Source organism: Silurus meridionalis, chromosome 19 (genome assembly GCF_014805685.1).
Source record: "Silurus meridionalis isolate SWU-2019-XX chromosome 19, ASM1480568v1, whole genome shotgun sequence".
Classification (NCBI taxonomy): Eukaryota; Metazoa; Chordata; class Actinopteri; order Siluriformes; family Siluridae; genus Silurus; species Silurus meridionalis.
Genome location: NC_060902.1, coordinates 17178017 through 17249389, shown reverse-complemented (window position 1 = coordinate 17249389; position 71373 = coordinate 17178017). Strand labels below are relative to the sequence as shown.

The window sequence follows — 71373 nt, the reverse complement described above, 5'->3', positions numbered from 1 at the left end:
TGGAGCATTTGCTGGTCTCTGGGAGCATCCAGAGCCAACATACACACACTCTCATACACACTCTCATACACAAACACACACATAGGGACCAGAAGCCAGCCACAGTAAACCCAGTAATCAGTGTTTAGGAATGTCCGTCGGCTCAAAATAGACAGGAGAGAGTTGTAATCCCGAGACCAGATGCAGATTTTTGCCTTTTATTTATTTTCATGTCTCTCCCATTGGAGAGATGGAAAAGATGGAAAGACACAAATAGACTGCTCCTGAGCTCCTTTATATCTCATGAATGACTTTTGGATCTTCAAGAATGCTTGGTCAGTTACTTCTTTGCCAAAGTCTCAAAAGATGTAAAACGTGTAAGCGTCCAAAGAGGTGGAGTCTGTTCCTTTCACACAGGTGCAGAAACTTTTGCACTTTTTTGCACAATACACATAGACATTCAAAATCCACTATTTATTCATAATGGAATGGGATGCAAACTGTGACCACAAGGATGAGATGAACCTATTTACAGTCTTGTATATAATAGAAAAGAAGACTGGACCTAAAATGGAGCCCTGAGGTCCACCTCAAACTGCTCGCTTCAAACTACAAGCTACTGTTTATGTGGAAGTTAAATACATACTAAGCATTTTGGTAAATTCTAAAGAAAACACACACAAAAAAAGGAATTACACCGTAGATTTGTTCTGTTTTAGATCAGTTTAGACTAGAGCTGACTCCAGATAGTCGAAGAAATTGCATTTGTGTATTTTGTGTATTGGCTCTGAAGAATGTGTCAGTGGTGTTTGTGGTGCAGTGTTTGGTCGTGCTGAGACGTCCAGGCCCTGGTTTCTCCTCAGTCTCTGCCTCATAATCACAATTAGGATCCTTTGAACTCCCAGAATGCATCTGACTGACCTCTGAGGGACAAATATAGGCATGAGGCTGGCGTCTGCTCTCCCAGCAGCTAGTCGCTCCACAAGCTTGTCACACGATGTGGCTGAGCCTGAGGCCACTAATTTCACCCTTGTGAGTGTGTGTGTGTGTGTGTGTGTGTGTAAGAAAGAGCGAGAGAGAGAGTGAGTGGAATGCTGTGATGACCACAGCAGTCTCAACCAATAATTAGACTTTTGTTGTGGTGTCTGTGTGCACCAGTGTGTGTGTGTGTGTGTGTGTGTGTGTGTGTGTGTGTGTGCGTGTGTGTGTGTGTGTATGTGTGTGTGTGCTATGATAGATGATAGAGATGTTGTCTCTCTGTGGGAAACAATCGTTTGATCCTTTGTAGGGTTCAGTTCATCTGTAATTAGAAAAAAAAGAACGGTTGGAAAAATGTGTGTATGTGTGTGTGTGTGTGTGTGTGTGTGTGTGTGTGTGTGTGTTTGTGTGTGAGTGAGAGAGAGAGAGAGAGAGAGAGAGAGCGTGTGCATGCATCCAAAGAGATTTGACGTAGTGGTGAGATGTAATTTGTGTGGTTGTGCTTTTCGACATGGGAAGTGGAAACTGTGATATGCTCCCTCTCCTAGCGGCTAATGTCCTAAGGGTTCCGTTGCTAGGCAACACTCTGAATATTAGCTAGCTAATGTCTGATACTAGCTAAAACACAGCTCTTTGGTCTTTGTGTGGAAAATTTAAAAGCACTCTGAATGGAAAAAAAGAACAAAAAGGAACCTCAGACGTGTTGATGATAAATTCCTGAGAAAAAGCACACAAGCTAGGGTTCGACTAATTTCACTTCCACACAAAGAGAACTTTGCTGAACTCTGGCTAAATGTGAAAATATCAACAAGGTGTCGCTCAAAGCTCGTGGAAACATGATTAGCAAAAGGAGATTAGCGAAAGTATGAATACTGAGTATGAATATGAACCTGAAATGAATAATGACTAGATGGGGAGGTTCTGAGCCTCTGATCTGTTTTGTGCACTTTTCTAGTCTGAAGCTTCAGGATCGTTTAGAGACGTTGCAATGTGGAGACTTCACACAAACAGTTTAACATGATGGCTAAAATTTTGCTGAATTTTCATTCAGCACTGAGTACTACCTGAGCTTCAAATTTCCAATTCTGATGAGCCAAAGACACAAGCTGAAGAGGCTGAAGAAAGGCAGAAGATTTACTAAACCTGAGGTAATTTGTGCTGCTGAATGTAATTTACATAAAACTTCATCTCAGAATCAGGATCTCCTCACTCCATCGTATACCAATGTACACTTTTCTAGCCTCAAGCTTCAGAATCTTGAAGGTTGAAATTTTAGCACAACTGAGATCCATTAATAATACTTTAATATGGTACTCACACCTCTGTCTAATACCTGGGCATGAAATTCAGAAATTGTGTGTGTGTGTGTGTGTTTTATTTAAGTGTGTGTATGTGGCTGGAAACGTTCTTCTTCACCCTCCCTCACTTGTCCTCACCACCTGCCAGTGGTTTAGGTACACCTGTCCAGGTACAGCTGTGGACAAAGGACTCCTGGCTCTGGGTGTGCAGGCATTCGAAAAACAGCGAAGGATTTGAGGCGGCGTAACAGGATACAACACCGAGAGAGAGAGAAGTGCATTCATCCAGAATGGCGCTACATGCTAGCACAAAGGCAGAGGCAAAACGCGACCAGGCGAGATGTTCCCAGTGTCAGAGCCAGAGTGTCCGCTTACCACCACTTAGACATGAAGAATGGACGGATTCTCCACACTATGAAGTGATTAGTGCTCTGGATTGGAGAACCTAATCCTCACTGAAAAGCCCGGTGTCTGACTCAGAGGCTCTGCCCACTGGAGACACCGCTGGAGCCTCGTATCGTTTGTACGCTTTTCTGGCCACGATCTTCAGGAGTTTTTGTGCGCTCTGATTGGCTCTCTGCGATTCTGTGTGTCGTATTTTCAGCTGTAATATCAAAAGCTGTATGTTTTTATTTCTGGAATATTTTATTTTAGAATTAAATTATGAATTTAATAATTAATTAATTAATTAATTAATTCAATAACTTGTATAAAAAAAACATTTTCACAGGAAACAATCTTACACACACACACACACACACACACACACGCATGCACTGTAGCTCTGTGCTCAGAATGGGGGGTCCTCATACTGGCACACTTCCTCTGACCTTGAGGTTGTTGCTATGGCAACTTCATTTTCAGGTGCCGTCAAAAGGACTAGCTACTGCTAATAAGTGTGTGTGTGTGATTTAAGAGCGCTGATATTTCAGTCTAAGCCATTTCCTGTCTGCACAGCTTTCTCCAGCTTTACGTGTGCATGCGTGTGTGTGTGTGTGTGCGTGTGTGTGTATGTGTGTTTGAAGAGCCTGGTGTCATACTGTTATTAATTAATGTATAGTTTCTACTTATATAAGCTCAGCACACTCCCAGTCTTTTTTTTTTATCTCATTCACTTCCTGTCTGTCTCACTCTCTCTTTTCTCTTTTTGTTTCCCCCTTTCTCTTTCTATCTCTCTCTGTTGTCCCCCCTCTCTCTCTCACAGTGCTGGTGTGTTTGGGTTGAGCAGTAGGTCAGTTAGTTCTGCTCTGACAGTTTTATATACGCCGTGTGTTTGTACCGTGAACTCGTCTTCTCCCAGGATTCAACCCATGTTTATGTTACTCTGCTTATGGGTGTGTGTGTGTGTGGCAGAGCATCTCCTTAAGTATTCTATATTTATGTTTGAATATCCACATCATCTCCAGGTTTAGAGAAAAAAGAGATACATTGAATTCATAAAAGTATAAAGAGAGATCGACCAAAATCCACATCATCCCCAGGCTTCCTCCTCTAGCTCTTCTTCTCTTCATTTTCCTCCACTTCCTCCTTTTCCTCCTCTAGCACTTCTTCTTACCCTCTTCCTCCTCTTAATCTTCCACACTCACTGTTCCTCAGCGATCATCAGCTTTCTGCACGTTTCTCTCTGTTCCTGATCCGTGTCCAGTTCTCAGAGTTCCAGTCCCAATATGGCTATAAAAGCTCTGAGGTTCGAGTTTCACCGCTGCTGTGTGTGTTTGTGTGTGTGTGTGTTGAAGGATAACTGTATCCCTAAATACGTCACATTTTCATTTGTGCTTACATTTAGCATGTTTCTCTGTGCTTAAAAAACATTCACAAATTATTCTTTCACCCTCTCCCTCTCTCTGTAGGTAGTTAAATACAGGGTCAAGTCCCCAAGGGGTGGCAATGATACCACCACCTAAATGCCCCCCTCACGTACCTCCTATCCAAACAGACTAAACAGCAGTGTGTACCTGTGGTGATTTTGTGTAATTGTTTTTTAACATTTTTTCTCTGAAAGTTTCCCCACACACACACACACACACACACACACACGTGCATCCTAGCAACAACACATTTTTATTTACCAAGTGAAGATGTGGTTGTGTGTGTGTGTGTGTGTGTGTATGCAGTCTATTTTTCTTCATTTTTAACTGCTTAGAGTTTATGAGGTGTTTAGTGTGTGCGAGCTGTAGAACAGTGCAGGTGTGTGTGTGTGTGTGTGTGTGTGTGAGTCAGTAGTGCGGATCAGATAACACAACAGCATTAATCAGTGTTCCTTCGTGCCAAATGGTGTTTTCTCTTGCTTCATTACACACACACTTATACTGCACACACACACACACACACACACACACACATACACAGGGGAAAAATCAGGGTGTAATTTAGAAATTACAATTACACATAAATGCTAATGAGTTTTTAACCTACACACAATGTAAATGTAGTCCATCTGTTGCACTCTGAATAAAAATGGAAGGAAAAAAGATTTGGAGCTGTAATAAGTAATAAAATATATTTTGTGTTGTGTTTATTTTTAGTACATAAATAACACGTGTGTGTGTGTGTGTGTGTGTGTGTGTGTGTGTGTGTGTGTGTCGATATGCATAGATGCACCACAGCCTTGCTGCTGAAAGACAGAAGAATTTCTGCTCGCTTTTCCTGCAGCTCGTTAACACACCTGTGTCTAATTATCTGCAGTCTATTTTAGCAGGGTGTGTAAGAGAGTGTGTGTTTGATGGTGGTTGCGTTGCTGCCTGATGCTGTTGTGTGAAGCGTTCAGTTGATTTGTGTTTTACTCAGCAAAATTGTTGATGGCCTTGTTTTTTGTTTATGTAATTATTTTTATTTTAATGAGGTCCTACCAGAAAAGTGGGGACCTTTAGGAAAGTTAAAGAACAGCTAATTGAAGGCAGTGTCACTGCAGATTTCTGTAGGTTTGGAGAAAGCAGCAGGCTGTATATGCTATATGACCTAGTTAATTTAAATGTGCTTGGGGTTAAAATGAGATTATAAAAACACCAGAATATCAAATGTAACCCAACCTAAAGTTGAGAGTTGTCTTCATTGTCTTCACAAAACCAAATCAAAGCTGTATTTATACAACTTCAGTAACCAAACAATAGAACTCAACTGATCAGAGTCATACGCCTGAATCTAGATCCAGGATTGAACAAAGTACTGAGACTTTACACTAATGTGAGAAAAATATAAATATCAATTGTGTGCATTTAAAAGCATTCAGCCAAAAAAACTGACCAAGCCAAAAATCTGCTACTCAATGCTGTTTTCATGTGAAGCTAAAACTGCTGGATGATCCACGTTCTTTGTGTAATTTTGTCTGGACGCCTCATTAATTATGGGTTAGTTGTTCCATTTAAGTGAGCAATGATAGAACTATAATAAATTGATTTTCTGTGTTGAGGATGGGGATGAGTTCCCTTTTGAGTCTCTCAATGTTTCTTCCTTATATCATCTCAGGAAGTTTTCCCCTCACCAGCATCACCTCATTAGGGAAAACAAATAGGGACTAATTTATAATACTCCAATTTACATTCACAAATTCTGTATTTCTGTAGAGACCATTGTTTATGACTGTACAAATATCCCTGAATTGAACTGAATTGTTAGCTTACAATGATTCAATGTTTTTTCAGTAAAACTTCTTGTTTTCGGATGTTTGAGTATGAACAGTAAAAGTAGTGATGGATGAGTCCTTTATGTAAATAGAGGAAGTGTGGAAGTGTTAGCTCAGTGGTTAAGATATTGCACTTGTGATCAGAAGATCATGAGTTCAAAACCCAGCTGCCACTCCTGGGCCCTTGAGCAAGGCCCTTAACCTTCAACGGCTCAGTTGTAAGTTAGTCTGGAAAAGTGCATCTGGTAAATACCATTAATGTAAATGTTCTTAGTTTGCAAGAGTCAGACCTGCTGCCTACCTGAGCGTCTCGTCTACTACACTGGTCTCTAGTGACATTAGCAGAGTAAATAGGCAGAAGTATCTATGCTGTCTGAGGAGGCAAAAGGAAACGTCTCCTTGGATTCTGTCCACACAAATCTTTTGTTTGCCTCACTGAAATGTTTCACAGACGTTGTGCCACAGACCTTCGTCTTCCTCACATTCAACAAACTCTAAAGTCTCATGCAAAGCTTACATTCATACATTTCGTTTATATTTCGCATGGTCAAACCTGGTAGGTGATTAAGATGTTAAACTTCTGATCATAAGACCATAAGTTCAAATCCCAGCACCACTTAGGTGCCACTGCTGGGCCCTTGAGCAAGGCCCTTAGCTCTTAACCGCTAATACTAAAGAGTATTATACATACAAATATATTAAATAAAGAGTTTCTCAACCATAAAATCCTCTGGTAATCCACTGATTTTGTTCTTTCTTAAATAATTAGATGTTCTAATGAAGCAGTGTGTACCTCCGGCTCTACTTCAGAACATCAGTGGTGTGTGTGTGTGTGTGTGTGTGTGTGTGTGTGGAGCAGATGTTTATATTGTTTTTCCTCCATCTGTGGTGAGGCTCAGGTACAACTTCATTACACACACACACACACACACACACACACACACACACACACACACACAATGAGTAACTAAATACAGGGCCAGCCAGAGCTCCATATGGGCCTTAAATCTCCTAATAGTACCTGCAGCACTGTGTGTGTGTGTGTGTGTGTGTGTGTGTGTGTGTGTGTGTGTGTGTGTGTGTGGGGGTTTGTGTTTCTCTTCAAAAATAATGTGGTTAGAGTGAAAAATTATTTGCACAGTAATGTTTCAGGAAAATGTGGAATTTTGTGTCATCACTTTTTTTTCTGAACAGAAGATTAAAACGTCACCATGGTGATGGTATTAAATGGTGATGTCATAACCCAGCATTCTGTAATTTAATACAACAAACACACCAGATTCTGGATTATCGGCTCACTGCAGACTTCTGTCCCAGACCTTTCTCTCTACTCCTCCTGGGATTATAAAGAAACCGAATATGATGATGATGATGATGATGATGATGATGATGATGATGATTATATCGCTGGAAAAATTACGTGTTTTGGATGAAGAATGATATCCTGAAAATGAGAAAATGTATCTAATCATCTCACGATTCGACTATTAATACAAATCAGACTGTAGTTTTATCAGACTGTAGTTTTATCAGACGTATTACTGTGATTTTAGTGTGATTGGAACACGAACCCTAGATGGAGATGTGCAGATTTTCCCTGATAATGATTACTGAAGGATGGTTTATCAGCTATAAGAGCTTCTGAGCTCATAAGCTCTCTCTCTTTATCTCTCTCTCTCTCTCTCTCTCTCTCTCTCTCTCTCTCTCTCTCACGGTTCCTCCTGCTGTTCTGCATCCCACTGAGCTTTTTAGTCTGTAATTAATCCCAGACCAGCAGGTCACAGGTCAGAGGTGATAGAGTGAGGTGGCAGCCTGAGGGTCATGGAGGTGAGAGCTGAGTAAAACACACACACTCGGGTTTCTGAGTCAGCGCAGAGTCTCATCTCTACCCGAACGCTGATCCGCCTGGTGATGTTCCTCACACAGTGTCAAAGTGCTGAGACCTACTGCAACACACTCTGATACACTGCAGTACACACTCCAACACAAGCTAATGCTCTCTGATAAACATGCTGACACACTCCAATAGACACGCTGACTCACACACACACACACACACACACACACACACACACACACACACGCTTTATGTTGGGATCTCAGGAGACAGGAGGACATCTGGGTTCATGATGATGATGATGATGAGTTATCATGGGGAAAGATGATGATGTGATATTTTCCCCACTTTAGTTAAAAAAAGACCTGTTGAAGTCATTGAGAAGCTCTGAGGACACACAGCCTCAACATTAAATCAATCCTAATTATAATAGTATTTGTTCCACTAAGTGAAGTCATGGGCAATGATTTGTAAGTTGAACCGTATTCCTCATGAATTTCAGCACAATAGATGACTTTTCCTGTCATTATGGAGATCCTTTATGTGTGTATGTATATACACACACATACACACTCACAGTTTAACTCTAGTGAAGCGAAGATCGGATCATTTTAGTGACTCGGTTCTTTAAATCTCATTCATCAAAATAAACAAAAATTTTTTTGGACTTATTTAGTTCATTTCATTCCTTTATTCACCTTCATTGCGTCTGTGGTAATCACTTGTCAAAAGAACGACTCGGACCAGAGAACTCATGGGATGAACGGCTCGATGGAGTTTCCTGTAGGTTTGCTCGTGTGCTTCCGGGAGAAAATAAACGAATCACTCTTTGAGACGACTCGTTCTTCTGAGTCACATTAAAGACTCGTTTAAAAATACACAAACTGCTTATGAAGGCCCGGCACTAATTAACTCTGCCAGTGTCAGTCCTTGGTGCACAGTGGGATTGTGGGTAAGAAACAGCCGGAGTCTTTCTGAAGGGCCTCTCATTTGTTTGGCTCATTATCTGTGTGTCTGAAGCCAAATAAAGCCAAGGGAACTTGGATGAATTTCAAACGACTTTACACTTTTTTTTCTATGGAAGTTACATTGAGGGGTGTGTGTGTGTGTGTGTGTGTGTGTGTGTGTGTGGATGTGAATAAGATCCAGACCCCCTGTCTCTCTCACTGTGTATATTTTATTGAGTACTGTGTTGGATCCACAACACACACACACACACACACACACACACACACACTGCAGCCCTGTATCCGGTGTGTGTGATGGGTGCCAGGCCTATGAACACACACACACACACACTAAAGGATTTATTCTTGTTTCTGTAGACAGTTCAGGGCAAGATGAGGCCAGATAGAACTAAGTTATCATCCTCTCTCTCTCTCTCTCTCTCAGTATAGAGGGGTCTAAAGCTCACTCGTTCACTCTTTTAGGCAAAAATAGGGAACTGGGCAAAAGCCCAAGCACAGGGAGACACACAGACACAGACACACACACACACACACACACACACACACACACTGTTCCAACGGTTTGAATCTTGATTCTCACCGCATATTCATATGTTGTGGTTAAGTATTGGGACACCTGACTTGAAGGTTGGAGACACACACTTGTCTAAAATGTCTTTGGATTGAGCTCTGACCCTCAACCCTAGTGTTGAATGAATGTGAACACTGACTGCACCCCAGTTCTCCTCACCTCACCTCCATCACTACTTGACTTTACTAACACCCATGTGGCTGAATGGATCTCACACTAATCTTTCCAACATCTAGTGGAACTAAAAATGGAATGGGATGGGATTCTCAAAAAGCATGAACAAATCTGATGCTCAGGTGTCCACGAAGTCTTTCCCATATAGTGTGTGTGTTTTTGATTCATGCTCAGAGCGACTCTAGTGTCTCTGTTCAACCAGAAACCAGAGTAGACAGAATGTGCAGCAAAAACAAACACTCCAAATGGTTAAAAGCTCTAAAGCTTTCGAAAAAAAAAGCAATTCTGCTCGATCAGCAAAACAGCCGAGCTTCGTTTGCGCTCTCTTTCAGAGAACCTCCCCGTCTCCTGATTTATCTCCATCCCCTCAAGGTCGTTTCCAGGCTCAGATGCTCACTTCCTGCCTCCACTTTTATTTTAAACAAGAGGAGAGTGAAATGTGTTTGCGCTCGGGCACATCCAAGCAGGAAGGAGCACGCTCTGAATGATAATCTGACTATACAATCTGCAGCCAGAACGCCAAAATGCATTGTGAGGGTTCTGTAAGTGTGTGTGTGTGTGTGTGTGTGTGTGTGTGTGTGTGTGTGTGTGTGTGTGTGGTTTGGGGGGGTTCTGGCCTACATGCAGTGCATTTCTGCAGAGCAGCTGCTCACATTAGACTTGTGTGTGCGAGTCTTATTGGATTTGATTCAGCACTTGTTCAGCCAGGAAACACCCCCACCGCCACCCCACCCCTCTCTCTCTCTCTTTTTCTCTCTCTCTCTTCTTTCTTTCTCTAACACTTTATGTGCCAAACATCCTTTATGGATCCTTTATCCTTTTTTCACCAAAGCATGTATAACTGTTCCACAAGCATGAAATTGTTTCATTTTCAAATCCAGGTTTAATTATTTTCTTGTTTCTACACTTTCAAAGAAAAATCTGAACAATGTTCCACTATTACAAAAGGAGGAAGTGAGAGATCCAAGAACTTCAGGACCACAGAAAACATTTCTGTCTTCTCAGCTAGCAGTTCAGCTTATTATTCCCTGTTTTGTGGAGTTTACTGAGAAACTATGAGATGTGCTCCTTTCAAAATTATTTATACTTTATATATATATATATATATATATATATATATATATATATATATATATATATATGGGAGGGATCTTCAGATTTAGTTATTTATGTGATGCATTGATTTAAAAAAGAGAATAACATAGAATACAGATTAACATGGCAGAGGTAGAGCTGCATCTTCCTGAAAACAGAACAGGAAAGGAACATCTGGTTTTATTTCATTTTTTTCTTTTGTTTTGCATTAATAAGGCGTGTTTGTGAAAGGGCCATGCGTTAGAAGTCAGAAGGCACTTAAATTGTTGTTAAATAAAATGTGAATTTAAAGTGAACTTTCTGTACCATATTTAATTGCATAACATAATTTTTTTTTTCTACTGCATTGCAACCCATTATGTTGAATTAAATGGAAATCGGATCATAATGGTGTGAATCGTTTCGAAACAGTAGCTGCTTCAAATGCTGATATTTAAATATATAAAACATTGTGTGTGTTTGTACCCCACATGAGCTCTGTGATCCCGGATGTTATTCTGTTTTTCCGCTCACTGCAGCAGCTCAGATGACAGGTTTTAAAACATGCTCCTGTGTTTGAAGATTTTATGATGATGATTTCGGTCCCTGTCACATCTCATATCTACATGTTTCTGCTCAGGACTGACAGGCAGGAAGTACATGTATTTTTTTTTTTAGATTCTGAAGGTCATGGCAATGTCACATCAAACACAGTACTTAAAACTAAAATCCAGGTTTAGCAATGAAAAACAAGAACCCTGACCAAATCTGATCCGAGGTCAGAAAAGGTCCAAGTGTAAACGTCAGCCCCGGGGTTCAGGGCGTCTCTGCCTCATCCTCACTCCCTCAAGTCATCAGATGCAACTAAAGCTTACAACCGTCACAAAACAAACATCGACTCTGTTTATTTCACTCAGCGCTGGATTTAAGTAAAGGTCAGTGTTTAAGCTGCTTCACACTGCTTGAGACACGTCAAAGTTCACGTGTCTCAAGTGACAGATTTCTGACACCGAAGTTTTAGTCCATATTATAAGAATCTGATCAAACAGTTTGCAGATCATTTTCACTATTTAATATTTGTACTCATGTGCTACATATTTACATCGTTTTATTCTACATATTAACACACACACACACACACACACACACACACACACACACACACACACACACACACACACACAGCAAGAGGCATCCCCTTTATTTCCTGATGTTGCCTTTTGTACATTCCGCCTTAAAAATACCCTTTTTGGCTCCTCACTGGCTGTGCACACACACACACACACACACACACACACACACACACACACACACACACACACACACAGAGTAATGGAGGTGTACAGGAAAGCAGTGCATCTATTATTCCTGTTTCATTAAGCTGCTCGTTTACAAAGAGTCACTCAGCAGGTCACTAATGGGGATCTGATGCACAGGTAGTGGCTACTGACCTTCATCTCTCATCACACACACACACACACACACACAGCATACATGCTTTATACTGTAATCCAAGTCCAAAGCTGTCACTGTCAATGTCAACATATACTGTAATACTTCAAAATGTATATATAATATAAATACATAAATCATATATATATTTTTTTTACATTACAGCAATTTGCCAACTATTCGATTCCATTCCCCCTATATATTAAACACATAGTTTTTTATCCATTTAGTGTTACATTTAATGCCGTGTAATAAAAGCAGTACAAAGCGCTTACACTGAAGACTCCTTCCATAAACGTGTTCACAGAGGAAACCTCTCCATAATGTTGTGTTGCCTCTGTACGAAGCCTTTCGAGTGAGCTGTTGCTACGGATACCATATTAGAAGATGATCATTAAAATAAACCTGTGCTTCTCTCAGAGCTGCTGTAATAGAAAATTCTTCAACACCCTCTAAGCAATCACAATGTAATTAACATCAGGATGTTTACTTCCTCCAAATCACATGACGCTTCAGTCTTTCAATTACAGCCCTACACACACACACACACACACACACACACACACACACACACACACACACACTCTAGCAACGGGTGCTCTGAGATATTCACTGAGACAAAGAGTGAGGGACAAGATGAGAAGAAAGTATGAGAGTGGGTGGAGCTTCTTCTACCTGCACAGGTAGATTGTAAGGAGGTCTGTCTGAGGGATTAGAGGGGTCAAGTTTCTTTGAACAAATGGAAAAAAAACAAGCTGAGACTTCACACACACGTCTAAAACATGTGCTCATAGCTAAAAGTCTCATTTCACATAAATTATGTCCAGTATTTGGGGCTTAAAGACACGCCATTTTGTTGCGTATTACACCATGGTGTTTCTCATCAATGTTGTTTACATCTATATTTTTATATCTTCTGTAATCCATGTAAAATTGAAAAAAAATCCGGGCTTAAATGGCTTCACTTTAATGTGTTTATACCAGACACTGCTATGCATAAGTGTTAACACCTTCCGCAATTGCCCCGCCCCGCTCTGCCACGCCCCGCTCTGCCCCGCCCTGCTCTGCCACGCCCCAAAACACCCCCCCCAAAAAAACTAACAAAAAAACCTGAAAAGCAAATCAGTGATTGTCAGAAGTGATTGACCAAAACCCCCCTGAATACCCCCTAAATGCTAACAGTAGATTTATACTGACTGAAAAGCAAAATCCAATGCGAAAACAAGTTTTTTCCCCAAATGTAGCAATGTGAAGACTAAGCTACTGTCTGTAACTATCGCTAACACGGTCATGAAATCTTTAGCTACTAACTGTGATGGAAGGCAATAAACTGATCCACAGTTGAATGTGCTGATTCAGCAGTGATCCTCCCAAACCTTCCTCGTGATCCTGTTATAAAAGTCGTTTTTTGCTAAACCGTTCCCTCGAGTTCGATAGCAAGCTTGTTCTTGCAACTCGTTTCTGCGCTTTTGTTTCTCCTAAATCACAGAAATCTGTGGCCTGAGGAACCGAGGCAGGTTGAATTGAGTTTATTGGTTATTAAGGAGGAGTCTGGTTTCATTTCTTTCTCTCCTTTTGCTTTCGTCGCTTTTCTACGTGTTCTTCTTGATACTGAGGTTTAGGATTTGGGTTAAAAATTACAATGAATAAGCTGCAGTGGTTCTTTTATCAGTGGAAGATCCCTAAAAGTATCTGTTTATATACAAAATGAAAACATGCCAAAGTTAGAATTAATTAGCTTCAGTGGTAGGTGTGTGTGTGTGTGTGTGTGTGTGTGTGTGTGTGTGTGTGTGTGTGTGTGTGTGTGTGTGTGTAGGCACTCACGTGCCACTGTCAGAAAAACTTCATGGAAGTGTGGAAAGGTCTGATGCGTCAGAGTTTCATTGTGTGTCTCAGCTTGTCTGAAACCCCTAAACCTCGAGCTCCACATCTCTTCTTATTCCTGAACCCTGCAATGCTTCACAGTGAACATCACCATAAACACAATCAAATTTCTGAGGTGTTTAATCAATGAGCAAATAAACCTAGTTAATTTTAACATTTATTTCTTGATCTTTGGATGCCAGGTTTAGAAACGAATTTCTTCTCTTGAATCTTTGTGGGAAAAACCCCAAGCTGCAGCAGTTGTTGTGTTTTTAACCCCGGATTAAACTTAAACATGGACCTCTTCATTACTCTATTTGAAATCTTTGTTGTGCAGTTTATTTCTAAATAACTGACTGTTATGTGAGCGAAATGCACAATGTGATGTCTCTCTGAATCAGAAAGTGATCAGTAAGAACCTCACGCCGCCCTCCAGAGGCTTCCTCAGAAAAGTGCACTGATCTGCTGAACCTCTCCGTTAGCATCAGCATCCACTGCAGCCTCGATCCTCACTGGTCTCGCTGCAAAAAACAGGAAGTGAAGCTTCATTGTTGCCACTGACACCATTTCTGACGACCCCCTCTGCTTTAATGAAAGCCTTTCGTCCTTCTCCTCCTCCTCCTCTTTCCTCTGCATGGTTCACATGCTCTCCTGGCTTCGTCCCAGGATGCTGCCATTTCCCCATGGCCTGAGTGTAAACACTCGCTGATCTGCTTTATACACAGAGCAGAGCCACAGCCCAGCCAACCAGAGCCAGATGTGAGAGCAGGAAGTGGAGTCAGCTCCAGCTCCCAGAGGCTGGGGTCATTTTTGTCCATTTCTACTTACATTCTATGTTCTGTGAAACACGTTGCTTCCTGTTCTAGAAATCACAAAGCGCTAGGAGCTGTGTGAAAATCCATTAAACCCTTCTGACCAATCAGAAAGAGGTACTGAACAGCGATGATGTATGAAGACAGAAATATTTATCTGTAATTGCTAAATGTCTGTAATGTCTCTGTGAGAGAGAAGAGAGAAGAGAGTATTATCTGTAAGAGCTTCCTGAAGGAGATGGACACTCCAAACATAATTAATGATGGTGTGTGTGTGTGTGTGTGTGTGTGTGTGTGCGTGTGTGTGTAGGACAGATGTGAATGCAGTTATTATGGAGCCTTAATCATGGTTAGAGATATTTACAGGCACATATCTCACGCTTGTTTCCAACCAGGTCTCTTTACATCTTGCCCTCTCTTTATATCCCTTATTCATGTTTAGAGATGGATTTTTTAGGATGCACACAAACACGATCTCAGGCAAGCCAGTGTTACAAAGAGAAAGAAAAACACCTTTACAGCAGAATTCAGAGGATCCTGTAACAAAGAAATACATTTTATAATTTGGAGCTTAATAATAATGAATTTTGGGTTCATCTCTAATCTGCAGATGTTCATTAAGTTAATATGTAATTTATCATTTGATATTTGTAACTAATTATAGTCTATAATTGGGCGACAAATTTGATAAGATCCACATTTAAACCTTAATTTTAAGGGAATAAAATCTGTTTAAATCAGTTTGTCATTGAGTCACTTCTTCTTGACCTACAGATGACTGGAATGGTCTTATTTCTTTGTTGTTTTTATAATATTTCAATATTTTCTGTTTCATTTAGCTGGATGAAGTGATTGAGTGAGGTCTCTGTCTATACATACATACATACATACATACATAAAGAAAGAAAGGTTGATGTAAGCCCTCCATCACTCCCAGGCTGATGTGAACAGGGGGAAGCCCCAGTGATTGCAGGAGATTTCCTGAAGCTGCTGATGTTCCTGGATGAATCCAGTCATGATTTTCTGGGTTTCTAAGATTTCACATGGTTGGGCTTTTTTTAATTCTTACTCAGTGATGAATGTTGGAAATAACCCTGGAAACCTAAAATGATAACGTGATAATAAATTTCCATGCGTGTCTTCTAGCAGAACTTTACACACAGGAAGCAGTGAATCAAACCTCTGGCATCGTCACAACAACATTTAGAACTTCTCTCAGGCTCTCCGCGCCCTCTGCTGTTCACCCCTGCGAAGTGCAAGTATCAGCCAGCGACCAAAGGGGGCCAAGCACCGAGAACAGGTGTGTTACTGAACAAAAAATAAAGCAACACTCATACTACAACAACAGTTTACAATCACGGGCTGATACCCTGATACCCTGATGTCTGTTTAGTACGGCTGTAGTTAAGTCCTAAAAAAGATCCAGTCAAACCTGAGTCTTAAGAGGGACGAGAACCCTATGCTAGTTCTGTCACCTACCTACCTACCTATCTATCTATCTATCTATCTATCTATCTATCTATCTATCTATCTATCTATCTATCTATCTATCTATCTATCTATCTATGGCAATCAAATTATGAGAGAATGTAGAAAATTGCAGTTTATTAAATCTCACAGCAGAAATAAACTATGACACAAATATACACATTCAACAGAGAGCAAAAAAAAATCACAAAGAAAGAAATGGAAATCTACACAATTAAATAAAGGACAAACAAAATAAAAATTGTTTGCAAAAAAAAAAAAAAAAAAAAAAGGGTGCATGTTGCAAGTCCATGGTGGAGTTTATTTTTAATGGTAAGTCCCCAAAAAAAACAAACCCCTAAAAACCCCTTCTTTCTCCAGTCTGTCTGTATGAACGTACAGCAGCAGGGTTCATGTTCTTCAGCTTCCTGGTTCTGAGTAAGGTCATATGCGTTGTCCGAGGACGAGTCCCAACTCATTTTCTCTTTGTTAATGTGAGTACTGAAAGGTCAGAGGTCACTCGAGGAACCCGTCCAGCGTAGCGAGGGTGGTGGGGAGCTTGCTCGGCGCCGGCCTCGACACTTTCTTACGCTTTGCCTTCATGAGGAGCGGACGGATCTCAGCCAGCGGAGACTGACGCCCTCGCGGTCAAGAAAAACATCCAGATGTTCACTTTACAATGCCACAGGGCCGGGTTTTCTCTTTTTTTTAATTTCATTAATGATTTCTCTGTTTTCAAATGTTCCTACAATATTATTTTAGTTGCATCTTTCCTCTTTCACTTCCTTTTTCTTTTATTCTTCTATTTAACTATCCGTTTCTCCTAATTCCTTTTTTTATACATTTTTTTTTTTAAATATTTTTTACATTTCTTTGTCCTTTTTTTTTTAATGGTATTTGTTTGATCTGTTCTCAGACCACTGTATTGGGTGATAAAGGATACAGGCTGGATGAATTTGGTCCTTCCTCCGAGTCCGTCGTATCCCGTTCTTACCTAAAACACACACACACACACACACACACACACACACACACACGTCTGAATTAATACTTTTTTTTTATACATGTATATATTCACCCCTCACATTTCAGCATCTGTTTTAGTAAATCTATATCCTCCTGCAGAAGGTGGAGAAGCACTGTGTGTTTAACATCCAGCAGCTCTGTGATGTCATTATGGAGGGCTGGAAGAGGATCCCAGCAACAACCTGTGCAGTTCCGGTGAATTCCATGTCTGGGAGGATTAAAGCAGTGTGATATAACAATGATGCTCACACACATTAACTACTCTATAATATATCCACGTTTCATTTCAACAGTATTGTCCTATGAGATTATACTAAAATAGTTCAACGTGAGGGGTTCACTTGTGTGTGTGTGTGTGTGTGTGTTTATTACAGCTCCAGATTTGCTGTGTGGGTCGAGCATGCTGCCGAACATCTTCTTCCTGAAGAGCAGCGAGTTCCTAAACATGGGCTCCATGGATACCTTGTCATCTTTAGGTTGTGAGGTCTGAGAGATCACACACACACACACACACACACACACACACACACACACACACACACACACACACACACACACACACACACACTGAAATAGATCTGCTGGTCACTTATAAATCATGTTTATGCATATGGACCCTACTTTACTCCCGAACGTGTTCTCGCAGTGTTTGGACGACGTCCTACGGAGCAGAATCAGAAGAATCCCTGTTAATCTCCATTCATTAAAAAAGCCTGAATAAAAAAGAAATAAAAATACACGTGGAGACGAGACACTCACGCTGCCGGGTCCAGGCGCATCTTCTTCGAGGGGACGGCAATTGGCTTCTTCTCCACCTGCTCCGGTGTGCTGATGTCGAAGGTCACATTAAGGTCGATGTCCTGGCTGTCGGAGGGACAGTGCAGTCGCGGGGACTTCAGCTCCACAGGGGCGGGGCTTCAGACATCACCAGCACAGGACAGGTTCATCAGTCAGTATATTAAACGTGTGTGTGTGTGTGTGAGTAAATCTGCGTAATAACTGTGATGGAACCTTTCGAACACGAGGCGGCTGATTGCTTCATTGGTGCGTGTCGGAGTGCTCAGGGTCTTCTGCAGGATCTCTACTTTCTTCTTCAGGCTCTATACACACACACACACACACACACACACACACACACACACACACACAGGGTCAGTTAACAAAGTGTTATGACTGGATTGAAGTAATGTGTTTGTTTGTGTGTGTGTGTGTGTCTCACTGTGATCTCTTTATCAGAGTTGCTGAGGTCATTCTGAAGAGCCTTCATGTCCTCCTTCGCTCGGTTCATCGCCAGTGTGGCTTTCTGTAACTACACACGCGCACACACACACACACACACACACACACACACACACACACACACACACACACCTCATATTCCTCTCCTACCACTTTGACCTGCAATTTGTATTTATTAAAGACACATCAGACTTTTGATCCATTCATGGTTATATTTCATGTCGTATCGATGTGCACGTGCGTTCATGTAACCCTCCCTGGTGCAGCTGCACTACACTCAGAGCTGCTAAAAAAAACATCCCTTCTGTTCAGTCAGAGTCGAGACCCTGTGGTGGAAGACCGTGGAAGGGTGAGACATACCCTGTTATTAGAGGAGAAAACTTCCCGCTTCAGCTTCTCACACGTCTCATTGGAGGTCCGCAGGCTGCCTTTCAGATTGTCGTACTCTCTGTAAAGTTCGGAGAGGAAACGAGAAGAGAAAGAGAACGTTTCCTTTTCTAATGATCAGTGGAACAAACTGGAGTAAAGTTGATTAAAGAGGAAGTGGATTTTTTTATCTTTTGGGCTTCATGTGTTAGTTGAAGAATCTGTGATTACTAAAAAAACTAAACGCAAAGATCTCACGGTACAGTGTTTACAGTCTCACGCCCCCGGGGTTACGGCGAAGCGACGCCTCCCGCTTACTTTTTGAGAGAGATACAGTAGATGGAAAGCTGCTCCACAGCCGACTGTCCCACTCCCATGTCCATGATCATGGCCTCCACCTCGGCCCTTTGACCCTGTAGCACCATGTCCATGCTGTAAAACACACACCACACACACACACACACACACACACACACACGTGAGCCATGTTCACAGACAGATGAGTCTCTGCTCCACAGTAAAGCGAACAGAACACAAACCTTTCATAGGTTTTCATTTTGACCCGCAGTCTCTTGGCCTCCTCTTTCGCCGCCTCGCTTTCTTTCCTCTGACTCTCCAAATACTGCATCTGCTTCTGCAGGGGTTTAAACAGGACACACACACACACACACACACACACACACACACACACACACACAACCACAAATTACTATAAAAGATCCAATGGTTATCACATATATCCATGCCGTCCATGTGGTTGTCATGGCAACTTTCACTCAAGTGAATTACGATGATTTTGGCATTTGTTCCTCATCTTTCTCTCTCTCTCTCTCTCTCTCTGTCATGTCTTTTGTATCTCTAATAGTTCATCCCTCTCTAAATTTGTCTCTCTCTCCTTTCATCTTTTCTCTTTCATATTGTCTATCCCTCTTTCAATAGTCTATTCTTAATTCTCTCTTTCTCACCCTTAATTATCTCTTACTGTAACACTTCTTTGTGTCTCTCTCGTTCTCAGGCAACTCTTCCTCTAACTGTCTCTATCGGTCATTCGTCTCCCTCTCTCTCTCTCGCACACACAGACACACACACACACACACACACACACACACAGTCTCGTACTCTGAGGGTGCTGCAGAGCATCTCCTTCTCTCCGATCTCTCTCTTCACTCGTTCCAGGTCGGCTCTCTGCTTCTCGATCGTCTCCTTCAGAGCCTCGGCCGCTTTCTGTCGGTCTCTCCAGTCTCTCTCTGAAAAAAACATGTCAGCATTCCGTCATCCATCTTTAGCGCCGCGCTCACACTCTCCCCCCTGCAGTAAACGCTTACCTTTCTCACACAGAACCACCTTCATTTTGTCCAACTCGTTCTGGGGGGTGATGTAGAGAGAGAAAAGGGGCGGAGTCAGGAGTCATGTGAGGAACACACACAGAAGAGCTGGACCAGCGTTTATTAGGTTTACACACCGACACACTCGTTTACTAACATTTCAACAAGTAAATCAAATTTACTAACTTTTTTTTATCTTTTCTAAAGTATATTGTTAATTAATTGCTTCAATAATCAATTCATGAATTACACTGGATTATTTCATGCCTGTTTGCTTTCTTTATTTGATTTTAGATCACATTGTCTTTAGTTATTTATTTATTAAGCACAAACTAACTGCTCTACTGCAATATGTAATGATGATATTGAGGCTGATGAAGAACATCAGGACGACTCCAGCTGTGCTGCAGCTGTTTTATGTGAAGACTCTCACCTGCAGGCTCTCAGGGTCGGCTGCAGATCCCTCATCATCCGGCGCGATGTCGAAGAACAGCTTGTTGATGATGTGTCTGGTACTGACCTGGTGAGGAACACAGAGAATGAGTCACACATGCTTCTGAACATCTCCTGAACATCATGAGTCTTCTGATGATCAGGTTCAGAAGCATTTATTAAACCAACTAAATGAGATTGACTATGCTGACCGATTAATGGTGCGGAGTTCAAATCCCAGCATTACAAAGCTTGTGCGTGCACGTGCACACACACACACACACACACACACACACACACACACACACACACACACACACACACACACACACCTGCTTCCTGCACTGGGGGCAGGTCTTCGTAGGAGCTGACTGGAACCACTGAAGAAGACTTTAACAGGAGGGAAAGAGAGAGATATGATGTACAGATGGATGATGTGTGTGTAAACAACAGCATGTGCTACTGAACAATCACAATGAGATTTATTGAGACTACTTAATGATATGAGTCAGACAGACAAATAGAACGAGAGATAGTCAGACAGTTTATCAGACAATCTTTTAGACAGTCAATCAGAGAGTCAGACAGTCAGTCGGTCATTTTGACAGATGATCAGACAGTCAGTCAGACAGATGATCAGACAGTGAGTCAGCTCTGGGTGTGTTGTTTACCAGGCGTAGTGAAAGGTGTGACCACAGTGGATAGCTGCCACATCTCTGGAGTGGTCAAAGTAATCCGAGCAGATGGTGCAGTAGGCCCGGATAGGCATGATGGGTCAGCTGCTGGGAGAAACACACACACACACACACACACACACACACACACACACACACATATACACACATATACACACACATACACACACATACACACATATACACACATATATACACATACATACACATACATACACACACACATACACACATACACACACACACACACACACACACACACACACACACACAAGAGAGAGCGCGAGCGCGACAGATATCTGAATAGTACTGAGAAACATATTTTGACAATTCAGCAGTTTGATTTGAACATAATTTTCTTACCAGAATAAACTTTTATATTCCAGCTTGTTTCCACAGTAAAACCTTTTAATTCTCATTTATTTCCATTTTGCTTTATAGTTGGGGGGAAAACACGTCTCCCATGTCGCGCGCTCGGTTCAAACGTAACGACTATGCCTCCTTCTTGTTTACGTCATCAAAGCGCGACTCTTACACCGTCGACAAAAACAGTCCTAAATCCAAACTAAACCGCAATCGCGATAAACACGTTTGTGTATATAGTTAACTAGCCACATAGACTTTTATGTAGCTCATATGTCGTCGCAAAAAAAAAATTAGAAATAAAAAGAACAGTTTTTTAGACTCAGTATACCGGCATGCATTGCGGTCGGATGACCTTTGATACTGCTTTCTTCCCACACGCCCGTATTCAACGAAGCCCCGCCTTTCTAATCAATCATTGGGTAGCTTTGTCTGGCACCCTAGAATGATATTGGTTATCCGGAAACAGTGTCCAATCAGATTGCGGATTGAGACATGAAGATGGCGGAAGTGGTCTGAATGCGGGTGTGGTTGGAGAAATGATGATAGATGGTGGTTGTGGTAATAATAAGGGCCGTGTGACAGGTCGTGACAGAGTGAGGGCTGAAATGGAACCCGTGTGAATAAAGGTAAAGTGTTGATGTGTTTCAGAACGCGGTCTGGACGCAGATCTTCAGGTTGAGGGAATATCAGGTGTGAGGTAGAGAGTTTATTTCCTTGTTTAGTGAACTTGACTCGGCAGCACACTCACACTCGTGCAGGGTTTATTTACACTTTTATCTCCATTATTATTATTATTATTATTATTATTATTGTTGCTGTTGTTTTTGTTATTGTTGTTATTGCAATATTTTTTTTAGATTAATAGTTGTATATTTTTATTTTGTTTTGGTGAAATACACAAACTTCTCTGTATACAAAATATTTATATATTTTAGACAAATGTAAATATATTAGTGGTTGTAACGATACACAAAATTCACGTTTTTTTCACTTCGGTTTTTTAATCACGGTTGTTATAACTTTTGTGAACATGAACAGTTTACCTTTTTTTTTTTTAATTTATTTTAAAATTAAGCGCCCGCTTGGTTTGAATGTAAAAATGTAATAAATCAAAATAAAATGTAATAAATCACATTAATGCAATACACTTTAAATTAAATTAAGCAATCGATTAAATTGGCACAAATTAAATCGGTTAAATAAAATGAAATAAATGGAAAAACTTAATTAAATAATTTACATTTGTTAGACCTTATTTGGGTAATACAGGTGTGTGTGTGTGTGTGTGTGTGTGCGTGTGTGTGCGTGTGTGTGTGTATGTGTGTGTATGTATATATATATATATATATATATATATATATATATATATATATATATATAAAGTCTTTAACTTGTCTAACACATGTACCGCTACATTACTAATATACTCATATACTTAGATTAAGTATCTGATTCGATTTGATAATCCAAAAACACTTTTTGCCTCATGTTTAATTCCACACTTTTGGCATCCTGTATCTCTGCAATATGTTCTATTTCACCTTATGCAGTGATTTCCTGATTGTGGTCTTTCACGTCGCCGGGACACGTCCAGTCTCCTGAATCCTCCAGGCTGTCCATCATGGCGAGTGACGTCCACAGTAAAGGCGTGACGTGGGACACTTCGAACGGAAACCTGACCCCGGTCGAGCATCTACCCAACAGTAGGTCGGAGAGTCCGACTCCGGGGCTGGTGGAAGGGACGGAGCCGGGTGAGACTTTTGGATGGTCCTGAAAATTGATTGCGATGTGAAGAAAAATGTGGCCTGAGTTTTGTTTGTGTTTGTGTGTGTATGTGGGTTCCTCAGGTGCAGGTCAGGAGCGTGCCATGTTCGTCCACACGCAGTCTTTCGAGGACCTGACCGCCGACGTGGAGCTGACCGGAAGCCGGCTCTCTGAGATCGAGGAGGTGGAGGAGGAGAAGGAGGAGGAACAGCAGCAGGGAGGTGGAGGAGGAACAGGAGAAACAGGAGGAGGAGCAGAAGGTGTTGAAGAGCCGAAGCAAGAGGTGCATGCTGTAGTACGAGAGAAGGAGGAAGACGTGACCAGCGAGACGTGGCGCTCACAAGAAGCACGTGTTCGTCCTGAGCGAGGCGGGGAAGCCCATTTACACGCGTTACGGCTCAGAGGAGGCGCTTTCCACCACCATGGGGGTCATGATGGCACTCGTGTCGTTCGTAGAGGCCAATAAGAACGTCATACTCTCCATTCACGCAGGTTCTCGCCACGTTTCACTGCTTATATATGATACAGTTTATATAAATTTCCATCAATTCCTGTAAATTAGCATAAATTCCTGGTAGGCTTCCCACATGGAATATTTCCAAAAATTCCCCAGCCGAGGTTCCAATGGAAAGTTTCTGGAAATGTTCCAGAAATATTTTGCCCCTTTAGTAACTGGTTTATGAAAATAAACTTAACGTCACAGCTGTAATTAAAAACTGATATTTCTGTGAATATATCCGGCGTTAATGTGGACGGTTTGTTTGTTTCTGCCCCTCAGACGGTCTCCGTGTGGTGTTCCTGCGTAAGAGCCCGCTGGTGTTGGTGTGTGTGTCTCGCACAGGTCAGTCTGACAGTGAGCTGTGGAGAGAGCTGCACTACGTCTACTACCAGATCCTGAGTCTGCTCACTCTGCCTCAGCTGCAGCGCGTCTTTCAGCAGCGGCAGAGCTACGACCTGCGCCGGCTGCTCTCTGGATCGGAGCGCGTGACCGCGGGGCTGCTGCGCCTGCTAGAGACGGACGCCGGGCTGATGCTCAACGCCACCATGAGCCTGCCGCTCTGCGGCACCACGCGCAACATCGTCTGCACCAGCCTGCAGGCAGCCAGCTCCAAGAACCTGGTCTTCTCCATCCTGCTCGCCGGTGACCGACTGGTCGCCCTGATCAGGAAGAAAGAGCAGCACCTCCATCACACTGACCTCCACCTGCTGTCTAATCTCGCCGCCTCGTCCTCGTCCTTCAGGCAGGGTGAAGGCTGGACGCCTGTCTGCCTGCCTAAGTTTAACGCCTCAGGGTTTTTCCACGCGCACATCTCGTACTTCGAGCCGGCGTCCGATCTATGTCTGATCCTCGTCTCCACAGACCGCGAGGACTTCTTCAACCTGTCCGACTGTAAACAGCGCTTTCTGGAACGGTTGAAAAAGCGCAACGCCTACCAGACCCTGAAGGAGGCGCTGCACTCACCCACATACCCTGTCTCTCAGGTGGGAATCCCTGAGCTCTGGCACTTCATCTACAAATCCAAAAGTTCTGGGCTGTACACCAGGTGAGGAGGAGTTCACCAGCACACACACACACACACACACACAATTTAATTTTTAAGGCAATTTGTTAGGGCAAAGAATACAAAGATCTTGTTTTGGTTTTAGCCCAGAGCTGCCTGTTCCTTATCACACTGAGGAGGAGCAGGAGAGGCTAATGGACTTGTACCAGTACCTCCACAGTCGCCTGCACCACCTGACCCGACCCCTGCGCTCCATCTACCGCTGCACCAACACCGAGAACCTGCTCGCCTGGGTGAGAACACCTCACACACCTCACACACTCCTCACACACATTTCCCCACATAAACAATTTCCCTTGCACACGTTCTTCTTACACACATTCTTCTTGTAAACATTCTCCTTGTTCTTCTCATACACACTCTCGCACACGCTCTCCTCGCAAAATCCCACATGTGGCAGAGTAAATTGATCAGGACATGTGCACCATGGCTCTCACTCTGGATGAAACCTGGATGTTGCTGTGGCTACAGGTGTTGATAATCCACACATTGGTTTCAAACACTGATTTAACTGACCAATCACAATCCTCTGTGGCGTAGTGATCCACTTCAATTCGATTCATTTTGATTTTTATAGCGATTTTACCAATCGGCATTGTCTCAAAGCAGCTTTCCAGAGATCATGTGGAAAGAAAGAATGTTCTTTATAAATGTAAGTTTGTCCCTAATAAGCAGGCCGGGCCGATCGTGGAGATGTGGGGTGTGAAACCTGGGTGTAACTGCAATACCTGCTTATTTAATGTGTTTCAATCACTCTTCTTACATCTCCTTCATCTCCTCCTCAGTCCACCAGTGGCTTCGAGCTCTACCTCTGCTTCAGTCCTCTGGCCACCAAAGCTCTGGCCATGTCAGCTGTCACCAAACTGCTGAAGTGGATCAGGAAGGAGGAGGATCGTCTCTTCATTCTCAACTCGCTCACATACTGATCCCTAATCCAGAGCACAGGAGACTGCACACCTGAGGCCTCTAGACCACTGACACTGTGCCGGAGCTGCTGTCGAGATCTTACGGACCACATGTAAGAAAAATTAAGAGGAGCCATTTCATATCCTTCAGAGGGTCGGAGTAAAGTGACCTTTACACCAAAGCCTCAGCAACAACAAAGATGAGGATGACTGGATGTTGTGTACACAGCACCACAAACAAACAACTAAACAAACAAACAAAAACACTATCACACTGTAGGGGCCATGTGTAATATCTAGAACCATAAAGTACCATTTAGTATCATAAAACACGGCTACGCTTTAGACAGAAAGATAAAAATTCCTCACAGGATTCCTCACAGGATTCCTCACAAGATTCCTCACAGGATTCCTCACAGGATTCCTCACAGGATTCCTCACAGGATTCCTCACAGGTACCTTAAGGGTACCTTACAGGATTCCTCACAGGATCCTCACAGGATTCCTCACAGGATTCCTCACTGGTACCTTAAGGGTACCTTACAGGATTCCTCACAGGATCCTCACAGGATTCCTCACAGGATTCCTCACAGGTTCCTCACAGGTTCCCCATAGATTCCTAAAAGCTTCCTCAACATTTCCTCAAGGTTTTTTTTAAACAGTTCCTGTTTGGTTACCAGTTTAAAAATAAAGGTGCTTTTTAGAGCAGTGCCATAGAAGAACTACTTTGGTTCCCTAGAGAACTTTCAGCTTCAGCTGCTTTTGGGTTCTTTCTTTATCTTTTTTTAAAATGTATTTTTCTGTGGAGTGAAACCAATTGGATAATCATTTCCTCTGCACAAATAATTCTACGTAATGCTAGCATTAAAGGTGCATTTTTTTCCTTTAGTTCTCCTTGGAACCAACACAATGATGAACGGTCCAAAAAGGTTATTCAAAACCACTTAATCTTCATCATCGATGTAACGGTTTATTTTTTCCTCAGCTTTATTCCCCAGTCTGTAGCACATTGCTGTTTTTTTTTGTTAGTACTTTTCTTTGATTAAATCTTTCTCTATGGGTTCTACACAGAAAAGTAAGGTTCCAGGGTTCTTTTAATCACTGCACTTGAAGAACCTTTCGATGTTCCAGGAGTGTATAGAGCATCTACACCTGAATACTGCGACATGTATCCTTAGAGCCAAGTGAATGCTTCACGTTTTGTACTTCCTGTTTCGGATTTTGTTGGAAACTGCGAGACACGAACGCTTCTCTATGGAGCAGATTTTTGGCCTCATAACTGACTAAAGATGTTGAGACATTTGTTTTATTTGTTTTCGTTTTGTTTGTTTTTTTTCAAAGAGGAAATGTCTCGAGCTCATGGTGCATTTGATGATTTGATCATACGTTTTTGATCCACTCGCAACCATAACTGCATCCGGCTCAGATCTTAGAGCTGTTCTTATGTGGTTTAAGACAAAATTGTGGACATTTTTGATGCTCTGCCTCTAAAATGTGAAATCTCCATTCTGGACATCAGATTGTAAAACACAAATCTTATCATGTAGCTTTAGCTAAGCTTTATAGAACTCTAATGTAGGAGTGTAGCCATGGCTGACTGACTTTAGGATAGGTGAGGGTACGAGGGGGTATTTCACGATGGTGAATATCAACTCAATAACTTGCCTTCACCTTTTATCATCATTATAAAAGTAAAAAAAAAATTATTATATATAAAAGACCGTCACTGTTCTAACTTGTACTGACACGTCGACGTGGTTTATAATAGCTAACAATACGACGTTTGATAACGATCTTACCGCATCTCACCTCCACACAGGCCTGGAATTAAAGTTCCTAACAGTAACCCGTCGGATGAAGTGAACGACGGGAACGCGTATACGACAGCGCTATCGTATACGATAAAGTGCAGCGCTGCTTTAATAATAATGATCTTTATTCTATAAGTTTGTAACCATTAAATGTGTTTATGGGCCTCTAATAAACATGCACTGTGGTGTAAAGAATTCGCCCTGCAACAGAAAGTTCTAGTTTATATTTCAGTGTTTCATTTTTTTGGAATTAGCTCCGCCCCTTCCCAGCCAAACCAGTTCCAACAAGGGGTTGGGGTTTAAAATAATGACTTACCGCCCCTTTAAATGAACCTTTCCTTCACAAGTGGGTTTAACACTTAACTGGTGGTGTCCTATTGATCCTGGTTAATGGAGAATGATTAAAGTCTTAATTGATACTGTATTGGTGAAAGTATTGGGACACCAGATTTGTCCAGCTGTGGTTCTTCCTCAAATTGTTTACACAAATTTGGAGAAACACAGCTGTATAGGATGGATGTGGTAGCATTAAATGTTCCCTTCATTTGCACTATTAGACCCAAACCTGTTCCAGCAGGACACAAAGTGCACAAAGCCAGTTCCATAAAGATCTGCTTTACATGGGTCTTGCTATAGAGCTCTGATCTCAACCCTATTGAACATGAATAAATGTGAACGCTGACTGCGAGGAGCATCTTCCAGGAAGAGTGCATGTTATAATAACAGTAAATGGAGAATAAATGTGGAATGGGATCTTAACTTTTGTCCATATAGGGTCTTATTTTTGCAGACAGAATTCTGAATAATATTTAAGGTGTAAATGTCTGATGATGAAACACGTGAGTTTTTAGAATGAAATTGACTGTGATTAAATGTGTATCAAGATATATATATATCTATATATATCTATATATATCAATATATATATATATATATATATATATATATATATATATATATATATATATATATATATAAATAAACTCTGATAAAATCTTAGTTGGTGTTTATTTGAAATCAAAGTTCTGTAAATGATACAAATTTACATGATCGCAGCAAACAATTGGTAATTTGCATAGCTCCGCCCCCGATATATCAGTATTGAGATAGCGGCTAGCGGTTGATGTATTGCACATACTCAGGTATCTGTCGTGCATGTCCTCTTCTTACAGGAAGTAACATCCACTCTGACCTGAGCGTCATGTTGTAATGTGTTAATAACATGTTTGTATGTTGTGTACGTGTGTAAACATAACGGTGTAGACCGACAGACTTCTCTCAACATGTTGGGTTTTTCTGCTGTTTTCTCTGCACCTTTTCAATACCACGTGCAACACATTCCTTCAGGGCCGTGTTAACCCTAACCCTAACCCTAACCCTAACCCACCCCAGAGAAGATTTTGTTGTGTCGATGCAATACGATGCTTTAAACCCATTTGTACAGCTTTGGGAAACGTCTTAGGCTTTAGAGCTCATTGTTATGTTTATATCTCATGCAAATAATGTACCTAAATTCAATAACTCAATAAAGTCCTATTTAAATATACGTTTGTTGTTGTTTTTTACACACCTCCTGAAACTGTGATTGGAGCTGTGTTGGGATTTTCAGTGTGTGACGATCCGTGATGAGCTTTCGCATGCTGTAATAAGCTTTCAAATGCTGTAATGAGCTTTGACATGCTGGGATGAGCTGTAATGAGTTGTAATGAGCTGTAAAGAGCTGTGACGAGTTGTGATGAGCTGTGATGAGCGTTCACATGCTGTGATGAGCTGTAATGAGCTGTAACAAGCTTTAGCATGCCGTGATGAGTTGTGATGAGCTATAATGAGTTGTAATGAGCAGTAACAAGCTGTGACATGCTGTGATGGGCTGTGATGATCTGTAACGAGCCGTGACAAGCCGTGATGTGCTCTTATGAGCTTAGGCGTACCGTGTTGAGCTGTGATGAACTGTGACGAGCCGTGAGGAGCCAGGCCGAGCCTTGTCGTGCTGTGACGAGCCGTTCCCTTTTGTTGTTCCCCATGAAATTGTGCATCCAGCTATTTTGAATATATTAATACTGATATATATTTAAATACTGTAACGCATGAAGGCTGGAGGAACAGGTTCCATCACACTGTAGAAAGAAGGAAGCCTGAATAATCACTATAATGCAACACCAACACACACAGTACATATTTTATTACATCATTATATCATTATTCCTGTCCACTTCTTCTTTCTGCACACCGAGGCCTGGAAATACATGTATTATTATTAGTAGTAGATGGAGTAGTTGTTGTTGTACTACTAGTAGTTTTTGTAGTTGTAGTTTTATCGGGAGAATGCTGAGGATGGAGCCACCAGGAAGGAGGAAAAGAGGAAGACCAAGAGGGAGGTTTATGGAATGAAGGTTATGGTTATGAATGAAGTAAAATTTGTATTAATTTCTTGATAACGTTTGTTTTATTCTTGTTTCTATACTTAGCATTTATTATTTTTCTAAACAAAAATGCATGTTATTGTGTACACTGCTGTTTTTTCCCTTCCTTTTTTTGATTGATTTATTAAATTATTTATTTATTAAATGTTTTAAAACTTTAAAAAACGTCCCACCGCACGAGTTACTTTACTTTACTTTACTTTACTTTACTTTACTTTACTTTAGTTTAACTACGTGTTTATCTTTTCACCTGCTGGTTTAAAAATAAATCACTTGACTGGCCGCGAGGCGGCGCTCCAAGCCCGCAGCAACACCGCGCGCACGCTTCTCTCTGCTCGGTCTCCCCGCGCGCCAGACCCACGGTTTGGCGCGCGTGCGCTCGCGCTCGAGGTGCGCTCCTGGGTTTGTGTGTGTGTGTGTGTGTGTGTGTGTGTGTGTGTGTGTGTGTGTGTGCGTGTGTGTGTGTGCGTGCGTGTTTGAGTCTCGTGCGCGGTGAGTGGAGGCGGTCAGGTCTCTAATACAGTAAATAATATTAACATGAAGCTAAAAAACAGAGCGTTTTATTACACAGTGTGAACGTTTTCCGTCGGAGAGCGAAACTTAATCCGGAGGATTGAAGAAAAAAAAAACAAGAAAAGTCGCTTTTTTCTGTCCATTTACAAGAACAGAGCGGTAAAGGACAAAGTTTCCTCCACTTCAGTTCAGTTTACCTGAGACAGGTAAGAGATTCCCCGTTCATTTAACACACCCGCTCTGTTTGTCCCTCTGTTTCCGTCAATGACCCACCGTGTCCCTCTGTGTCTCTCAGTGTCGCTCTGTTTCCTTCAGTGTCAACCCGTGTACATTTTTGTCCCACTGTGTCCTTTGTGTCCCTCTGTTTCTTTCAGTGTCTCTCTGTTTCCCTTATTGCCCCTCTGTTTCCTTCAGTGTCCCACTGTGTCCCTTTGTGTCCCTCAGTTTCCTTAAGTGTCACTCCATTTCCCTCTGTGTCCCTCTGTTTCCTTCAGTGTCTCACCGTGTCTCTCTGTTTCCTTTATTGTTCCTCTGTGTCCCTTAGTTTCACTCCATTTCCTTCATGTCCCTCTCTTTCCCTTTGTGTCTCTGTGTCCTTTAGTGTCCCTCAGTGTTCCTTTGTTTTCCTCTGTGTCTCTCTGTTTCCCCTGTGTCTCTCTGTTTCCTCCTTTACCCCTGTGTCTCTCCGTTTCCCCTGTCTTTCCATTTTCTTCCTTTTCCCCTGTGTCTCTCTATTTCCCTCCTTTACCCCTGTGTCTCTCCGTTTCCTCCTTTTCCCCTGTCTTTCCATTTCCTTCCTTTTCCCCTGAGTCTCTCCGTTTCCCCTGTCTTTCCGTTTCCTTCCGTTTCCCCTGTGTCTCTCTGTTTCCTTCTTTTCCCCATCACACCGTTTCCTTCCTTTTCCCCTCGTCTCTCCATTTCCTCCTTTTCCACCTGTGTCTTTCTGTTTCCTTCCTTTTCCCCTGTGTCTCTCCGTTTCCCCTGTATTTCCATTTCCTTCCTTTTCCCCCTGAGTCTCTCCGTTTCCCTCCGTTTCCCACTGTGTCTCTCCGTTTTCCCCTGTCTTTCCATTTCCTTCCTTTTCACCCTGAGTCTCTCCGTTTCCTTCCCTTTCCCACTGTCTCTCCGTTTCCCCTGTGTCTCCGTTTCCCGTCTTTCCGTTTTCTTCCTTTTAATCCTGCGTCTCTCCATTTCCTTCCTTTTCCCCCTGCGTCTCTCCGTTTCCTTCCTTTTCCCCTCGTCTCTCCGTTTCCCTCCTTTTCCACCTGTGTCTGTCTGCTTCCCTCCTTTTCCGCCTGTGTCTCTCCATTTCCCTCCTTTTCCCCCTGTGTCTCTCCGTTTCCCCCTGTGTCTCTCTGTTTCCCTCCTTTTCCACCTGTGTCTTTCTGTTTCCCTCAGTTTCCCCCTGTGTCTCTCCATTTCCCCGTGTCTCTCCAGTTCCCTCAGTGACCCTCTGTGTGATAAAAGGAAAAAAACCCTGGAACAATCACATCTGAACTCTATAAAGATTTATTACACTACTGTTAAAGTCTTTTTGTAAATGAGGTGATAATTAACTGTTTATTATTGAATTAGATGTTAATTGTATGTTTATGATCATTGATACATGTGACATCTTTATGTCTTATTTAATGTTTGGGTTTATTTTTTTACACTCATTAGGAGGAATAAAACGGTCCACTACAGCTCTCTCTCTCTCTCTCTCTCTCTCTCTCTCTCTCTCTCTCTCATGTATTCACTATTAATAATAATAATAACAATAATTTCATTAATTGAAATGAAAGTGTAGTTTAGAGGAGTTTAGGAGCTCTACAGGTGAGTGTAAATGAAAACTGTATCTGATGGCTTTCTCCTTATCAGGATATGTGTGATGGAGTGTGTGAGGGAGTGTGTGAGCCTCCTGTCAGTCAGTGCCAGTCTGTGCTTTACCCAAACACCAATCCACTCCCACAGCACTTTATGTACAGCGTTTACGTCTTCGGACTGAAGAGGAATTACAGCGTTCCTCAGTAGTCTGTTCTCGTGCTTTATTACGTTTATAAGTAGTCAGGAGTGGACAAGCAAACAGGACACACTTTGATCCAAAGGAAATATTGAAAATGCAATGAAAAGGATTAACCTCTGGTAGAAACCTGCTCAGAGAGCATAAATACTGTGTAAACTCCAGAGAAAAGAAAGAGAGAGACAGTAGGGTTTCTATTTGTGTCCAGTTTTTGAGAGTCAACGATGGTGCTCACAGCTAATTGCGTCCTTTTGTGTATTTAATGCGGCGGTGAAAATTCTCCAGCACGTCTTTAACCAGTCATTAGTTCACTCGTTCCTTTAACAGACTGGCATTGCGCGAGCATCGGGCTGTGCTCACGTTTTCACCCGGGAAGCACGTAGTGTTTGTGACAGGAATGTAAAGTAGAGGGGCCCGCTGGTCACACCGTGGTCCTCTCTGTTAATGAGCAACAGCGTCCTCCTGCAGCAGTGGAGGACAAGCCACAAAAAACTACATGTGTCTGTCCACACTGTCCATCAGAGTGGGCTTTCAAATCCCTCATGACTTGTTTCTTCCACATCTGACTTGTAAGCACACATTCAGTCTTACTCATCTGTGATGTTTTTATATCGCTCTGCTTTCAGGAAGGCCCATTCTCATGGGTAGACAAAGTGTAAATAAAGACCTCCATGCATTTATGATGAGTCACCTTCATGTGCAGTTTCACAACTTTTAAATGAGTATCTGAGAGTCAGAGCATAAATAAATGTGCAACAACACTAATTTAAAGCCATGCAATATTACCTATGTGCAATATGTATCTCGTTATTGTAAATGAGTAGTTTTCTGTAATCTTTAATTTTACTTTTACTTGTTTGTTTTGTTTAAAATATTGTTCTTAACTACATTTTAAATCTTATCCTTTACTGGGTAAAAAAATTAATAAATGAAAATAACACAAGGGGGAAATAAAAATCGGGCCCCCAGGAAACTGCTGCACAGTACTTTTCCTTGAGTTGAGTATTTTATCAGTCTTTCTATCTCTGGTGAGATGCAACCCCTGATTTCAGTTAATGCTAAACACTGTTTTTGTTATTCAGAGATCCCACACAGGACTTTAGGATGTCTCCGTTCAAAGGCTGGAGGTAACCAGAGGATATCTGTGTTCCCTCTTCGATATGGTCGACTGGACCACTGTTCTTGCGCCATGTATCTGGATTCAGGCCCTCGTGACGTGGGTGGCGTCGGACACCTGCCCCTCTGTGTCCCTGGTTTCCGTCAACTTCTCCGTGTCCTACTCCGTGCCTTCGTTTCATACCTCCAGCCCAATCCAGAACATCGCTGTCAACCAGTATTACCACGAGGTCTACCTGGGGTCCCGGAACCTCATCGAGGCGGTAAACAGCACTCTGGGTAAGCTGTGGGAGCTGCGCACCGGACCTGTGGGCAGCAAGGAGTGCCAGCTGTGTCAACTGTGCGACATTGAGAGCGATCCGTTCGAGGAGGATACGGACAGCGAGGTGCTGCTGCTCGACACCTTCCTGATGTACCTGTACACGTGTGGAAGCTCTCAGTATGGAGTGTGTTACTTCCACCAGCTCAATGAAAACGGACGCGCTCCGGCGCCCTCCAAGTGCCTTTTCCGCAAACAAGCCAATTCCGCCGCGTTCTGCCCGGACTGTATCGCCAGCCCACTGGGCACCAAGGTCAGCATGGTGGAGGAGGGGCAGACGGCGTACTTCTATGTTGCAGCGACCGTCAACGACAGCGTTACGCAGCGGTATGGCAGGAAGTCCGTCTCGGTGCGGCGCCCTTTAGCTACCGAGGACGGTTTCCACACGGACGTGCAGGGCCTGACGGTGCTGCCCGAGCTGCGGCGGGTCTACCCGATCGAATACGTTTACAGCTTTCACACGAATGACTTTGTCTACTTCCTGTCGGTGCAGAGGGAGAAGGCGGAACCGCAGGGCACGTCACCATATCAGACCCGACTCGGACGTCTGCCACGCAACGAATGGGAAATGCGGCGCTACCGAGAGGTCGTGCTCGAGTGCCGATATGAACCCAAGCGCAGACGCAGGAACTCGGGTGGCGCCGGGACCAGCGAGGCCTTTAAGGACATCGTGTACAACGTGGTGCAGGCGGCCCACTTCGGCAGGGCCGGCCGCGAGCTAGCCGACGAACTCGGCGCAGAAGAAAACGACGACATCCTGTACGGAGTTTTCGCCGTCACGGACGACTCGGGTGTCACCGAGCCCGACTCTGCTCTTTGTGCGTTTCCCATGGACTGGGTGAACATGTTCATCGATCAGGGCGTGGAGGATTGCTGCAAATCTGGACCTGAGCAGCTCTCCCGTGGCCTGTGCCACTTTCAGACCTGCGAAAGCTGCCCCCACGAGGTCAGTGCTACACATCATACACAATCAGATAACATGGTTTACGCAGGGTCAAAAGAAAATGAACGAAAGGAGAAGATCAGGAAACATTAGGAAACAGTGCGACTAAATGTGGATTCCTTTTGTTTGTAGCCTCTTTTTTCCAGACAGAAAATCTCTCAAGCTTGATATTTGTTTGGAAACCTCAGATCTTAAAAGCACAAAATGCACGTTGTTTGATCCATTCATCATGAAAACTATTTAAGTCCACAAGTTATGCTTTTATGCAAACCAAATTTTTAGACAAAAACACACGAGAACCTTTTCACGATGCAGTATTTATTTACACAAATCCATAAACACCAGTGATTTCAGAGCGCAAAGTGGTTGCATATTTTAAAAACACAGCCTTGAACAGAAAGTGTGTTTCTGTCTGTGTTTCTCGGTGGAATGCAGTCGGAGAGATGAGTAATGACTAATTTGTGGCTGGAAAGCAGGAGTTTTCTGTAAACAATGCTTTATATATAGCCATGAGAGCAGGAACGGGAGGTTTCTCCGATTTGATTTCGAAATTCTCAGGTAAGTGCAGTCCATCTGATTTCAGATTTGTGTTTGTGTTGTTTGTCATGCGAAGCTGAAAATCTCTGACCGTGCAGGGTGAAAAGATGCGAAGGAAAATAAGTCAGTTTACTGTCTGGTATTAAAGTGGGGCTTCAAGTTGAGTTTTATCTACCTGTTTGGAAGCTGAAACAAGATAAACAGGAAATGAGAGGAGGCAGAGCTGTGACGAATGGTGGATAATCTGCTGAAACCTTTGAATTTTAAAGCCAGTAGTGAGGCTTTGTCGTAGTCTGCAAGCTTTATTTGATTTGTGTCTAACAAACAGAGTGTAGCATCAAAGCTCTCAGGCAGTGAAGCTGTTGGTTCATTGTTTATTTTAATATAATGTATAACTCGTTTTTCCTACCCAGAGCACGACGTTCTCTCTCAGAGCACGACGGTCTCTTTCAGAGCCACGACAGTCTCTCTCAGAGCACGACACTCTCTCTCAAAGCACGACAGTCTCTCTCAGAGCCATGACACTCTCTCTTTCAGAGCACGACACTCTCTCTCAGAGCACGACAATCTCTCTCAAAGCACGACAGTCTCTCAGAGCCATGGCACTCTCTCTCTCAGAGCAGGACACTCTCTCTCAGAGCACGATACTGTCTCTCAGAGCATGACGGTCTCCCTCAGAGCACGACGGTCTCTCTTAGAGCCACGACAGTCTCTTTTAGAGCACGACACTCTCTCTCAGAGCCATGACACTCTCTCAGAGCATGATACTCTCTCTCAGAGCCACGACACTCTCTCTCAGAGCACGAAACTCTCTCTCAGAGCCACGACACTCTCTCTCAGAGCACGACACTCTTTCTTTTAGAGCATGGCAGTCTCTCTCAGAGCCACGACAGTCTCTCTCAGAGCACGACAGTCTCTCTCAGAGCCACGACAGTCTCTTTTAGAGCACGACAGTCTTTATGATGACAGCAGCAGCTTTTGGGGACAATTCTAAGAATAAACACTGACAAAAACAGAGACTTGGATATACTCAATGACTCATGAATAATAAGACTCACAGCTTCCACGAGTTAAATGTGAAGATGTTTCAACAGACACTGTATGAATATGGGCTGATATTTGTGGTTAGTTGCTCGATGTGGTTCTTCTTACCCTGTCTCTCCTGGTACCCCGTTCTACTGAATATAGTGATATACATCACATTTCAATCGCTCACAAAAATGCTGACATGGCCTGGTCTGAAATCCAGTCGGACAAAAAAAAAGAAAGTGTGGCTGTTCGTTTGTAACACGTTTTCAGCTCATTTGATTGACAGCCACTTAGAGCAGAAGGATTCCTGGAAAATAAAAGGAAAAATTATTTTTTGGTTTACTTTTTTATCTGTTATGCAGTTTAAAGATCTGCACCAGTCAAAAGATTGTACATGTTTGAGACTTGTCATTGTTCAGTATATTTGTAGTTCTCTATGATTGATTACATGATGCATTTGTACATTTATCCCGAATTTTACATCCCTATAAGATGTAAACTCCATAGGCCTACATTTGTTATTAAAAATGTAAAAGAATGAAACAATTAAATTATAGAAAGAAAATATGGAATCCGGCTTTGTAGCCGTTACGCTCCTCTCCTGTTAAAAAGTTCATGCAGCTCATCTTTGTGTTAAGCAGTTGTGTTTACACACTATACAAACACTCGATGTTTGCTGCTTTTACAGGATTATGCACAGTGCGCTCATACAAGAAAGAGGAAGCGTTCACTAAAATATTTGAAGTTTTCTCAGATGCAAAGGAGGAAAATTTCCTCACATCACCGTGTGAGATACGCTGGTGTTTCAGAAGATTGTTGTTTGTTAAAAGGATACAAAGATCTCGTACAAAGATCTGAGATAAGAGGCAGCATTCAAGAAGCAAGAACTGGGCACAAAAATGTATTAGAAAAAACAAATAACAGAAATATATATGAAGAAGCAGGAAACAAGGTCCTGTCCGATTTCATTCATATCAGTCTGATGGAGCAGGGAATCCTCTTAGACCATGTCCACACATATGTTTTTGTTTGAGAACGCATACTTTTCTTTGCCTTTTGGCGTTCCATACACACCGAGACAGCGTTTTTAGTCAACGAAAGAATTTAGTTTTTTTAAAAATTGCTGTAAAAATGGTCTCTTTCAAAAACGATGAGGCATTTTCAGTCATGTGGGGACGCCTTTCCTTGACAGCTGGAAAGTAAATAAACGGTCTTACAGGGATATTTTCAGACGTTCCGGTGTGGATGAGCAACTTTTGGGAAAATATTGAAAACAAAAGTGTGGACATGGAGCTTTTTAAGATAAAAAACGCTGTTAATCCGGATTAGTGTAGACTTAGCCTACAAGTCGATCTTGCTCTTTCGATCTTTATTTGGGGTGGTTTTATTGCAGAAGAAAATGCAGAAGAACGGAATTTCAGTTTTAGACTAAACACACGTTGTCTAAACACAGTACAGAATATAGGTAAGACACAAAACAGATCTGTTTAGTCTTTTTATGGTTCTCTTCTGTTGTTTGTTTATTTACAGGAAAAACAGTAGAGCATTAAGGACTTGGAAAATCTACAAATTCTGTGTGTGTGTGTGTGTGTGTGTGTGTGTGTGTATGTGTTACTCTTTCTCATTCAATATTGCACACCACATTCTGCATCATGAGCAGCTTCCTGAAAAACGAGCTGTTGATAGTTAATGATTTTAGCCTCATGTGAAAATCCACCACCGACCCTCAGTGTGTTAGCAGAACATCCGTGTCCACTACTAAATGCAGCTTCAGCTCAGTCTGTGCTTCTACTGTGTGGATTTTTTAATGCGTAACTGCATTGTTCATGCTCCAGACGGATGTGGGCTGCGAGAGATCTCATGGTCAGTTGCGTAGGTTGTGAAGAGTTAGGAAACTCTGATTTCGAGAAACAACCCCCGTGCCCTCCTCTCCAACCACCGCCCCAAAAAAAAAAAAAAACCATTGCATCATGTCTCAGACATTTCTTTTTCTCAGCATTTGCAAACACACAGAATGATTTCTGTAAGCATTTACACCATTACCTGCATCACAGCTTTAGCGTTGACTTGCCAATGACTTACGTGGATATGTTTTTATTGGCGGAGTCTGCAGTCATCAGTCCTTGCCAAATATAATTTTGAAATAAGTCCTCTAGACTCTGGATGCTGTTGCTGTAATTTTCCACTGAGGTAAACTCTGTAACCACAATGAGGTTTCCTTTTTTTCTTCCTTTTCACCCAAGGGAGTGGAAACCAGAGCAGAAAAGGTGTCTAAACATTAAAAGAAATGCCCTCAAATACTTTACCAGGTCTTCTATTCTTCTAAAGAAAGAAAAGGATATATATTCAAAATAATATAATGCCAAAATGTTTTATTACCTTACATTTCATACCAGGAGGAAAAACAGCAATAATTTTATTAACGTGTTATTAATGCAGCGTCCATTTTTTAATTAAAATAAAAATAAATAAAAATGAAAGAGGCGAAATTTAAAGCTTCAACGCAACATGCATTTAATCACGATGTCATTTCATTTCTCAGATATAAAAAATTTATCAACTCCACAGAATTCTTTTTTCGCTAAACATTTGTTTTACTGATGCGCCAAAATCCGCCATGACGCACACATCCAGCCGTGTGGAAACATGCCAAAAGTTCTGATTGGTGTTGTGATTATTTACGTCATTTAAAACACTAATATTACTTTAAAACATTTACAAGAATTATTTGTCTATGCTGAGTTTAGTTTCACTAATAATAAAAGTGTTAACTAATGACGATCATGCGATTAATTGCGATTCAATATTTGAATCGATTGACAACACTAATATATATATATATATATATATATATATATATAGGCTGGAAAAACTAATTGGAAAACAATTGTATTAATGATTTCTCAATCAATCAATCTGGGTGTGTGTTTGTTAGCAGAGCATGGAGCATCATATGAGCTGCAGAGATCAGCCCACTCTGGTGGCCCAGCCATGTTACAGAGTGGATCTGTTCAACAGGCAGATGAGAGACACACTGCTCTCCTCTCTGCTCGTCACCACCATCGACAACAAAACCCTCGCTCACATCGGCACGGCCGACGGCAGGCTGCTGCAGGTACGACACAAAATGGAAGAGTCTCTGGACGTGTCTTAAATTAAAAGAAAGCTCAAGTGCTCCTTTCTGAGATCTCTTCATGACCAAAGTTACCTCATCATTCACCTTTCTGGTGTCATCTTTGGTGTAGAGCAAGTAACACATCAGGAAGCCAAGAGGGACTGTGTGTGTGTGTGTGTGTGTGTGTGTGTGTGTGTGTGTGTGAGAAATTTATATTTTCTAAATCACACAAATAAAACCACCCGTCATTTGATTCTCATTTTATCTGTTTGTGTCGTAGTTCGTCTTGCGAAGATCCAGTCCCATCATCTTTGCCAACTATTCCCTAGCGCAAAACCAGAAGGTCTCATCCGTCGCTGCTGTGCTTCCTCCGGACCATCTTCTGTTTGTAGTGGGGAATAAGGTACGAGCTCGGACATTATTATTATTATTATTACAGCTGTCATAACATCAAGATAGGATCTGGGATATTACTTTACACTTGGCATAGGTTTGTGCTACAGGTTATAAACATTACCAAACGGTTGCCAGATCCCTGTTTGTTACCTCACATCCACTGTGTGTTAATGATGAATGGTGTCTTGACGTTAGAACGTATCTTTCGCATTATTCAATGCTGGAAAACGAATTCATGACAATTCCTGACATACTTTTGAATACATTTTTTCGGTTGCACATAAATGAGCTTAAATGACATGTTTGCGTGCAGATGATCCAGGTGCCTCAGAGAGGTCCAGGGTGTCTCCACTTCCTGACCTGTGCTGTGTGTCTGACAGCACCACGCTTTATGGCTTGTGGCTGGTGTTCCGGACGCTGCACCTGGCAGTCTGAGTGTTCAGGGCACTGGGTCAAAGATTCCTGCCCACCCGTCATCACCGACGTGAGCTACAGTGCAAACACACTCTCTCACACACACACACACACTCACTCCTGGGTGTGGCTACTGTTTGCTTTACAGGTGATACACAGGCACCTGCAGTCTCTAAGCAGTCAGGGTTACAGCTTATTTCCTTTTATTGCTAAGTGACTGAATTTATCCTAAACCTGACATAAACCTCTATGAGTAATAATGCCCTTTATAATCGATCACAGTGCAGCCTAATCATCGTCAAAATACTGTCTACACCCTGCAGTTCTTCCCCAAGATGGCGCCCCCTGATGGACAGACGGAGGTGTTGCTGTGTGGATTTGAGTTCCAGTCACCCCACAAACCTGACATCACCACCAGGACTCATGTGGTGAAGTTTGGAGAAACCAGCTGCTTAGTGCTGCCTCAAAAAAGCAACAGCACAGTGTGAGCACTACATCCAACACACACACACACACACACACACACACACACACACACACACACACACTTACACACACACACAAAGTCCATTAACCAGTTTCAAGTACATGGCCACACAAGGCACTCAAGGTGTGAAAAAGGAGTTCTCTATACTGCTCTTATAATTTATGATTTAAGACAAACAAGCGCAGCAGACGATCATAAATAAGTATGAAATTTTATTTTACCTTCACGAGTTTGTATTTTTTGGCTGGATGACATAGTGAAATAATTTGTAATGCTTGAACTGTTAGGGAGTACATTTGAAGAATATATATATAGCTTTTCCACATCTGTTTTCCATCTTAGATAATGTGCTTTGTGAAAATAATAGTAATTGGACTATATGTGAGGTGGTAGCTTAGTGGTTAAGGCTCTGGGTTACTGATCAGAAGGTTGGCATTTTAAGACCCAGTATTGCCAAGCTGCCATGTTTGGGTCCTTGAGCGAGGTCCTTAACTCTGTGCTCCAGGGGCGCTGTATCATGGCTGATGCTGCGATGTAAACCCAGCTTCTTATAGAAGAATTTCACTGTGCTGTAATGTACATGTGAAAAGTAAAAAGTCTCTTATCCATCCTGTGTTTGTCCTTAGGCTGATGTGTAAGATTCGTTCATCAGCATCGGAGCCTCCGTTTAAACCAATAAATGTGACGGTGAGTGTACGTGAGGATCGAAAGGAGGGGCCTTACTTCATCAAGGGAGTCGCAGAAATGCCTGGATTCACATTTGTGGTAATTTATTTCATCTCTATAAAAAAATACAGTCTTATAGTATAATTACAGAATCCTACAATGGCATTAAATTCGTATGTGTATTTGTACTGTCCTGGATCTAAATGTGTGTTGGAAGATGTTAAATGCATCCTGTGTGATCGCAAATTATTTTTTCCTCCATTTTCTTCCCTAATTCCAATTTTTCTGAATGTGTTTCCTTTCATGCAGGACCATCTATCAGTTTTGTAAGTGAATTTTCTGGTCCTGTATGTAACAGTGCTCTGTGTGTGTGTGTGTGTGTGTGTGTGTGTGTGTGTCTCAGGTGCCCAACATCACTGATGTGCAGCCAGATTATGGTCCTATGAATGGAGGCACCTTGATTAACATCACCGGACCTTTCTTACACTCAGGGAAGACCAGAAAGGTCACGCTGGATGGTGAAGTCTGTCCTATCAAAGGGTATGTGTGTGTGTGTGTATATATGTGTGTGTATATATATATATATATATATATATATATATATATATATATAATGTGTGTGTGTGTTTGTGTGTCTTTTATTGGTAAAATAAGTTATTGTTCCCGAGCGAAAAAGTGAAGTGTGTCCTTCTCTGCAGTGTGTCTATACTCCGGGAGACCTTGTCCTCCATCATGTGTCTTTCTCAGCGTGTCAGCGAGGTGAAGGACGTGGTGCTCCAAGTCTACATTGATAAGTTTCGCATCGCCACCACCAGAGTATTCCGCTACAAGGAGACACCCGAGATCCTCTCCGTCCAGCCTGATTGCAGCTTCGACAAGTACGGCGCTTTCACTCTCGCTCTCCAGTCCCTTTTGAAATATTACTGTGCATTTCATGCTTATGTTTATTTCTGCACCTTTGATCTGAAGCGGCTCGCGAATCACTATCGAAGGGAAAAATCTGGACTCTGTCTACAGGACCGTCATCCACTTTAAACCCAAAGAGAGCCACCTGAGACCGGTTTCCACTGTAAGACCTGATTTTATAGCTTTTATAATTTGCTAATTATTCAGGATTGATGTTCCTTCTAACTATTAATATAGTACTAAAGTGATGGCCTGATGGACTTTTCAGGACATATGTTTTATCTTTGTGCCTTATTTCATCCAGGAGTGCCAGGGAAAAGCCAAGTCCACCTATATGGAGTGTGTGACCCCTGTCTTTCCCAGAGATGAGACGGAAGAAGGAGAGATCTCCTTTGACATGGATGGAGCTGTGGGTCTGTGGAAGCAGGACTTCTCCTATCACCCTTATGGCAGACCCATTCCCTTTGAGACCGAGGGACATGTTCTCACACTCTACCCTGGCTTTGATGAAGTTTCCTTACATGTGAGTGGGGTAAAGGTGTGTGTGTGTGTGTGTGTGTGTGTGTGTGTGTGTGTGTGTGTGTGTGTGTGTGTGTGTGCATGCTCACCATGATGGTTTAACCTCACTTTGAACTTTGTCTCACAGTGTGATCGTGTGTGTAAGATAGTATCACTAAAGTGTTTAAGCTGTTAATGTATGTGGAAATCCTGGACATTTATAGTCTACTTTTCCAGTCGTAGAAAACACCTGGAAGGTGTCTACTGGGCAGATGGAAAAATCCTGGAAAAGTGCAATACACCTTCAGCTTTTTATACCACATCACATTGCGGAGTAAATTTTATTGAAAAATAAATATATAAATAAAAAATAACTAATTATTTTCCAGTGAAAAATATTAGTTATTAAAACCGAATGATGGCCGCGGATGCGTCTAACCGATCTTTCGGTTTTATGCCACTGTACTCTGTGTGTTTGTCAGCACCAGAAGCTGAACCTGGTGAACTCCTGCATGAAGATCACCATGACCGTCGGAGGGGTCGACTGTGGAGCCAAGGTTTTGGATAACGAGATTACCTGCCGCATCCCCAAAAACCTCACCATCCCGAACGAAGGCCTACCTGTGAAGGTGAGACTGAGATGGTTACACCAAAGATCTCAACGTTCTCTGTCTGTTGAGAGTGACTTAAAAATAATTTTTTTTTTTTTATCGCAGTCTTGCCAATAATTAACATTTTTGTCCTCTGTTAAGATTACGGTCAACGGTCAGGTTCATGACGTGGGCACAGTCATCCTGGTCAGCAACCATTATGTAGTGGGCATCGTCCTCGGCATTCTGGGAGCTCTGGTGGCCGGCGCAGTGCTGGCTTATGTCACTATGAAACACCTGAGAAAGAAGAAGTCAGGTGAGAAAGAATTATGGTATTTTGTCTCACATCAGTGATTCACTTGATGCAGACCTGATAGACATATATACATCCTTGTGCAAAATTTTATTCAATTCATCTTATCCAACATGCAGATTCTCTGGCTGAGAGTCGGCTTGCTCACTTTTCCCGTAATCACAGTCTCTCAGGCAATGGCAGCATCGAGCTCCTTCCTCTTGGAGATTACAGACGAGGTGTGACCAGCGGTGAGATTTTTGTTAAATTGTCTACATCATCAGATGGTTTTGGGTCATCCCTAGGTATATTTGACCACATGAGAGTGCTGGTAATTGGTATGCAACTACATTTTTAACATTGTGTATACTAAGCTCTAGGAGAACATACCTTGAGTCCAAACTCCACTGTTCCTGTGGTGTTTCCCGGCCTGGCCTACGCCAACGCGCTGGACCCCAGCCTCAACCCGCTCTTACCTTCAGAGAAAATCTCCATCTCTAGCTTCCGTCCTGAGCTCCTGGAAGAGGTGAAGGACGTCCTCATCCCGGCGTCCATGCTTAATGTACAGTATCATCAGATCATCGGGAAAGGTAAGCTGTTTATATATATATATATATATATATTTGAGAGCAAAGTATTATTATTGTTGTTATTATTATTTTACAAACCTAACATTAAGTCACCATTGCTTGAAGTGATATGGAGTTCTTATGAGCCAGGCACTGTTGTGTTTGCAGGTCACTTCGGTACAGTTTACCATGGTTACCTAACCACTGACCACAACAGCAGGGAAATCCACTGTGCTGTGAAGTCATTAAGTAACAGTGAGTACCTGTGATAAGCTCATAATCCCATTTTACCCGTGGAACACTGGCACAATGAGCTCAAATTACAATGCTGATACATGTACAGGTAGTCCCCGACTCCATCGTAGCTAGAAAATATCCTATGGCCTGAAACCACCCCGGAGTCTAAAAGAATGGTGATCAGTATGGGCTAGTATACAGTACATCTAGAGACTTGACGCATCAGTAAAAAAATGTTTAGTGATCAAAAATTTTTTCCGTTTTATTTATTTTTTTATATCTGAGTAATGAAAGGACGTCGTAAATAAATGTGCGCTTCATTAACGGTTTAAATTTCGCCTCGCTTGTATTTATTTCTAATTATTTTTAATAAAAATGGTCAAACAGAAATACGCACTGCATAAGCTGTTAAAATGAGCATTAAAATGTATTTGCGTTAATGCGTTATTAGAGTGTTAGTTTTTATATTTATATATATTAGGAGTTACACACTATATAGGATATGATGAGATGAGACTTGAAACATGTTTTGTCATTTACATAAGCTCTTAATATATAATAATACTAATCCAAAATATGAACTTTTCTGTAAAATTAAGAAATAGTTTCTAGACTTTCCTGAAGGTTTAGGCTTGACTACTACAATCTAACATATTAAAAATAATTTGTTGAAGTAGAAAAAAAATGCTAATAAGATAAGATCTTTATCAGTCTTTTAGAGATAGATAGCTCTGTGAAAATCCCTCCTTTGATTCATCTCTGTTCAGGAATAACGGACGTGGAGGAGGTGGAGCAGTTTTTGAAGGAGGGGATTCTGATGAAGGCTTTTCACCACAGTAATGTGCTTTCTCTGCTTGGCATCCTGCTACCTCACGAAGGGCTCCCACTAGTGGTGCTGCCCTACATGAAGCACGGAGACCTGCGTCACTTTATACGCTGTGAAAACAGGGTGAGTGATATGTTCTGGGACAGAGAGCTGATCTGAATTATTATCATCATCTCTGGTGCATCGGGTGACATTATTCTTCTTAACCCTGATCTTCAACTCCAGAATCCCACAGTGAAGGACCTGATAGGCTTTGGACTTCAGGTTGCCAAGGGGATGGAATATTTGGCGCAGAAGAAGTTCGTGCACAGAGACTTAGCTGCTCGTAACTGCATGTGAGCCTAACAGAATTATTATTTTTTATTGTATGTTACCGTAATTACTAATCAGATCCGTAGTCTGTGATTGGTGAAAACTTATTTTCAGTGGTCTCTGATGATAATGATGATGATGATGATGCTCCTGCAGGCTGGATGAGTCGTACACTGTGAAGGTAGCAGACTTCGGCATGGCTCGCGACGTGTTCGATAAGGAGTACTACAGCATCCAGGACCACAGAAAAGCTAAGCTGCCTGTCAAATGGATGGCCATCGAGAGCCTGCAGACGCAAAAATTCACATCCAAATCTGACGTGGTGAGATAAGACAGGGGCGTACACGGAAACGTTCCGCTGTATTATTCCAGTGGTTTTCCTAAGTGCTCTTCTCGAATCAGAAGGCGTGGATTTCGTTTTCTTGACAGGCTGTAATTCCAATCACACTTTATATTAAAGCCGCTTAGCAATCTTATTAAACTAAGAAGGACATATTATCGTTCGTGTGGTGAAGCTTTCTGGAAGGAGGCGTTTCTATGACCCACATAGTTTCAGCCAACAGAGTTTTCTAGAGTTTAGCACTTCAGGATTAAAGGATTTTGTGTTGGCGTTTTATTTTTAGTCCAACTACCTTTCAAGAGAGAGAAAAAGAAAGCAAGGCTTGTGGAAAAAGTATATCAGTAGTAAACAAATTGTGAGCTCAGTAGTTAAGGCATTGGGATTCTTAACAGAAGGTTATGAGTTCAAATCCCACTGCTGCCACTGCTGAGACCTGGAGCATGGTCCTTCTCTCTCATGTTGTATATATGGAGTAATTGTAAATTGCTCTTGATAGGGGCATCTGTCAAAATACTGTAAGGGCAAAACAGGTGGGCACCAAAGTGTCAATCACAGAATTAAGGTTTGGCATCTAACCTGAATGAGGACCCTTTATATACTGTGTGTGTGTGTGTGTGTGTGTGTGTGTGTGTGTGTAATTGATCACACCTATGCTCAATCAGTAACTGGGAGAGTCAGATCAGGTCAAAATGTGTCTGTTTTAGGAGTTTTAATGGTGTGTCCATCATATTTGTAGGCTGCAGTAGGAACTAGAGTTCTTTTGGTTGAGATCTGACATCCTCCTGAGGGAACGGAGGTTTATAGCAGCTGTTACATAAGAAAGAACACTAAATTGTCTCGTGGACGTTTCACCATTTACTGTGGTGTAAGGATGAACATACTGCTTTAGTAAAATAATAAACATTCCCTTTATGGATTCATTTCCTGTAAGCGCAGAAGGTCTGGTTTTATTTCTCCTCTAGTTGTCATGCATCTTCATTTTTTTCTCGTAACCAGTCACCAGATTCCTTCCTCTTTTCTCCTTCCTGCAGTGGTCCTTCGGGGTTCTGATGTGGGAGTTATTGACACGAGGCGGGAGCCCTTACCCAGAGGTCGACCCCTACGACATCACACATTACCTCTTAAAGGGGCGGAGACTTCCTCAGCCACAGTATTGTCCTGATCTCCTGTGAGTGTTTTTTTTTGTTTTGTTTTTACACTCCTCTCTTTTGACTCTTCACCCGCTTTTTAAGTTAAACGAAGAGATTGATGATTGACTCGTGCCGCTACTTTCACATGGCTTCACGTGCCACCGAAATCACAGTTTGGTTTGGAGGACTGATCCTGATCATTCAAAAGTAAAAATCTAAATCACTTCAGAGAAAAGTGTAGTATATTTAAGAGAAGGTGAAGAAGGTTGGAGCAATACATCCACTCATTCACAAGCTATTTTTGGAACAGTCCAATCCACAGAAGTTAGAGTTGGAGTGTATTATAAAGTTTGTACATTTTTAATTTCTGACATTTTCATGTTTCTTCCCTTTTAACTTTTTTACCATGATGGAGGAAACGGCAGTTTGGGTGTTTAATGTTGGGTAATTAAATGTATAGTTGTTTCTGATTAAGGCATAAACACTGCCATAATGAGGGAAACGACTGCTGAGAGGTTTAAAGTTAATGACGTATTAATCAAAACCCCCAAACCACTAAACCAGTGAAGCAGGAAAACCACTCAACAATGTGTTGTGCTGCTGTTGATATCAGTTTTTTTTTAATATTATCTATATTGTTTTTATATTCATAAAACCAAACATTATGCCTACCCTGTGTGTGTGTGTGTGTGTGTGTGTGTGTGTGTGTGTGTGTGTGTGTGTGTGTGTGTGTACATATATATGTAACTTAGAACTGTCTCTCTCTGGTAAATGTTTTCTTTGTCTGTAGTTGATGAGCAGCTCGCTGTTGATTTTAAAATGTTCCATCTCTTCATGGTTGAGAAAGACCTGTTTACTCTCACTCTTTTCCTCTCACTCTCACTAACGCACTGAAACACATTACTGATTTATTTCACACTAGCGCCAAACGTTTACAACTGAGAAACACGGTTTTTAGATGTTTAGTTGTAATTAGAGGACGATTGATAGGGGATTGAACCGATACTGATAGCTAGTTTGGATCGTATTTGCAGATACCTGATTAATCAACCGATTAGTTTTTAAAAGTTAGAACATTCAATGTAGTTCTAAAGTTTATTACAAAAAAAATAATTAATCATGAAAATGTGCTTATATGATCATATTAATTATATTCATAAATAATGAATCAATTATCCATGATAATAAATATATTATAGCGCTTTTCATGTAGTGCGCTCTCTCCAGGCAGTCTCACGTGCCAAAACAAACAGCACGTGATGTCGGTGATTCGCCTCTAGAGGCCGCTCTCGTACTGTATAATGAGACACCTGCTGAGACGCCACCCAGATAAACTATCGGTATGGATTTTTGCAAATAGTTGCAGCAATCAACTATCAGTGCTGATTAATCGACAAAACCGAGTTGTAGTTATAGTTGTTGTATTAAAATCTAATTATGTGCTGTCAGTCCAGTCATTGACATTTGCAGTGTTGGGGGTAACGCGTTACAAGTAACGTGATTTACGTAATAATATTACTTTTCTGGAGTAACGAGTAAAGTAGCGCGTTACTTTAGAAATGTACACATTAATATCTGAGTTACTTTAAAAAAAAAGTAATGCGAGTTAAATTATTTTGCATAAAAAAATCAATACTGAATTAAAATAAACGTAGTCACGTAGAATCGCGCACTCATACGTGCGAGCCGCGGGAACAGAAGCTGGTCAGAAGCGGAGATGACAAACCAGAGCATTACATTACTGTGATGGAAGTGTTTTTATTATTTTGAAATAGTCGAGGAAAAGGAGAAAGGAATAATGGTTATGTGTGGGTGAAAAGCTCTTGTCAACTGCAAAAAATACCACTTAAAAAAAAAAAATCTGCATGCAAAGCACAGCACTACAGGTGTGTGTGTGTGTGTGTGTGTGTGTGTGTGTGTGTAATGCTGAATATATGGAAATGGAGACAGAAATATAGAAAACTTTTGCCGACTTTCCACCACTGCAGCTCTATGGACTGCTCAGAATAAAAGTTTGCAGCAGAGATACAGAGCAAATTCACAGCTCATTTGCTCTTTGTGGGAAGATAAACTGCCACGGTCACTGATAATAGCGCGAACTTTGTAAAAGCGTTCAGAAAGTTTCAAGCTGATGATGAAGCAGAGAATGATGTAGACGAGGACGAGGTCATATTTACGGAAATGCACAATGTTTTATGAGATGTTTTATGAGGTATGTTCTCCCTCCACATCACCGGTGTGCAGTCCACACAGGTTTTTAGCCCTAATATAACTTATTTCTTAATGGCAATGATCTATATTACACCTGTTACACCTGTAAGGCGTGAAAGAGATACAAGTAACGCAAAAGTAACGCAAAAGTAATATAACGCGTTACTTTCCATAAAAAGTACCTAAGTAACGTAATTAGTTATTTTTTTGGGGAGTAACTCAATATTGTAACGCGTTACTTTTAAGAGTAACGTTGCCCAACACTGGACATTTGTTAGAAGTGATGAGAATTTATCTTGCCTGCCATCTTTACTCATAAATCTGTCAGTAAAGCTCAGATCTGATCACCAAAGACACTGGAACTTTGGTCTTTAGGTAAGCTCTGAATAAATAATTGCATGCCACAGTAAAGCTGATTCTCTTCAGCTGTTTGCAATTACATGTATTCATTTGTCTGATGCATTTTTTTTATTTGACTACAACATAGCGGAAAATAGAGCAGGACTAAAGTGGTTTTCTTCTGGTGTGGTTTAAGCTTAAAATCTACAACACAAAACCTAAACTGCTTATCAGAATAACATTGGGTGGAGTCTTTAATTCAAGGAATTAATCTACTATAGACATGAAACCTAATCAAAATACTGTATTCAGTTTGAATGGCTTTCGAAACAGATACAAATACAGGCATGAATAGGGTGTGGATTCGGTCGAAAATATCACAGGGCAAAAACGAAACGCAATAAATGCATAGGCGTAAGAAATCCAGCTACTGGAACTGGAGTGATATAGCTGAGGTTGAGGAACTGCGAGAGTTTTTTTCACCCTGGTGTTTGATGTTTACTCTGTTGTGTGCAGGTTTGCTATCATGCTGCAGTGCTGGGATCCGGACCTGGAGCTGAGACCCAGCTTCTCCACGCTAGTATCTGAGGTCACAGGCATCCTCTCAGGCCTCGAGGGGGAGCACTACATCAGCCTGAAAGTGACGTACGTGAACCTGGACCAGCCACGCCCTTACCCCGCCCTAACGGACTCCGCGGACGAGTGCGAGTCCTCGGGCGAAGATGAAGCGGCTTTAACCAGCACGTGACCGCCTGCGTGTGCCGTCGCTCATAGAGAAGGTGCTAAAGACGTCAAACCAGAGTCAGTCGTTTATTTATTTATTACGTAGCAGCAGTTCTGTGGCGTAAAGTTGTGAACGAATTCGCTTGCAGGAAAGGATTTCTGAGCACAGAAAAAAGTGCACACTGTACGAGTTCAGCCCCCAAAAATATTTTCAAGAGTGAAGCCAAATCAGAACATGTGCCAGCGTTAGAGATTATAGAATAGCAATGGTTATTAGCAGGGTTTGGTTAATTAAAAGCATAAATAAAAAAATAAAAAAGGGTGAGTTCAGATATTAGCAACAAATGAGGAAGAGGAGGATTCCACATCAATACATTAAGTCTTTAAAATGACAGCTTGTGATGAAAAATGTGAAGTCCTCAGTCCTGCAGCAAAGCCCACAACGTTCAGCATATGTTTTACTGCTCTAAAGTGTCAGAACAAGTTTCACTATTCTAGTAAAACTAGGAGGCAGAAAGCCCACACTGGACTATTTAAAACCCAATTTTCCACCATTTGTTCATTGTAAGTCTAACTAAATGTGTTCCTAGACAGTCTGGCCAAATTTAGCAACATGAGAGAAAAGCATTCAGTGCCAAATGTGAGCAGGAGGGAAGAGAAATTAGCCATGCTGTCTGGGTGGGAGGAGCTTACTGTCTCTCTCCTCCATCAATCCCGTTGACCTGAATCTAATAGTGAGCATTGAAAGCCACTTCTGCCCAATGCTGTAATTGTAAAATGTAAATGTCTGAGCGTTCATGGATGAGACTCAAAAGGGAATTCGTCCTCATCCGAATGACCGTTCGTTATAATTTCAATAGTTCCATCGATTGTTGCCATGACTCATGTGAGCGGTAGCTTTTTGATTCGACACGTCGCTAATCAAAACCTGAAAAGAATCATTTTATGGTAAAATTGAAATTTAATACCGAGCCACGAGTTTGATCACGTTTTTTTGAGTCAGTGTAAATCTCTTCAAAACAGAATCTATCGAGCACCTAGAACGTGTGAGTCAGATCAGCGCACTGGAGCTGAGAAGACGCTGAGCTGGCAGTGGACTGGCAGAGTTATAAAACACCAGGATCGCTGTGGGCTGTCGTGTGTGTGTGTGTGTGTGTGTGTGTGTGTGTGTGAGATAGAAATGAAACCCTTATGTAAGAGAGCAGAATCCTGTTCCTCAGACACACTGATGTTAGTGATACTAGTCGAGATGCTGAAACGTCGAGCTCTCACGATCGTGTAAACACGCACATTGGAGTTTTAACGACTGTCGAATGTATAGTAGACGACTGTGGTCACATTTTACTACAGAAATATTTTGCTCTGATATACTAATGAGTCTAACTGGTTAGTGTCTTATTCTAATCTCTTGAGTGTAAATCAGCACTGGGGTTTTTGTCATCATTAGAAAGCGTTGTGAGCTATATAGTGTGTATATATAAATTCCTGTTGTAGACATAGAAACGTCATGGTGTTTTGATGAAGTGGTTTTGAATCACGCCTGCACTGCATCAGCAGGATTATACTTTAATATACACAATCACGTTTTTTCACCCACAGTAAGAAAATAAAGACGCGATTGTATTTTAAATGTAGAGTGAAAAGAAAACGCCAGGTCGTGCTCCATGTTCTTTTCTCTCACCGTGTACAGTATAAATGCACAGAACTAAATCACAAGCTCAGGATCCACACCGGATTGGCAAAAGTATTGGGACACCTGAATTTTCCAGCTGTGTGTGGTTCTTTCCCCAAACGATTCATTTGCAGGCACACAATTTGGTGAGCTCTGACCTCAACACTATTGAACACCTTTGTGATGAATTGGAACGCTGACTTGCACCACAGGCATTTTCATCTCACCTACATCACTTTACCAACACCCTTGTGGCTGATTAAGCCTTCACAACACTCACACTCCACTGGAATGGAAGGTTTGGAAAGCACATTATTTTAAGTTTAGGTTTCCACAAACTTTCGTCCATATAGTGTATGTTAGTTATATTACGTTACCCATCACGTTTTTAGCCGAGACTTGACTCTGGAGCTTTCACATGCCTGAAACAATGTGTAAATTGAGTTACCCATGCGATAAACATTTGGCTCATACGTTTCTATGTAATTGTATGTATGAAAAAATAAAGCAGCATGTAATTGTTTTAGATTTCTGAGGTTTTATAAAACACAAGATAGCGTCACAGTAATTTATTTCACTGGCTTTTAATTTAAAAAGTTCTCTGAACTGTATATAATTGTACCACGGTTAATAGCATTTGTTTAAATAAAAAGATGTAAAGAAAGATGGTTTTGGGTTCACTTTATGTTTTATTTCTATTTTTCATGTTTTGTTTTTTTCACATTTGCATTAGTTTAAACGTCGTCCATGCAGCCGCTCGTCTAAGCTCCACATTCAGATGACCGATGATGAGTGAGACTGGGTTATTCAGCAGCGCCTTTAAAACCGAGTATTCACAGTTAATCCTGAAAAGAAAATACACTGGGAAAGAAAACACAGACTGAGAGAGGGGAAATAAAGTTCATATACAAGCAAATAATAATTTCGAGACTAAAGTTATCAATTTCTTTTCCAAAAATGATACCGAAACCTTGAGTATCAGCGGAATCCGATCCAATCCGATCCGATCTTATTTTCGGTAAAACCTATTCCGCTTTAAAATGTTTTTATAAACATTTCAAATCCAATTAATCAAAATCCAAGTTTAGTCTCCGCTGTTTGTTACTGGAGCTGATATCTGATGTGTTTTCTCTAAAATCCAGGATACTGGATATCGGATTGAATCAGATCGGTCTCTGTATTAATAACTCCAATATGAACTCGCACAGAGGAAGCTGCATTGACTGAAGGTCACCATTAGAGGACAGCAGAATCTCACTCACTCACTCACACACACACACACACACACACACACACACACACACACACACACACACACACTGTAACAGTGTCCTTTCACATTATCTTTATTCTGCATCAACACATTTGTGACTCTGCCTGTTTGTTGATTTCAGACTGTGTAACAGACATGAGGGCTGGAATTCTGTGTGTCTTTCTGTTTATCTTTTTCTCTGATCTCTTCATACAGGGGAGGTGTGCAAACTGAGAGGAAGTTCTGACAGCCTGCAAAACTACACAAGTAACAATGCAAGGAGAGGGTGAGAGAGGGAGAAAGAGAGAGAGAGAGAGAGAGAGAGATTAGGTAGGTAGAGATAGAGGGAGAGAAAATTGAATTAGATGAATGGTGAGGGTAAAAGCCTCCAGTGTATATTTCCTTTTGCCATGCACACACACATACATACACAAACACACACACACAATTTTTCCAGAACGTTCTCAACTTTATCTCCTTCCCATATTTTCGTTGTACAAAAGTAAAATCCCAGATGGTGGAGCTTTTGAATAGTTCTGAGATTAGAACGCACATTGTCATCAAGTGTAAGACTCTGAGTTAATGTGTGTGTGTGTGTGTGTCCTAAAACAGGTGAGAGGATATAAAGCATGAAACACACACACACTTGTCTCACACTGAGGCATTAAAAATGCACACTTTGCCACCTCGTTAAGAGGAAAGTGTAAGACCATGAGATATGGAAGTTTGAGCTGGTTACAGGTTTACGTGTGCAGATGGTGACACGAGGTTTCTAAGCGACTTTGTGGCTCCGTCCTGTCATTAGTGAGAGGGGGAATTCAAATAAACATTGTCATCTAACAAGCTCATGAGTTCACATGTCTGTGGAAGAAGTCTGCAGTGTCAGCACTTTGAACCAGTCAGTATGTGGAGGATTTTGAGGTTTGGAATTTCTTGCTAACAGGAGAAGATTCACTTCCTTGAGAAGGCGTGTGTGGGTTCGGTGGAATCTTTTTAATGAATTTCTTCATCCGTCTTCTGAAAGCTGGTGGAGTTACATGCATCCTGTATCTGTCTCCTTTGTGGGCATTTAGGAATTGTGTTTGGGGTGACAGATGATGTTATGGTGTAAAGACATGAAGGCGTACTGTGAACCACTCAGGCACAGAGCGGTAGAGAGAGAGAGACCTGGAAAAAACATCAGCCATGACTTTTTTCATCGTCCACTTTCTTCAGTTATAGACGCCTTTTACTAGTTTATAGCTGCAGTAAATCTACACTGTGTGGCAGAGTCACTGAGCAAAAATCTACAGATACTGCTCTCTCTCTCTCTCTCTCTCTCTCTCTCTCTCTCTCTCTCTCTCTCTGTCAATTGTCTTTCGCATTCTTACTCTTGCTCTATCTTGCTGTGTGTGTGTGTGTGTGTGTGTGTGTGTGTGTGTGTGTGTGTGTGTGAAAGAGCTAGCTGGGGCCTGAGAGAACGCTCACTGTCAGAGCCTCCTGCCACTCACCTGAAAGAAGAAAAAGAAAAGGCATTCTTCTTCTCCCCCCCACGATATCTAGCCAGCATCTTCAATATTTCATGAGCGTATCTCTGAAAGACAGAAAGAACAGCATAAAGAAAAGCAAATAAATCAGACAAAGAGTGAGTGAGAGAGAGAGAGAGAGAGAGAGAGAGAGAGGTGTATTGCTCATACTGCTGAGAGAGTCATGAACGCAGCAGTGCTGAGAGTAATGGATCCATCGCACAGCATCTATACAGGGCAGAATTGCACTGCTTCCCTGCTCAACTGAGCAACGGTGTAACTGCAGCTCACTCCAGCAACTCGCTGAACCTGAATTCTTTTTTTCATCTCGGTTACATTACTCTAATCGATGCTCGTTTAACCTGGTGTTAGCAAAGAAAATACATGCTAATTAAGTTTAACACCGCTAGTTAAGGTTAAAAATCAATAATTTGCTGTTTGGAAATTTTAATGCTGAAAAGGTAGTGCCAGAGAAATGGTTCAGAGGTAGGGGCAGAGGTAGGGGCAGAGGTAGGACCTATTAAGTAGGGGTGGAGGTGGGGCCAGAGGTAGGGCCAGGAATAGGGTCAGAGGTGGTGTCTGAGGTAGATTTAGAGATGGTGTCAGAGATGGTGTCAGAGGTAGGGTCAGAGGTAGAGTCAGAGGTAGGGTCAGAGATGGTGTCTGTGGTAGTCAGAGATGGTGTCAGTGGTAGGGTCAGTGGTAGAGGCACTCAAACTCAAGTTCAACAATGCAGTCTGATGGATTGTCTAAGTTCAAACACACACCTGACAGCTAAAGTAATAAATAAATACACTGTGGCGCCTGACACACTGCTGAGATGATCCTCAATCCTTATTTTGTTTCTTTTCTTCACTGGTAAAATTGGATTGATGTTGTATTGATGTATTTGTTCCCCTGACATTCTAGTAAGGTATAAATACACTAAATAATCCTTACCCGTGTGGTCACGTGACCGTTTCAAGCCCAGTCTCTAAGGAATGAAATGAGAGAATTCCTCTGAAACGTGGAAAATTAACTGTAAGGAGTGAAGAATGCAGCGCCTGAAGTCTCAAGCAATTTGAGCTGTATTATCTTTAAGCTCCCTCGTGTCCGCTCTTTATGGCCTTGGAGCCGGCAGCAGCCCGGCACTTTATTGGATAACGGTGTCAGCTCGCCTCCAGAGAGAGAACAGATGAGAAAAGGCAGAAACGACACCTCGGGACCTGCAGCACTCACAGCGTGTGTGTGTGTGTGTGTGTGTGTGTGTGTGTGTGTGTGTGTGTGTGTGTACACACACACACGGGCGGAGAGCAGATCCAGTGCAAAAACATCAGTAATAATTTAACACCAAAGAGTCGAGGAAGAGTTTTGAATATATATATGAAGTATACTTCAGGGCTAAGTGTTCATTTTAAAACCAGCGGTTTATTTATTTATTTATTTATGTTTTTATTCCTTTACCCGCTTGCTTTTCCTCCTCCTTTTTATTTGTCATCATTTTTATCTGATGTAGTCTTGTGTGAAAGATGTTTTATTTAGAAGGACAGAGATCAGGATGCTTCAGAGCTCAGACAGAGAGCGACTCCACTTCAGTTCCACAATGCGTGCTCCTCATGCGAACTCGAATCGTTTTACTTTGTTCAAAGCTGCAATGCCTAATTATCTCGCAAAAATCATGAGCTGAGATTCACTGAAATATCAGCAATATGTAATGATTTGCATTGCTCTTAGTGTTTCAGTCAGAGGTCATGTTGTAGTTATTTTGTACTCTAATGCTAAATTTGTGAATTTGTTGAACTGTCTGTTAGCATTGCCATCCAGATTAACAATGTGAGTAGCAGTGTAATCCAGATTAACAATGTGAGTAGCGGTGTAATCCAGATTAACAATGTCAGTAGCGGTGTAATCCAGATTAACAATGTCAGTAGCGGTGTAATCCAGATTAACAATGTTATGAGGATGCTTCAGAGCTCGGATGGAGTATGACTCCACTGCTGTTTTTAATTTAACGGTTATCATGAATGCGTAAAGTGTAATTCAGATTACTAGCACGGTTAACAGTGTGATCCAGATTTATAGCCTAATCCAGATTGACAGTGTACTTTAGAGTAACAGATTCAGATTTAACGATGATCTAGAGTGAGTGTAATTGTGACAGTGGGATCTTGAATAACATTAATTGACAGTGTGATCTAGAGTAACAGTGTGATCCAGATTTACAGTGTAGTCCAGATTAGCAGTGTATTCCAGATTAAAAGTGTGATTGACAGTGTATTCCAGATTAGCAGTGTGTTTGACAGTGTAGTCCTGATTAGCAGTGTAGTCTGGATTAACAGTGTGATTGACAGTGTAGTCCAGATTAAAATTGTGATTGACAGTGTAGTCCAGATTAGCAGTGTGTTTGACAGTGTAGTCCAGATTAACGGGTGTTTGACAGTGTAGTCCAGATTAAAAATGTGATTGACAGTGTAGTCCAGATTAGCAGTGTGTTTTACAGTGTAGTCCAGATTAATGGGTGTTTGACAGTGTAGTCCAGATTAAAAATGTGATTGTTAGTGTAGTCCAGATTAAAAATGTGATTGACAGTATAGTTTAGTTAAAAGGTAGCTAAACATTCCTAATTTGCTGTACACTGTATTATAAATAAAGGTGAGCTGTGCAGTCAAGGTCTTTCTCAGAACACAGATATTTGTTTCTGCTGTTTGCTTTTTTTTTAAACAGTGTTTAACCGGATGTTTGCTCTGTCCATCGAGATTAAGAAGGTGTAGGTTTTGGCATTTTTACACCCAGTGGTTCTGGAGTAATTCGATTTAAAGTGCTGGATGCAAATGTTTAAAGATTTCATGGTTCCCATTGTTATTTCCTCTGAGCAGCTCAAATCCATTTCTATAAGAAGCTCATGGGGGAATGAATGACGGCTCAGGTATGAATGAATAAATAGTGAAGTGCCAGTGAAGCTCTGCTAGAACAAAGAACAACAATTAAGAAAATCCGAAATGCTCTCTCTTAATTCATCCCTGTGTGTGTGTGTGTGTGTGTGTGTGTGTGTGTGTGTGTGTCTTGAGCGACATCACCGAAAACCAGGATTCGGTTAATGAGATGGTTTTCAGGACCATCTGATTTCCCGTCACATCAGGAGCAGCTCCATCTTCCTGAACTAATGACGACATCCCATCTCCTGCAGCTCCAGTCCTGCAAGGGCACACAAGTCAGATTTCAATTTATTCCTAAACTCTTGGAGATAAAGTTTTCCTGCTGCCGAGCCGCGTGTGCCGAGCGCGTAAAGTTTTCCCCAGGAGTGATGCTGATTGACAGGCACCGAAAAGGGATGAAACCGCTCAGGTTCTCCTTCAGGCATCAGAACAGGAGTCTCATGATGATCGCTATCGCTCGCTGCATGCCAAAAATACACCCGCATTTGCATGGAGGAAGCAGTAATAGCCGAGTAAGAGGAATATCTCAGAGCATCTAGTAAACAGAATACAAACTCATAACTCATGATCACAAGCACGTTTTTCTCCTGGATAATGATCTAATTCTGCATGTTGTCTTGCATTATTCGCTGGTGTGAGATAATGTAGTGCTGGTAGCTTTTCCCGTTACTCTGCGATTCCAATTACGTCCAAGAAACTGCTGGTGTGTTTACAGTGTTCCTTAATAACCCTCTTAATATCACTGCACCACGGCTAATGAACTGAGATGAATCCAGGTCCTCTCCTCGCTTTAGCAGCACATCTGCTTAAACTAAGCACGTTCTAATTACCCCGATCGATCTCAATACATCAGCCTGGATTCATATTTATCCAGGAAGAGTTCCATCATTTACACTCGAGGAGAAGCCGAGATACTTTGTGAATCTTTTGTCTAAAGTACTGAGGCACCTGATTTTTCCAGCCTTATGGTTCTTCCTCTAGTTTTTTGGAGGCACACAATTATACAGGAGATCTTTGGAAATGGTGGCAACCCAAACCTGTTCCAGTATGATAAGGATCTGCTTTACATGGGTTGGAGTAGAAGATCTCCTTCTATAGAGCTTCAACCCTATTAAACACCTTTGGGATGAAGGTGAACGCTGACTGCACCCCAGCCCTCCTCACCTTCTCACTTTATGGAGGCCACGTTCCCTCAACACTTTCATGTTCCAGTACCAGCAATGTGAGTCTAAACACCATCAAATGTGCTCAACTAGAAAGGTCAAAAAATACTGTCTGAATGTCCCACAAGTCTCCAAAAATGTCTTCCAAATTCTTCATAATCATTTTAGATGATTTTGGTCAGCGCTCTGGATGTGGAAGCTGCTGTAAAGGTAGCGATCGACTGTTATAGGAAGCGTGTCAGATGATGATGTGACTGATGTGGTTTTTAAGCTTTTGAGGCACCTGTGTAACATGTATCATATACATAATAGGAGTAATATCTTTAATCTACATATAGAACTAAAGGAGAACTAGTAGGAGAAGCGTGAGGGGCTTTTAGCTGTTATTGTATCATCGCTGCTGGAGTTTAATAAAGTCTGTTATATTATGTGGCTTTATCGCACACTGGAGTCAGTTTTATGTGATGTGGACATATTTGGTGTTTCCTTGCAGATGGGGATAATTATCCTCTTCTCTTCCTTCTGCTTCGTCTTCTTTTCAATTTCTGGCGTAAACATGGCGAGTCAGGTGGAGCCGGTGTTCCACTAGGCGTGAGGCATGAAGGTGAGGCCGGCGAACTGTTCTTAACTTTCACAGCATGTTCATTCAGTAATGGAATGTTTGAGGATGGGTTTCAGAGATGCACTTGTTTAAAAGATATGACATGTATTTTTTCTGGTGTTTGATGATGAAGTTTACTGCTTATCTGCCTGAGCAGGTACGTCGACTTCATTCAGTCAAGCAGTGCTAATCTGGCCATCGAATAACGCAGCGCTAACCAGCCTACGTTGGCTTTTCTTATCCGTTGCCTCCGTTAGCATTGTTTGGCTTTCACTCCTGCGCCGGTTTTGAGTAATTGCTTTGGACGGCTTTCAAATGTGCTCGTCTTGGGAATAAACCTTCCACAGCACTTTACATTTCTGTTCTTTTCCAATCCAAGTGTTGTCAAAGTTCCTAAGAAGCCACCGGAGCCAAAAAAACTCATTCCAGTGCTTCGCGTTTTACATCTCGCCGTTGCTCTTGGAGACATGTTCATAATTGGCTGCTGAATCAGCGTTGATCTCCGGAGCTGCAGGTCAGCGTGGGAAGGAGCGGATTTGCATACAGCCGTCTGCAACCCGGGTTTGAACTCGGAGTAAAATGTTCTGCCATGATTACAAAGCCGGGAGAAGCGAGCGGATTAGGCGTCGATCTACAGTAAATCCTTCCCTGCTGATTAGCTCTGTTTCACAGAGCTCTGCGTCCGCCGGACCGCTTTTAATGCCGCAGTCCGTTAGCTTAACGCTGGTTTGTTTACATCCGCTTCAATTTATGGAGGACTTTTGAATTCAGAGATGAATGTAAACTTTCTGATGCGTTAATTGGATTCGGCTAAGCTGTGATTCGCTAATCCGGGTGCTGCACAGCAGAATTTTTTGTGAAAAACCAAAATGTATTCTGGAGAGTGACGAAAATATCCGAAAAGTATATTTTTTCCAAAACACACTGCTGACTTATCAAATCTCCTAATATGAGGGGCATGGCTTATTTGCCTGTCAGTTGCAGTAAAGGCGGTGTGGCCTATGGGCCTGTCACCTCCCCAGTAGAAGGTGTGGCCTGTCAGATTTATGAAAGTAGGTGTGGCCTCCATGTCTCAGTCACAGTGTAGGAGGTGTGGCTTCTGACTTAATTACAGTGTAGGAGGTGTGGCTTCTGAGTGTCAATCACAGTGTAGGAGGTGTGGCTTCTGAGTGTCAATCACAGTGTAGGAGGTGTGGCTTCTGAGTGTCAGTCACAGTGTAGGAGGTGTGGCTTCTGTTCTTAATGAAACTGTCCAGGTTTCATTCCCTGATCACGTATAGAGATGTTTATTATATGATCTCTAAAGGACAGAAACACACCTCTCAGTATCTGCTTTATCATTTACAACGTTTACAGGTAGAATGCAAATGAGGGAGTGAGCAGGTTGTTTATTCTGTGCTTGTGTTTTGAGAATAGAAACTGTCTACACACTCATCTCTCTCTCTCTCTCTCTCTCTCTCTCTCTCTCTCTCTCTCTCTCAGCTCAGTTTTAACAGTGCTGTTTTAGTTGTTTTTGGTATTTATGTCACACCATGTTTTTTTTTTTTTTTTTGTGGTCTTGTGTACAGAGTACACTTCCTGCTCAATTATGTCTCGCCCAATCACAATCCTGCATTTCGTTCAGGGGAGCACAGGCGCTCCATCCTCCTCAATCATGTAATGTTGTAATGGTGTTTTATGGCTCATAATTACAGCACAATATTTAAGATTTTTCATCGAAATTCAACACATTTATACAGGATTCGGCGTTTAGTGTGGCAGAGTCACGCTAACATCTGCTTGTTCCTCGGGTTTGTGTGTGTGTGTGTGTGTGTGTGTGTGTGTATGTGAAGCTTGGGCTCCTGTCAGTGTTTAGGTTCACAGCCCCAGCAGGGTAACCCTTAGCTGATTTAGCATTAATCGCTCACACTGCTAATTTTGTTTTTTTAACAATCATGTTTGAGTGTAGATCTGTGATTGGTTGTAGATCTGTGATTGGTTGTGGATCTGTGATTGGTTGTAGATCTGTGATTGGTTGTAGATCTGTGATTGGTTGTAGATCTGTGATTGGTTGTGGATCTGTGATTGGTTGTAGATCTGTGATTGGTTGTGGATCTGTGATTGGTTGTGGATCTGTGATTGGTTGTGGATCTGTGATTGGTTGTAGATCTGTGATTGGTATGGATCTGTGATTGGTTGTAGATCTGTGATTGGTTGTAGATCTGTGATTGGTTGTGGATCTGTGATTGGTTGTAGATCTGTGATTGGTTGTAGATCTGTGATTGGTTGTGGATCTGTGATTGGTTGTAGATCTGTGATTGGTTGTAGATCTGTGATTGGTTGTAGATCTGTGATTGGTTGTGGATCTGTGATTGGTTGTAGATCTGTGATTGGTTGTAGATCTGTGATTGGTTGTAGATCTGTGATTGGTTGTGGATCTGTGATTGGTTGTAGATCTGTGATTGGTTGTGGATCTGTGATTGGTTGTAGAGCTGTGATTGAGTATGGATCTGTGATTGGTTGTAGATCTGTGATTGGTTGTAGATCTGTGATTGGTTGTAGATCTGTGATTGAGTGTGGATCTGTGATTGGTTGTAGATCTGTGATTGGTTGTAGATCTGTGATTGGTTGTAGATCTGTGATTGGTTGTAGATCTGTGATTAGGCAGGAATCTGTGATTTAGAACTTTATTTCTTCATCTGTTTAAACAGTGGTTTAGTTTCTGCCTCACGGTTTTAGAGGACAACATCTGCTTGTTCCTCGGGTTTGTGTGTGTGTGTGTGTGTGTGTGTGTGTGTGAAGCTTGGGCTCCTGTCAGTGTTTAGGTTCACAGCCCCAGCAGGGTAACCCTTAGCTGATTTAGCATTAATCGCTCACACTGCTAATTTTGTTTTTTTAACAATCATGTTTGAGTGTAGATCTGTGATTGGTTGTAGATCTGTGATTGGTTGTAGATCTGTGATTGGTTGTAGATCTGTGATTGGTTGTAGATCTGTGATTGGTTGTAGATCTGTGATTGGTTGTAGATCTGTGATTGGTTGTGGATCTGTGATTGGTTGTAGATCTGTGATTGGTTGTAGATCTGTGATTGGTTGTGGATCTGTGATTGGTTGTAGATCTGTGATTGGTTGTAGATCTGTGATTGGTTGTAGATCTGTGATTGGTTGTGGATCTGTGATTGGTTGTAGATCTGTGATTGGTTGTAGATCTGTGATTGGTTGTAGATCTGTGATTGGTTGTGGATCTGTGATTGGTTGTAGATCTGTGATTGGTTGTAGATCTGTGATTGGTTGTAGATCTGTGATTGGTTGTGGATCTGTGATTGGTTGTAGATCTGTGATTGGTTGTGGATCTGTGATTGGTTGTAGAGCTGTGATTGAGTATGGATCTGTGATTGGTTGTAGATCTGTGATTGGTTGTAGATCTGTGATTGGTTGTAGATCTGTGATTGAGTGTGGATCTGTGATTGGTTGTAGATCTGTGATTGGTTGTAGATCTGTGATTGGTTGTAGATCTGTGATTGGTTGTAGATCTGTGATTAGGCAGGAATCTGTGATTTAGAACTTTATTTCTTCATCTGTTTAAACAGTGGTTTAGTTTCTGCCTCACGGTTTTAGAGGACAATTTTGCACAGGTATAAATTAAATATAAAAGTAACCACAGATTGTCATCTCATTTGAGGCTCACTGTGTATTTTCTATTATCCTTTCGGATGGTTAGGAGGACGTGTTTGCTACCCGCAGTGAGGTTGATTGTTTAGAAAGTACACCGTGGGATGAAACTGATTGTTCAGACTTTGTTAATATGGTGCTCCATTTTTGCAAAAGCAAAAAAACAAAAAACAACCCAAACTTGTCTTACATAACGGAGACAAACTCGCCCGGTTCCTCCCTGCAGCGAGACACACGGCCGTGTCCCGATAAGAGACAGAACACAAATAAAACACGCCAGCTACCACACGCCGTTCTGACATTTCCCTCCTCTCCTATTGTTGTGGTGTCGGTGAGAAAGCAAAAGAGGGTGTAATTTGGATTCTAGCCCACACACACACACACACACACACACACACACACACACACACACACACACACGAGTCACAGCGGAGCAGCAAAACCGAGCACGAGTTTGCTTTTATAAGGCCACTGCAGTTACAGCATTAGAACCCACAGACCTGCGAACTCAGTCGAGCGTGTAACACCGAGCGCGTGTTTAACGTTTTATCTTTGCCACGTCATGATTTCCTTCTCTCGTTTTTTTGTACTTGCCTGTAGCACCAGATATTTAGGGAATTTCATTATTGCATTTAAATTAAATGAAATTATTGAAGGGAAAATTCCACCTACTTTCAGATTTCAGATCACTATTTATATGGTGTTGTTACTTACAGTTTAAACTTCTTCCTTGCTCTATTTTCATCTTTAGTTTGGTTTCCCAACATTTCCCACAAACCTTTTCGCTGTTCTCCTGCAGCGGCGCTTTAGACCTTTAAACCATTAGTGATCAGCACTGGTGAACAGTTTGGAAGTAAATATAATCCCTTACTGTATTTAAGGAGCTTTTTTCTGTATTTGTACTTTCATGAAGTTTTTGCATTTGAGCTGATTTTACTGTAACGTCACTACATTTCAAAGTCAAATATCCTACTTTTTACTACTTTTAGCGTAATCAGTCGTTCCTTTTTATTTATGAGGATAAAAGTGACTCTGGTTTACACGTGTTCTGATCGGCGCTTGGTGTATCTACTGATCACCAACATACAGTTCAACATCAAGCAGAACATTTAGAGAGGAATAAATGATGAAGAAACTCCAGACTCGAACTCATCACAACACACGTGACCTCGTTTACACGTTTTATTAAAGTAGTTGTAAAGAAGGTTTTGGGTTCATGATCATTATAATAGAAATCAATCAGTGTTTGAGTCTTTAATATCATTCTATTAATAGATCAGTGTGCTGAGAGTCACATTCGAGTCTTTACACATAAACTGAGGTGATTAAGTAAAGAGTCTTGTGATAAAAATGACAACAGGAACATTATAGTTATAATAAATCACTACTTTGGATACTTAAGTTCATTTGAAGGCAAAAACGTTTGTACTTTTACTCAAGTGAAAGTTTAAAGGGACACTTTTACTTTTACTGAAGCCACATTTCGTTTATACCAATTAAACTCGTCCACCACTGATCCAAACCGTACAACACAGCAGGTATCACTGCGGTCTTCTCAACTTTCCCTTTCACTCTTACAGATCCCCTTTTATCCCAAATCCCCCCTGCTATCACTCTTCTCCACCCACTCCACCCTGACTGCACTCTTTCCTTCACTCCATAAGTCTTCAGCCTTGCTTCAAAGGCGTGGTGTTGCTCCGTATTGTGTTGCATCAGTGTTTTAGATGAAATAAGCGCCTTCTTTCGACTGCACTTGAATTGAGGAAAATACTGATTCGGTGTTGGGTCTGATCTCAGATGGTGTCTCTGAAGAAGTGGTGATGTTTGACACAGTTTGGCCAGGAACAATTAAAGGACATAAGCAGAGGGACGAAACGGTTTACACCCAAACCAGTGAGACAGATTCAGACATTAAACCAAGCGAGTCTAAGCCTGAAGTTAGTCTGCATTTGTTTTGTGTTACGGATGGTGTTCTGTATGAACAGAATGGCCTCGGCTGATCCGAGCCTCGCTCAAGGCCTCGCTCAGGTCTCGCAGTCTGCAGAACGCACATGATGGCGTACGTTTAAATACATTTCACCATCTCCCTCTCGCAGCCCCTCGAGCCGTAAATGAACGAGCACCTTGCACAAAAAAAATGATTTCATAGTTGGAATGTTCATTTTTGGAGCACTTCATTTTTGAGGCCACAGAGAGAGAGAACTGTAAATCAGATGTGTGGGAGATTCTTGTGGTTTTAAGATTCACTTTAAATATGTGTCTCTTTCACACCTATTCGTCCAATTCAAAGCAAATTGGATTGTTTGGGTTCGTTTGCTGTTCAGATTCAAGTCGATCAGATGAACAGTTCTTGAAAACACTCTCGTTCATTAGGTGGATACACATGTTTTTGAGCGTTTGATTTGCCATTTGCTGTTATAATAAGCGACATCCCTCTGGGAAGATGTTCCACTAGACTGTGTGGAGATTTATGTGAGATTTGCCCTTAAAGGTGTGAGTGAAGTCTGGTACTGATGTAGGTGAGGTGTAGAAGGTCTGGGGTGCAGTCAGCATTCACAAAGGTAGGGTTCAGTAGGAGCTCTATAGCAGGAGATCTTCCTCTCCAACCAATTGTGTTGTAGCTCTATTTTGTTGTTTAGTGTAGCACCAGGGTCCTGGAGGAACGTTGTCTCGTTTTTACTGTGTACTGTGTACCACTGTGTATAGTAGAAATGACAATAAAAGCCTCTTGTAACAAGTAACCTTATCAAAAAATTGACTTATTATTGATCTTTAATGAAGAAAAAACGTATTTTTATCCAATTAACCGATTAATCATAAGACTACCTACAATCAGTTTCCTGCTCTGGGATGCTCTCGTATTCAGTATTTAACCCTGACTGAGGGAGAGCCTTTTCTGGATCTTTTCTAGCTTGTTTGTTGTAAAAAGTTCTCCAGAATTATTGGTTTTGCTTTTGGCTCTCCAACCTGACTGACCTCTGCCATGCTGGTTCTGTTACTTTTGTGTGTGTGTGTGTGTGTGTGTGTGTGTGTGTGTGTGTGTTTATATTTGTGTGCAGTGTATCATGTACTCCAGGTACCCAATTATTTTTATGGTGTGTGTACCACATGCCGGATTTGTGACACACCTGACACGTGCTAGACACCATCCTGCTCTTTTCTCTCTCTTTCACTCTCTCTCCATATCTCTCTCTCTCTCTCTCTCCATCTCTCTCTCTCTTTCTCCCTCTCATTCAGTTCTTGCTATCTCTGAAAGTTTCCATGTCAACTAACACAGAGTCCATGCGTAAACCGGGTTTCAGTGAGTCACAGCGAACAAACCCAACAAACACTCCGTTTCATACCTGAGGCAAAAACCACGTCGCATTTCATCACACGTTTCTGTCACTCGGATTCCTTCCCTTCCATTATTAGCTCACGCTCCCGTCTTTGTCTTTTGACACTGCTCCATGTCTGTTTAACACGTCAGACGTTGAGGTGTTGTTTCTTTTATTTCTATCCCTCTTTGACGTGTTTGTTTTACGGAAACGTGAGTGAATTACACGTGCAGTGTGTAGAGTCTGGTTGATGGGATTTGAGAGCACAGGGTTTTGGTCTCGAATAGATACGATATCGACATTTACCTCGCGGCCCGAATGACATTTCAGTGCCATTTTCTCTTTTCTGACTTTAAAGGGGATTTTACACTTCAGATTCCTACGAAAGAAAAAAGCAACAGATTTCAGACGTGAGTCGAGTTGAGAGAAGGCGACGTGTTTATGATCATATCTAATTAATGGCAGACATTTCTCTGAAGTTATCACGCAATTCAGATTTTTTTCAGTGAAAATCAGTGATGTTTCAGCCTCATTAGAGAAGAATTTCTCACAGTGTGGCACTGGGCTTACACACACACACACACACACACACACACACACACACACACACATCTTCCTGAGAGAGAGAGAGAGAGAAAATTAGAGATGAGAACACATTGATGATAGTCTGATCAATACAAAGCTGATAACCACCGATGTGCTCTCTCTCTCTCTCTCTCTCTCTCTCTCTTTCTCTTTTTTCTCTCTCTATATATCTGTGCCCCCTTTTTCGAGCTTTCTCTTTCCTCATGTCTGTGCCCTCTATTTGTGATCTCCACTTTTTGTCTGTGTTCTCTCACTCTTTCTTGCTTTCTCTGTGCTCTATCTATCTATCTATCTATCTATCTATCTATCTATCTATCTATCTATCTATCTATCTATCTATCTATCTATCTATCTCTCTCTCTATCTGTCTGTCTGTCTGTCTGTCTGTCTGTCTCTGTCTGTCTGTCTATGCACGCTCTTTTGTGTTCTTTCTCTGTTTGTGCTCTCTCTCTCTCTCTCTCTCTCTCTCTCTCTCTCTCTCTCTCTCTCTCTCTCTCTCACTGGTGTTGTTCGTGCTCCCAGAGGAAGTCTGGCTGTGAGAGAGCGTTTCACACTAAAGACTCTCGCAGGCCGTTTCGATGAAGAGAGCAGAATAACAGACGCAGTCGTTAAACGTAACTGCTGTGACATCTGCTGCTCCGATTCTGAACACATTAACTGAGCAGGGGAGAAGCTGAAGCTCCACATCCAGCTCAGGCTCCTCGCAATTACCTGCCAAAAGAACACAGAAAAACACAGGGATTAGAAATACGGTCGTGTATTAAAACTCTTCTGCTCCTTTTTCCTTCCTGTCATTTCTATTAGAAAAGCTGAAGCACCTTCTCAAATGAACAGATGATAATGACTCTGTGGCCCAGCAGTAAAATTTTCTAGAGCACCGCAGGCTCTCAACCAATTTGGAACAATTGTCATTTGGGTTCTCTGAACTGTTCTGCGAGGCAAAAGCACACACACACACACACACACACACACACACACACACACACACACACACACACACACACACACACTCACACACACACACACACACACTCTCTCTCTCTCTCTCTCTCTCTCATTCTCTCTCTCTCAATCTGCCTATAAAATGTGCGAGGGGAAGGTAAACGTTGTGTAATTGTTGAATCTCAGGTGAACATTGAAGCTAATTGTTTTGTCAAAAAAGTAAGTGCACCCCTCACATTTCAGTAACCATTTTTATATCTTCTCAATGGACAACACTATAGAAATGAGACTTAGAGATATATTTATAGTCAATATGCAGCTTGTGTATCAGCACAGATTTACTGTCCCCTGAAAATAACACACTTTCTTTGTTTTTACACTGTATATATGTATATATTGTAATGATACTGTGATGGAAAAAAAAAAAAGGAATTAAAATAATTAAAATATCCTAGTTAATAATAATTAGGTTTTTTTTAAAGGATTTTTTTTTTATTCCTTAAAAATGCTCCATTTATAAATATGAAAAACGAGAAGTTGTTCTTGTGGCTGGCTCGGTGGTGCCGTGGTAAAAGCCTTGCTTCTCGTGCATGTGGTCTTGGGTTCAAATCTCACATGGTCTGTGAGAGAAGGTGATGGCAGGCTTGATGGTGTTGTGGAGGGTGAATGAGAGAGAGAGGAGCTGAGATGGTGGTAAAGGAGGACTGGTGAGGACTGGGGTTTCTAGAGAAATGTAAAAAAAAAAATATAGAATGAAAACATTTTTGTAGAGATCATCTTTCATGACTCCTTCCAGGACATTTCAAGCTTTGCTTTTGCCCTCAGTGGCCTATTCATCACCCCACCTTGTTGTCCATCTGTGTCTTTCTCACCTCCAAGTTTGAATGCCACACTCTCTTTCAGGAGCCCATTGACTGCTCTGAGTCAGCATGCTGTACTTTTCATGATTCCATTGACTGCCCCAGGTTAGTACCCCATTGAGCAAGTTTGCCTCTCAGTAGCTCATTGACACGAATAGCTCATAGACCATCTTGTTTCCTTCAGTGGATCATTGACCGCCCCAGTTCTTTGTGCTGCCGTCTCTCTCTGCCAGCAGCTCATTCACCACCCCGTTTTCGCAGTGTGCACCACACTACATTGTCATATACCGCACCGCGCTTCAAACCGACAATCTCTGACACCAGAGGTGGCACTTAACCACCAGAGCCATTGCTCTTCCTGCAAATCCTGCTTTCTTTTTTAAATACATGCTTCCTTGAGTTGGGTCACTAGAAAAGTGACCAAAAGTGGATTTGAACCAGGGATTTAGAGCATGGAGGTGTATTGCTCTAACCACTGTGCTATAGAGCACACAGGTTGGTGTTTGCATTTTTGCTCTGTAGCAACTAAAATAAAGCAAAATTGTTGCTGGAAAAAATAATTTGTACAAATCTCAATAAACATGGATTAGAACCTGTGATATCCATAATACAGGAGTAATACTCTAACCACTACACAGGAATGAGTGTAGTGCAATCATCACAATATTTAAAGAAACTCCTCCTAAGTGGACATTAATAGGAAAGGGATTATTAATAAGAGGCTAATTTGAACCCACAACGTACAGCATTAGGGAATATCAAGGAACATTATGCTGACCTCTATGCTACTGAGATACCAGACCAGCACCGATCATCACAAAATAAAAAAACAAAAACTCTTCCAGCTGTGATTTAATAGGAATGTGACAAAAGTGGGATTTGAACCTATGATGTAAAAAAAAAAAAAGCATGTTATTCTAACCACTGTATTGTAGAAGAACAGGCTTGAAATGGACGAAATTAGTTTTTATCCCTGATCAACCTTCATACTTGAGAGCATCAAATTCTAAAAACAAAACAAAGATTTTCACATTCAGGTGATCAAAAGGAAAACAACAAAAAGTGGATTTGAACCTGACAACTACAGCACTAGAAAGCATTTCTCTGACCACTGGTCTGCCAAGGAACTACTACTACATCAAGCATCACAATATAAACAAAAACAAAAACTCTTTCAGAGTTGATTAATGTTAACAGGACTGAAGGGAGATTTGAACCTGCAACATAAAGCAGAAGGGAGCATCACTCGAACCTCTGCGCTACCAAAGAATCGCAACAGCTCCAAGCATTGTTATAAAAAAGGCAAACTTCTTAATAGGAAAGTGACTGAAGGTAGATTTAAACCCACAACACAAAAAAACAGAGCTCTAACCACTCTGGTGCCAAGAACCGCAAGCAACAGCCATCATCACAATATAAAAAAATATTTTAGAGGTTGTTAATAGGAAAGTGTTTAAAGGTGGATTTGAACCTCTGACATAAAGCATGAAAGAGCATTACTCTAACCACTGTGCTGTGGAAGATCAGACCTCAGGGGACGTGTCAGAGTTTTATCCTTCATCAACCAAACACCGACCCCAAACTTCATACCTGAGAGCATCAATTTCTGAAAACAAGTTTCATGTTGAGGTGATCAGAAGTAAAGCAAATGGGAGGAGATTCAAACCTGAACCCCACAGCACCAGAGAGCATTACTTTAAATACTCACGCTCAACACCAGGGAGCGTTACGCTATCCACTAAAACTACTGAGAAACCAGAACAGTGCAAATCATATCAACATAAAGAGCAAACTGCTCATCCAGAGGTCATTCATGGGAACATGGTTAAAAAGAGCCTTGAACCTGCAACATGAGAGAGCATTAATCTAATCACTGTGCCGACCAGAACACACAACACCAACACTCACAAAACAAAAAGCAAACTACTCTTCCAGATTTCATTCAGAGTAAAGTGAAAAAAAAAATGATCAAAAGAAATAAATAACAGCAGATTTAAACCTGAAAACTACAGAATCAGAGAACAGACTTCAGACCACTGGACTACTGGGGAACCAAAAAGTCTCCCATTATCACAATCTAAACATTGTTGATTGAACCTGCACTTTCTTCAGATACTTCTTAGTAAGAAATAGACTAAAAGTAGATTTGAGCCTGAGCATGACACCAGAGAAGAACATGACATGAATCACTATGCTACAGAGAACTCAGGGGCGGACTGAAAATAAAGCTTAGAACAAAATGTGAAAAAAAATGAGAACAAACATGGAGTCAAACCAGAGTTCACCATCATACAGGAGCATTACTGTAACCACTACTCTACAGAGATACGATGTTGCCAATCTAAAAAAAACACTCCTCTTTCAGAGGTAATTAATAGGAAAGTGACTAAAT

At 41.6% G+C, this 71373-nt stretch overlaps 4 protein-coding genes across 8 annotated transcripts; 2 read left to right on the top strand and 2 right to left on the bottom strand.

Annotated features, from left to right (window-relative positions):
* Window positions 1–16216: 16216 nt before the first annotated feature.
* On the bottom strand, window positions 16217–21698 carry LOC124402143 (TRAF-interacting protein). 2 transcript variants are annotated; one of them, XM_046874897.1, is made up of 16 exons: window positions 21542–21698; window positions 21155–21262; window positions 20816–20873; window positions 20485–20571; window positions 20052–20091; window positions 19846–19973; window positions 19266–19360; window positions 19045–19158; window positions 18721–18808; window positions 18341–18430; window positions 18133–18221; window positions 17881–18036; window positions 17743–17782; window positions 17494–17607; window positions 17039–17089; window positions 16217–16728 (listed from the first exon to the last, which is right to left on the bottom strand). In XM_046874897.1, the coding sequence occupies exons 2-16, from the start codon at window positions 21250–21252 to the stop codon at window positions 16612–16614; spliced, it is 1365 nt and encodes a 454-aa protein (XP_046730853.1). In that variant the 5' UTR covers window positions 21253–21262; window positions 21542–21698; the 3' UTR covers window positions 16217–16611. The 2 variants fall into 2 exon arrangements, with proteins under 2 accessions (XP_046730853.1, XP_046730855.1); XM_046874899.1 differs by having other exon boundaries at window positions 21155–21265; window positions 21542–21687.
* A 362-nt stretch (window positions 21699–22060) lies between these two features.
* mon1a (MON1 secretory trafficking family member A) lies at window positions 22061–28585 on the top strand. Its single transcript, XM_046874896.1, is given in 7 exon segments — window positions 22061–22234; window positions 23095–23295; window positions 23392–23644; window positions 23646–23800; window positions 24087–24852; window positions 24956–25103; window positions 25656–28585. Coding segments are annotated over 6 exon segments (1593 nt in total). The 5' UTR covers window positions 22061–22234; window positions 23095–23165; the 3' UTR covers window positions 25797–28585.
* A 1868-nt stretch (window positions 28586–30453) lies between these two features.
* mst1rb (macrophage stimulating 1 receptor b) lies at window positions 30454–52845 on the top strand. Of its 4 annotated transcripts, none has more exons than XR_006928666.1 (22): window positions 30454–30728; window positions 33607–34905; window positions 39404–39583; window positions 39864–39986; window positions 40293–40463; window positions 40717–40877; window positions 41507–41645; window positions 41950–42086; window positions 42245–42424; window positions 42516–42615; window positions 42757–42975; window positions 43433–43579; window positions 43703–43856; window positions 43973–44083; window positions 44207–44422; window positions 44570–44656; window positions 45406–45587; window positions 45690–45799; window positions 45933–46098; window positions 47148–47284; window positions 50313–50597; window positions 51543–52845. XR_006928666.1 is itself a non-coding variant. In XM_046874894.1 (22 exons), exons 2-21 carry the CDS (start codon window positions 33685–33687, stop codon window positions 50542–50544), a joined length of 4173 nt encoding a protein of 1390 aa, XP_046730850.1. In that variant the 5' UTR covers window positions 30454–30728; window positions 33607–33684; the 3' UTR covers window positions 50545–50575; window positions 51543–52845. The 4 variants fall into 4 exon arrangements, 3 of the variants coding, with proteins under 3 accessions (XP_046730850.1, XP_046730851.1, XP_046730849.1); XM_046874894.1 differs by having other exon boundaries at window positions 50313–50575; XM_046874895.1 differs by having other exon boundaries at window positions 39407–39583; window positions 50313–52845.
* Window positions 31267–31941, bottom strand: LOC124401969 (octapeptide-repeat protein T2-like). The gene has a single exon (XM_046874524.1). The coding sequence runs from the start codon at window positions 31939–31941 to the stop codon at window positions 31267–31269; it is 675 nt and encodes a 224-aa protein (XP_046730480.1).
* Window positions 52846–71373: the final 18528 nt, after the last annotated feature.

What these genes read in the sequence shown, in the direction of transcription:
- mst1rb (XM_046874894.1), top strand. Translation starts at nt 33,685, where the DNA reads ATGGTCGACTGGACCACTGTTCTTGCGCCATGTATCTGGATTCAGGCC. An exon ending in GAAGTCTGTCCTATCAAAGG is followed by an intron (nt 42,087 to 42,244) that starts GTATGTGTGTGT and finishes CCTTCTCTGCAG; the next exon opens with TGTGTCTATACTCCGGGAGA. An exon ending in TGTGAAGTCATTAAGTAACA is followed by an intron (nt 44,657 to 45,405) that starts GTGAGTACCTGT and finishes ATCTCTGTTCAG; the next exon opens with GAATAACGGACGTGGAGGAG.
- LOC124401969 (XM_046874524.1), bottom strand. Translation starts at nt 31,941, where the DNA reads ATGGAGAGACACAGGGGGAAACTGAGGGAAACAGAAAGACACAGGTGG.
- LOC124402143 (XM_046874897.1), bottom strand. Translation starts at nt 21,252, where the DNA reads ATGCCTATCCGGGCCTACTGCACCATCTGCTCGGATTACTTTGACCAC. An exon ending in TTTTCTCCTCTAATAACAGG is followed by an intron (nt 18,431 to 18,720) that starts GTATGTCTCACC and finishes GCGCGTGTGTAG; the next exon opens with TTACAGAAAGCCACACTGGC. An exon ending in CACACAGCAAATCTGGAGCT is followed by an intron (nt 17,090 to 17,493) that starts GTAATAAACACA and finishes TGTGTGTTTTAG; the next exon opens with GTAAGAACGGGATACGACGG.